Genomic DNA, 72,089 nt, shown 5'->3' on the forward strand with positions numbered 1-72,089 from the left:
AGCAAACCCTTCACTTTTTTAAACTTTTAAAATTATGGCTAAAGCCATGGGTAAAGCTAGTGATCAAAACGATGGCTATTAGTTTTATTAGTCAGAAAATGCTCATTAGAAGATCCAGAAATATGAGCAGCTGAGATTAGAACAATTTTTACTAGTCCTGTTGTGATCACACTTTTACCATTGACCACAAATGGTAAATCTGCTACTTGAAAAATGAATGCTACTATTAGTTATACAGTGCAGGTAGCTAGAGGTATATACAAATTATGTTTTAAAGGGCACACTGGAGGGGAGGGTCTCTGGTATTGAGCATATGTCCCATAGGAAGGCCAGAAGGCAGCTCTTCAGGAATGGAGTAACTAGCCAACAGGGTAGAAATACAAAGATACAGAGTAGAATTTGACAATGCCAACAGAGCCAAAGAGGCAAGGAGATATGCATAGAACACAACATAACATACAACAGAGAATAACAAGATTGCAATAACAGGTCTTCCATGAAGCAGCTTATCTAAAGGGTAATTAGGCTGCAGTACAGCCTATAGACCAGGGGTGTCAAACTCTATTTCGTCAGCCACATAAGCATTATAACACATGGTTTGTGTAGTGTGCTGCTCAGGATCAATCACTGTGGGGAGCAGTGTGGGTGATGCTGCATCAACTGCATGAGTGCCAGCCAGGGATGGAGCTCATCCCAGCTCCTATAGTCACTGGAAGGAAGAGAGGAAAGATCCCTGGTGTTGCACATCCATGGAGTCCTATGGTGGTGTGAGAGAGACATATGCATTATAGTTTCCCTTAAGGGGTCTGTTGTATCTGTAAGACAAATTTAATTAATCCAGGGCTTTTTTTTTCTCAGAGAATAGGTAAAAGAGTGCATTATGTGCGGAGTTCAGGGATGCACTGTGTACAGAGTACAGAGTTCAGGGGTGTGCTGTGTACAGAGTGCAGGACTGAGGAGTGTGCTACATACTGAGGGCAGGGTTTAGAGGTGTGCTATGCACAGTGTGCAGGATTCTGATCTCTTTCACAGGTTGTTCATATCTCACTTCCACCTCTCCTCGGCTATGACCTTTACTCCACTCTCCCCCATCTTCCATCTCTGCACACATCTCTCTTTAAATCCTTCATCTTGCATCCTCTCCTAAAAAAAATTTCCCCTTGCATCTCACCTACCTGGCCTGGCTCTGGTACCTCCCAGCAGAGTAGGCAGCTTATTATCTCTCTCTCGCTCTCTTTCTCACTCTCATTTGCAGGAAGATCATTGGTTTAGCATCCGTGCAGATAGGATCACAGTGCAGCTTATCTCCCTTGTGCCCGCCAAGAGTGCAGGACAGGCAGGGATCTGTGAGAGCCTTTGAGAGGAGAGATATCCTTGTAAACACAAAAGGCTTCTGTGTTATAAGTGACAGTAGTGAGCGGGGAGTGGAGGGCGAGAAAGAAGTTCTGCCATGTTCTGGCTGAAAAAAAGGAACAGATGAGCAATTTATACCTCCTGGGGCAAGGAGCCCACACCTGCATCTGCACATAAGGGCACTCTGCTACAGAAGTAACATTCAAAAGGAAGTGGTTAAAGCTTCTGCAAGGATGTTCCCTTCTAGATGCCTACACTTTATGCCTGCTTCTAGATTTTTTTTTTTTTTTTAGAGTCACAATAATGTAATAGTTAGCTTCATTGGCCAATAGGGGAAAAGGGAGGTGGGAACAGCTTAACATTTATTTCAAGATATACATATAAATTTAGCTACCTTTACCTTTGGATCTTTGACCACTTTGTTATATGGCTTTCACTAATGGTAGCCGCTATATATATGCAGTCTACTGGTAGAGATGTATAGAACTGTTCGCCGGCGAACAGTTCCCGGCGAACTTAGCATGTTCGCGTTCGCCGCTGCCGGCGAACATATGCGATGTTCGGTCCGCCCCCCATAAGACATCATTGAGGCAAACTTTGACCCTGAACTTTACAGTCAGCAGACACATTTCCAGCCAATCAGCGTACCTCCCTCCCACACCCTCCCACCTCCTATAAATAAGCAAGGGCAGCATCCATCTTAGATCATTCTGAAGCAGTGTGTGTAGTGAGAGTAGGGAGAGCTGCTGCTGCTGCTGCTGCTGCTGCTGTTAAGCTAGGGACAGTTAGTCAGTGTTCCTGGTCTTGCAGTGTTCTTGGTCCACTACTGCTGTAATATCAGCACCCCAAAAAGCCCTTCTAAGGGCTGGTATTTGTTTTTTTTTTTATATATATATATATATATATATATATATATATATACCTAGCGTCCCCAAAAGCCCTTTTAAGGGCTGGTAATTGAGTTGTTTCTTCATATATATATATATCTATATCTATCTAGTGTCCCCAAAAGCCCTTTTAAGGGCTGGTAATTGAGGATTTTTTTATTTATATATATACATATATATATATATATATATATAGTGTCCCCAAAAGCCCTTTTAAGGGCTGGTAAGGTAATAGATTTTTTTCTTTATATATATATATATATATATATATATATATATATATATATATATATATATATATATATATATATATATATATATATATATATCTATTGTACACTGCAGTTGCCTGCCCGCTGTGTGTGAGAGGCCACAGACCTACCACAGACTGTACTGTGTGCACACCACACTCATTTCGGGTGGCACAGGCACAGTACCTGGCATTTTAAAAAATATTTTTTTTTCCTCTGTCATAATTGCAGTGAGTGCTGTGTCAGGTCCACAGAGTGCACTGTACCCACTGCAGTGCACTGCCCACCACTGATATATATACGTTGGCACAGCATCTTGTTGCAATAAATTGAAACAAAAAATATTTTTTATTATTGCAGTTGCCTGGGCTGCCAGTGACTGTCAGGTCCACAGAGTGTACTGTGCCCACTGCAGTGCCACTGTGTGCCCACCCACCACTGATATATAAGGTGGCACAGCAGCTTGCAAAGTAAAAAAAATATATATATTTTTTTAAATTGCAGTTGCCTGGGTGCCAGTGACTGCTGTCAGGTCCACAGAGAGTGTACTGTGCCACTGCCCACCCACCACTGATATATAAGGTGGCACAGCAGCTTGCAAAGTAAAATAAAATATATTTTTTTAAAATTGCAGTTGCCTGGGTGCCAGTGACTGCTGTCAGGTCCACAGAGAGTGTACTGTGCCACTGCCCACCCACCACGGATATATAAAGTGGCACAGCAGCTTGCAAAGTAAAAAAAATATATATATATTTTTTAAATTGCAGTTGCCTGGGTGCCAGTGACTGCTGTCAGGTCCACAGAGAGTGTACTGTGCCACTGCCCACCCACCACTGATATATAAAGTGGCACAGCAGCTTGCAAAGTAAAAAAATATATATATATTTTTTAAATTGCAGTTGCCTGGGTGCCAGTGACTGCTGTCAGGTCCACAGAGAGTTTACTGTGCCACTGCCCACCCACCACTGATATATAAAGTGGCACAGCAGCTTGCAAAGTAAAAAAAATATATATATATTTTTTAAATTGCAGTTGCCTGGGTGCCAGTGACTGCTGCCAGGTCCACAGAGAGTGTACTGTGCCACTGCCCACCCACCACTGATATATATGCCTGCAAGAGAAAAAGACAGCCGCAGAGAAGCCGTATTCCTGAAAATATAAGAAAAATGCTGTTTTTTAGGGGTTCTGGACATGCTACAGAGCTGAAACTTGACAGGTACACTTTTTAGACCCCCCAGACACTAAATACAAAAAATGACATGCCTGCCTAAAAAAATGCCCGCTAAATGCCTGCAAGAGAAAAAGCCAGCCGCAGAGAAGCCGTATTCCTGAAAATATAAGAAAAATGCTGTTTTTTAGGGGTTCTGGACATGCTACAGAGCTGAAACTTGACAGGTACACTTTTTAGACCCCCCAGACACTAAATACAAAAAATGACATGCCTGCCTAAAAAAATGCCCGCTAAATGCCTGCAAGAGAAAAAGCCAGCCGCAGAGAAGCCATATTCCTGAAAATATAAGAAAAATGCTGTTTTTTAGGGGTTCTGGACATGCTACAGAGCTGAAACTTGACAGGTACACTTTTGTGACCCCCCAGACACTAAATACAAAAAATGACATGCCTGCCTAAAAAAATGCCCGCTAAATGCCTGCAAGAGTAAAAGCCAGCCGCAGAGAAGCCATATTCCTGAAAATATAAGAAAAATGCTGTTTTTAGGGGTTCTGGACATGCTACAGAGCTGAAACTTCACAGGTACACTTTTTAGACCCCCCAGATGCTAAATCCAAAGAAATTTTTTATTTTTATTTTTTTTTAATTTTTCCAATAATTGGCTCTCTATCAAAAAATTATAATTTTTAAGAACTTTTTTTTGCGTGATCCCTCTCCGGCATGCCACAGTCCAGGTGTTAGTCCCCTTGAAACAACTTTTCCATCACTATTGTGGCCAGAAAGAGTCCCTGTGTGTTTTAAAATTCGCCTGCCTATTGAAGTCTATGGCGGTTCGCCCGGTTCGCCGGTTCGCGAACATTTGCCGATGTTCGCGTTCGCCGTTCGCGAACCGCGAATTTTAGGTTCGCGACATCACTATCTACTGGAAGGAGTTTTAAAGATAGCCAACTTGACAATGCCTTATATGTCCAATTTGACAATGCCTTATATGTCTTTGGTGATATCTGTGCTTGACTTCCAGAGTCTTCACATCTACTGTGGCCATAATGAGGGGTTCATATTCTCCCTTTTGGAAGTTTTGCTTATTTTTTATCATAAAGAGTGCAGCAAAGTGGGGCCAGCCATACCGCAGAATCAGGAATTAAGATAAGATAGAAAGATCCTACTGACCTTGGATCTGCACATATGCTGTAGACCTTTTACACATCTGCTGTGGTTGGTTGGTTTATTTTTAAATGTTTTTAATTTATAGAATGCAAAAGGTGAGTGGGTAAAACCAACACTACTAGGTAGACAGGAAGAAAAAGAGTTATGACAGGGAGTTTTCAATGTTGGGGTATACAAGAAATGTAGGAAGAGTGTGGCCTGCAACTCCATGTAAGTGGTCGTGCGGAGGAGGGCTCCTGCTTTGCAATCCTATACTAATCCTACTGAGGCTCGGTTGTGTCTCCCCCGGTGGCTCCTCCTCCTCATCTACCGCAGAATCAGGAATTAAGATAGAAAAATCTTACTGATCTTGGATCTGCACATATGCTGTAGACCTTTTGCACATCTGCTGTGGTTGGTTGGTTTATTTTTAATTTTTTTTAATTTATAGAATGCAAAAGGAGAGTGGGTAAAACCAACACTACTAGGTAGACAGGAAGAAAAAGAGTTAAGAATTATGGCAGGGAGTTTTCAATGTTTGGGTATTCAAGAAATGTAGGAAGGGTGTGGCCTGCAACTCCATGTAAGTGGATGTGCGGAGGAGGGCTCCTGCTTTGCAACCCTGTACTAATTCTACTGAAGCTCGGTTGTGTCTCCCCTGCTGGCTCCTCCTCCTCATCTCAGGCAGCGGGAGCCTCCAGGCTACACTTTTAGCCGCTTTTTCAAAGTACAAGACTCTATGTCAAACAACAAAGATGGCAAAATAAATATAGGAAGCCAACTAGGCTTCATCTATAACCAAAGCACCAATTTTTGGGTTTCCTGAGTCTTTAAGAGATTGGCACTATGGCTAGTTAATCTCACTGATGCATTTGAAGACCTGCTAACACCAAAAGCCACCTTTGTCCAGAAAACTGCACTTACATGGAGGCATTTTCAAATTGGTAACAGACTTCTTGAGCAGTTCAATGTTTGTTGAATAAGGACGTATATTTCACATTGCTTACATCCCTTTATCCGCTCTTACTGTAATGGATCATTGAGATATATTACACCATGCCATGGTATCTTCTAGGTCAAATCCATCACAGGCTACTGGTGTAGTCACTATCCATGGAACACTATGGCGTGATATCATCTCGCGTATTTGATAAATGAGCAGAATACTATCTGATGGTCAGCTATACAATTCATGCGTAACTCCCTTCACTGATATTTTTTACAAAGTGTTTTTATATTGCTTTCTACATCATAACATGTATGTTTTTTTTTTTTTGCTTTTTTTTCAGCAAGACATAATGTATGTTTTACAATATTTTTCATTTGGATTAAAACAGCAAAACATTTAGACAGCATACACACTTCGTGTAGCGGGAATGTGAGTTCCCACTCACTTTGTTTGCATGTTTTTTGTGCATTTTCGTGTGCCACACATAAGGCAGCCTATTAACTTGAACAGTTCAATGCGCGACAAATGCACTAAAGAAGTAGCGGTGCACCGAAATAAAAAATCTGGACCAAAACTAAAACTTCAGGATGTAATTGGCTGAAAACCAAAAATGAAATAGACAGTTTTATATATATACTGTATATACACAGTATCTCACAAAAGTGAGTACACCCCTCACATTTCTGTAAATATTTTGTTATATCTTTTCATGTGACAACACTGAAGAAATGACACTTTGCTACAATGTAAAATAGTAAGTTTACATCTTGTATAACAGTGTAAATGTGCTGTCCCCTCAAAATAACTCAACACACAGCCATTAATGTCTAAACTGCTGGAAACAAAAGTGAGTACACCCCTAAGGGTAAAAGTCCAAATTGAACCCAACTAGCCATTTTCCCTCCCTAGTGTCATGTGACTCGTTAGTTTAACAAGGTCTCAGGTGTGAATGGGGAGCAGGTGTGTTAAATTTGGTGTTATCACTCTCACTCTCATGCTAGTCACTGGAAGTTCAACATGGAACCTCATGGGAAAGAACTCTCTGAGGATCTGAAAAAAAGAATGTTTGCTCTACATAAAGATGGCCTAGGCTATAAGAAGATTGCCAAGACCCTGAAACTGAGCTGCAGCACGGTGGCCAACACCATATAGTGGTTTAACAGGGCAGGTTCCACTCAGAACAGGCCTTGCCATGGTCGACCAAAGAAGTTGAGTGCACGTGCTCAGCGTCATATCCAGATGTTGTCTTTGGGAAATAGACATATGAGTGCTGCCGGCATTGCTGCAGAGCTTAAAGGGGTGGGGGGTCAGCCTGTCAGTGCTCAGACCATACGCTGCACACTGCAAAAGGAAGCCTCTTCTAAAGATAATGCACAAGAAAGCCCACAAACAGTTTGATTCCAGTAATCCATGCATGGAAGCATGAATTACTGGAACCATGTCCTGTGGTGTGATGAAACCAAGATAAACTTATTTGGTCCAGATGGTGTCAAGCGTGTGTTGCGGCAACCAGGTGAGGAGTACAAAGACAAGTGCGTCTTGCCTAAAGTCAAGCATGGTGGTGGGAGTGTCATGGTCTGGGGCTGCATGAGTGCTGCCAGAACTGGAGAGCTACAGTGAGGGAGCCATGAATGCCAACATGTACTGTGACATATTGAAGCAGAGCATGATTCCCTCTCTTCAGAGACTGGGCTGCAGGGCAGTATTCCAACATGATAACGACCCCAAATACACCTTCAAAACTACCAATGCCTTGCTAAAGAAGCTGAGGGTAAAGGTGATGGACTGGCCAAGCATGTCTCCAGACCTAAACCCTATTGAGCATCTGTGGGGCATCCTCAAATGGAAGATAGAGGATCACAAGGTCTCTAACATCCACCAGCTCCGTAATGTCGTCATGGAGGAGTGGAAGAGGACTCCAGTGGCAACCTGTGAAGCTCTGGTGAACTCCATGCCCAAGAGGGTTAAGACAATGCTAGAAAATAATGGTGGCCACACAAAGTATTGACACTTTGGGCCCTATTTGGACATTGTCACTTAGGGGTGTATTCTCTTTTGTTGCCAGCGGTTTAGACATTAACCTCCCTGGCGGTATGATTCTTTTGGATTTTAGATCCTGAAAGCGGTACCATTATTTTGCTTGTAATTCTTGTGAATGAGCAGCCCAAACCAACTGTATACATTTATTATATATATATATATTATGTATATATATATATATATATATATATATATATATATATATATATAATATGTATACAGTTGGTTTGGGCTGCTCATTCACAAGAATTATGTGTATATATATATATATATATATATATATATATCCGTATATATATATATATGTGTGTGTATATATATATATATATATATATATATATATATATACATATATTTACACAAAAAGTACAGTAAAACTGCAGGAAAGGGCACTGGGGGGCAATGTAATGTGATTTTTTTTTTTTATTTTGAACGGTATCAGTGTGTTTGGTGTGTTTTACATTCGAATTTGCCGCCGGTTCCACCCCTCGGCGGACGTCACGTCGAAGGATACGGAAGCCAGGGCTCGCAAATGATCGGGAGAGAGCTCCGCCGCCGCATACCGCTCGCAGTCTTCGCTGGATCCCGGAGAAAAGGTAAGTAAAACCTCTTCCAGCATCCAGCGATCTTCCTAGCGCTACCCCGAGTGTGACTCGGGGTTACTGCTTTTTACTCTAAAATCTTACCCCGAGTCACACTCGGGAATACTGCTAGGAAGGTTAATGGCTGTGTGTTGAGTTATTTTGAGGGGGCAGCAAGTTTACACTGTTATACAAGCTGTACACTCACTACTTTACATTGTAGCAAAGTGTAATTTCTTCAGTGTTGTGGAAAGAAATAACAAAATATTTACAAATATGTGAGAGGTGTACTCACTTTTGTGAGATACTGTATATATATATATATATATATATATATATATATATATATATATATATATATATATACTGTGTATGAATGTAAATAAATATGGCCATTATCTGCATTTTTGGCCAAGAGGCTGCTTTCACACTGAGCAGTATTTGAAGCGCTTTTGCGTTAAAAAAAGGTGTAAGAAAAGCACAAGTAAATTACAACTATTTAAATTCTATGTATGTCTTCACACTGGTTCGTTGCACTTCTTTTGTGGTGTTAAAAATCCTGCTTGCCTCATTTTTGGTGCATATTTGGTCAGTTAAAAGAAATCCCTATCCCTCCCTATTGAAATGCATTAAAAACATGGCAGAAACGCCTCAAAAATGCACCCTTGTTGAGTTTTTGATATGGTTTTTGAATCACATGACCTATGAAAAGAGTGCCGTAGATGTGGTAAAATCACGGCAAAATCGTGAAAAACTTGCAGTAAAATTGCGGTAAAATTGCAGCAATTTTTGGTGGCCCTTATCGGCACTTTTTTCTATCAGGCAAAATGTTGATAACCCTAGCGTCCAATCACAGCATAGGTCAGCAGGGGGCGTGTGCATGTGCGCCTCTAAACCAGGAAATACTGCTGGCAGTAAAAATGGCCGGAAGGTTACTTAAAAAAAAGTGCACATTTTCAGTAAAAATACATTAAAATACATATGGCAGTAAAAAGGTTAAAGCAAAGTAGATCATTACATTTATTTTTTGAATACAATGTAAGTACCTGCATCTGGTATAAGCCTCTAGTAGTCCCCCATTCAGCAGAATACAGAGCGAGAGAGGCAGGTCAAGTGTTCTGCATACAAATGTGATGACACATGCTGATTTTTGGAGAGGGCAGAGTCAGCAGAGAGATGAGCTCATCATTCTGCTGCTCTTTCATTGTCCAGCCAGCAGGCTGGGGTGTCTTGTAACAGAGAAAGTGGTGCCATCCTCCTGGCTGTACTGTATAGCAGGGCTGTGTAAATATCTCAAATGGATGGGTAGAAATAAAACTCCTTTGGCAAGTAATGTCAATACATTAATGCTGCTTGTCTGGAGTTTAACTTTAAAGAAGAGCTCAGATCTTGGAGGAGAAAAAAAAAATTCTGATAGTTCCAAGCAACAAAGCTGTTTGGATCTCTAAATATAACATATTAACAGATTTGTCTATGTTTCTGAAGCTGATAAAATGGCTGAAAATATGCAAATGAAACCAAAAAGCCAGAACAGTTTTGTTGTCAATGCTTATCCTGCTTGTTCTAAAGTTATCCTAAAATGTTTTCTTAGAAATGCATGTAAAAGAGATTAGTCTGACATAAATAATGTTCTCAATAGGTGTAATGTTTTATTAACTTTGCTTCTATACATAGATTGTAATTCTAAATGTACAAGGGAGCAACGTTACAAAGGGGATGAGGCTCAGGTTAGCAGCCAGCAAGAGTTTGAAGAGTGTTATGTCTATACCGTAACATTAGATTTCATTAGCTACTGTATGTGTAGAACCCTACAGGTAGTAGGTGCTAGGTAAATGCATAGTGGGCCTTGTCTGCCTAACAGCAGGGCCATGATTTCTTTTAGTTAGGGTGTCATGGGTTCCAGATGTGTTTGCTGAAGGGGAAGTCTCCCCATTGGCTCCTGTGAGAGGCTTCTCATAGGGTAGTAGAGGAAGCCCAATCAGGGGACACATTCAAGCTCGTAACTACCCCAGAAGGCAGATTATACCGCAAAGGATTCTGGGAGTGGATATAAGTTTGGGGAAAGTGCATGACGCGGTGTCTTTGGTGGGAGCAGAGTCCCAGGAGGGAGAGAACGGCTGCCTCTCCTCCTGTCTGAGGAAGTGGATTTCTCAGGGTGTTGCCTGGGAATCCAGAGAGTGCTGAGTTGAGCTGAGGGGATCCGGTGTGCCGAGAACCTGCAGAGAGTCATAGGGGTCCAGTCCCAGGAAAGCCTACACAGGTCGTGAGTACTGAGGATTGCCCCTGGGGGGTCTGCCAAAAGTCAGAGGGGACCGCTCCAGAAGAGGTTCTAGGATCCAGTGCCAGCTAGCTAAGGAAAGGGGGTACCTAGGTTGAGGACCCTGAATTTACCAAGGGGGTACATAGTCAGTGAACCCTGAAGAGTTCAAAGTTAAAGAGGGCACCTGCAGTTTGAGCCCTGGATTGTACAGAGTGTCAGTTGAGAGTTGCAGCCACACAGGAACCTACATCAAACTACCTCAAGTCATTGCAAGGCTGGGGGAAGTAGCCAGTGACTTTGCAGGACTGCAGTGTCAGTAGTTCTATAATCCACAGTCCTGGATCTTCTGGACGGTGGACAAGGATTCAGCACTTCTATTAAGTTACAGTGTGTTCTGAGAGTCAGTGAGCGTTGGCTAGCGTCGGCTGGCGTCAAGGCAGCACTAACAGACATTTTCCTGGATAAAGTCCCAAGTGTATTTAGTTGAGCCTAAGAAGTATCCCACTCATTCCCTTCTCCCATCCCCTTTATCTACAATAAAACCACAAAACAAATATGCCGGAGTTGTCAATGTCTCAGTTCTCACACCCAGGGTCACAGCTCACACGGGCTGGAGAGGTAACCGGTAACAATAGCAGACCCACATCAGGCTCAATGCCTGGAAAACCTGCTACATATGTATTAAAATTATTGTAAAGAAAAATAGATAAATAACAAACATGACATACTTACCTGGTCTGTGCAATGGGTTTTCCATAGAACAGCCCTGATCCTCTGCTTTTTGGGTCCCCCTGCCGGCGCTCCTAGTTCCCTAGTTCCCTCCTCCACTGAGTGTCCCCATAGCAAGCCGCTTGCTTTTGGAGAATTAATGCAGGCCCACTCCCAAGCCACGCTCTATGTGTCCATTGACACACACAATGCGGCATGGCCCATATCTATCTATCTATCTATCTATCTATCTATCTATCTATCTATCTATCTATCTATCTATCTATCTATCTATCTATCTATCTATCTATCTATCTATCTATCTATCTATCTATCTATCTATCTATCTATCTATCTATCTATCTATCTATCTATCTATCTATCTGTCTATCTGTCTATCTGTCTGTCTGTCTGTCTGTCTGTCTGTCTGTCTGTCTGTCTGTCTGTCTGTCTGTCTGTCTGTCTGTCTGTCTGTCTGTCTGTCTATCTGTCTATCTATCTATCTATCTATCTATCTATCTATCTATCTATCTATCTATCTATCTATCTATCTATCTATCTATCTATCTATCTATCTATCTATCTATCAAAAAATATATGCATACATAAAGTGGTAGTAAAGGCTACATCTAAATATTCTTAATCATGTTCTGCCCCCCTACTCCTACCTATCTTGCATACCTGTATAAAAAATATTTGTATACATCCCTTTTTTAAGTGGGGTCCAACTTCCCTGTGTAAGGCAGTGCTTGCCAACAGCTGTAAATTCCTGGAGCCATGATGCCAACCATAGGTTCTCATTGCCCAGCTATTATCGGCACTCCTTTCTCTCCCTTGTTGCATCTACTAACTTTCAGTTAAGGCACCCTTTAAACTTTAAAATTATGGACAGTTTCGAGGCACCCCATTCCAAAATGTAAAAAAACCTATTCAAATAGCTTTACACAATGCAGCAACATCCACACATAGGTAACCCAACGCTAGAGGGGATTTATTCTTACAAGGCAAATACACTTTTGCACATTGATTCTGACTAGTACACCAATGTTTCTCTTCTTCCCTCAATTTCTCTCCATTAGTCAGCTAATGTCACTCCAGTGCTGGGGGAGAGGGGTACAGGAGGGTCAAACAAGAATGTTGTAGATGCAATGGACATCCTCCTTTTTAACTGAGGACTTCATTGGTTCTTAGGATGCCAGTGTCTAGAAAGTCGTAATGGTGCATGAAATGAAAACCCGTGGCTTTTTGTAACTCAAAGGCAGGATTGATCCAACTGTTGGCTTGTATCCAATTTGATAAATTTTTAGGCATTTTGCCAAGGCACCCCTGAGGAAGCCTCAAGGCATCCCAGTGTGCCTGGGCACCCTGGTTGAAAAAGGCTGCTCTATCTGACACAGGGAACCTGAAGGATCACACAGATTAAAAATAAGTAAGTATACAAAACTTTTTTTACAGGGTATGCAGGATAGGTAAGAGGGGGGAATGAACATTTTTATTAGCCTTATCTTCCACTTTAAAGATTATCCAAAAGCCTCTTGTGTTTCTTTGCATGCAGGCAAAGGCTTTTAAGTACAAATTAGATAATATTAAATTAAACACAGTTTATTTTTTGCTTACCTATTCAAATAAAAAATCGATTGCACTGTACAGCTGAATAAGGTTTCATGTGGTCTTAACCTGGCATGTTGATAAGTAAAAATTTAATTTTCCAGTGCAAATAAGTGTGAAATTAACTACATAGAAAGACAGTCTTACAACAGTAGTCTCTTTATTGACTGCTTTCAGAGAGCGTTTACAATGCAATCAGTTTAAAAACCAGGTTAGTCAGATAGTAACAACACAGGGAGATACAGTATGTATACAAGGCAGCTGCAGTAGAAGTAGGAGTTTGAGAAGTAATAGTGTTCTTATAGTCTTAAGGCTCGTACACACTTGATGAAAATCGAACAAAATATCCTCAGATTTTTCTCTCTCATGCTCTGCGGTCATAACCGTTTTTAGTTGACAGTGCATAATGTTCACAAAATTTCTCGTCTGATTATTTTTTTTGGGACATTTGTTCCTAGACTTCCGGGTTGTCAGCAACTTCAGATCATGCGCGGTCTTTCGTATCCGATTTTTCGCGGACGTACTACATACAAATTAAATGAAAATTGGCTGTCTGGGGACGGACGATAAAAATTTTGGTGTTTGTCCCTTCGTTTTTTTTTTTGTTGAAAATGTCGTCATCGGCTGCTGAAAGTTGTACACACACTAGCAGAAAATCGGACGATTTTACCTCGAACGGGAATTTTCGGCAGATTTTCTACTAGTGTGTACCCCACTTTAGCAGCAGATACAGCAATTTCTCTGGTTTGATTTGCTAAAGATTGTGTAGCACTGCCCCTGTAAGGACTGCCAGATTTCATACCTGTGGGTCCCCCTGAGTTACCAACAGCAACCTCGACATGAACAGTTTCTCATTTTTCCTCCTTGGCTCACTCCAATAACCAGTCCAGGGGTATTTGGTTGTTTTGTGTTTTATTAAGTAGAGATAGGGGAAGGGAATAGTGGGATACTCCGAAAAAACTATGCACAATGTTGGAGGACTTCTATCTTCATGTACAACTAGGCTGTTGATTCACCCTGCCACTAAAGGTGAATTTAAATTAGGTCTCTTTCCTAAGATGACTTGGTGAACTATTGATTATCTTCAGGACACTCTCCACAGCATCCTCTGTCTCTCTCTTTAGTGCTGACACCCATCCCCTGACTATCCTGCGCATGGGGTGTCCCCCCTCAGGTCACGCCCCTTAACACATGTCCCTGTACTCACGATACTGTTTTTCCAGGGTCTCCAGTGTCTCCCCTTCAGTCAGCTCTCTTGGACCTCTAGGTTCAGCTCTTCTCATTTATTCTTCCGGCCCTCAGGACGAACTCCTGTGACCACGTGCCACTGCTATAGAGGAGAAAGCAGCCGCCCCATCCCTCCGCAACTCCGATCTCCAGCCAAAATACCCCGCAGCACATGTGGTCCTGGCTTTTATACAGTATCCCAGAATTCACTGAGGAGACCTGCCACTGCCAATCGCCAGGACTGTATCAAAGCCTATGCACCCATTCGTCAGGTATTCTCCCACTGTCCAACATGCCTCCCTATTGGACCAGTGTGAAACACTCTCTAGACACAATGAATCATATACTGAGTGCAATGAGCACTGCAGCTCTCACTAACAGATCCTGCTCTCTGGTAAGCAAAGAGCAATATAGATTTGCCTGCAGCCCCTCTGGTAAGAAGACAGAGCCAAAAACTATACTCTCTCACTAGCACCTACCTAGGAGGTTGCTACAATTGTAAGCTGGCTTGCCAAATCCTAGATCTTAGCAGAGAAACATAGAGTTTTTACTCCAATTTACTCAAGCTGAATACATGCATGCACACATATATATAATTGAGCAGGATTGTTCAATGTTGTGGTTTCAAAGTGGTACTTTTGGGATGGAGTCCATGCTGGCCACACATGGACATTTTCAGGCAATTGCTAGCACTTTCAGGTTTAATGTCCCTCACGGACAATAAAACGAGATGACTGAGAACATCATGTGATTGCAGGACATCATGGAACCACCCATTGGGGGAAAGACAATTCCTTCCTGATCACCCATGAGACAATTGGATATTCCCTGGATCAACAACCCCCCCGACAATATTACCTAAAAAAATAATATCCAGTTATATTTTGTACATTGAGGAATGCACACAGCTCTTTTTTTAATCAATCTCCTGAACTGATCAGAACTAGTTCTTGAGGGAGTCTATTCCCCATTTTCACAGCTCTTAGGGCTCTTTCACACGGGCGATACGATCAGATCCGCCTGTCAGTTTTTTAGGCGGATCTGATCGGATCCTCCATGCAGCTCTATGGGGTAGCGGGTGTCAGCGGAGACACCTCCGCTGACACCCGCTGCCGTCCGTATCCGATCCTGTCCGTGAAATCTGGACAGATGGAAACCCTATTTTTCCATCCGTTCAGTAATCGGATCGGATCTGATGAGAGCGGACAGGCGGTCCGCTCTCATCCGATCCCCCATAGAGGGCAGCGGGGGCTGAGACACCCGCCGGCTCAGCGGGGGTCGCGGATCGATCCCTGCTGAGCAACACAGATCCGCCTACGGAGGCGGACCGTGTGAAAGAGCCCTTAGTGTGAAAAAGTCTTTCCATATGTGAATGTTAAAGTGTTACTAAACCCAGGAGCCTGCATTCACTATATCTGGTCTCCCGCAGTACACAGAACATGGAAATGCAATTATTTAGGTAAATATAAACTGCTAAATACCTTTTCTCATTAGCAGTATATATTGATTTGGAGAGAAGCAATTTGGACACTTGGTGGAATGCCCAGTGGGAGCGCTGGATTGAACACACCAATGTTGGCAATATTTTACACAAACTTTATTGATCTTTATGCACTGTGTAATTTGTTGTCTTCAAGGCATACACACTGTGTTTTTTATTTTCAATCATTTTAAAATTCTGATTTGTGTACTGTGACAGGAGGAGACTCCATCACAGTAAAAATAGCAATTTAAAGGACACAGAGTGTGCACATTGGCTCCATGCAGGACTACAGAGAGTAGCTGTGGAGTTGAGAAAACTGCTTTTGCAGATTTCTCCAGCTTTTGGTAGAACTGGATGGGGCTCTGTAGTTGTGAGATTCCATAGTGTCTTGGGTGGGACGGAATCTCCAACCTTGTGACTGGGTTTTGTGGAGGACCAGAAGGGTGTGTGTTCAGGTGCACACAGCCCTTATAACAGTGGAGGCCCATCCATTGGGGGCGCAGGAACGCCGCCCCCCTATCCATGCATCCGGCCCCCTAATCAACATGCAGGGTGCCGGACGCATGGATTCCAATGGGGTATTTTTTTTTTTTTAAGTACGTGATTAGAGCCAGAGGCTCTAATAAGCCTCAAAAAAAGGGTGGGCTCGGGGCACAGAGCACTGCACCCTGAGCCCACCCAGTTGTGTGACAATAGCCAATGAATATTCGGTATTGTCACACGGATCCTCCTGCTTGCCAATCAGGAAGCGGGTCCGGAGATCCATTTCCTGATTGGCCGAAAGGAGAAGCCATGCCATTGGCCAAGGAACCACACGGAAGAGACCGAGGGGGAAGCCACCGCTGACTGCCTTCCACATGTCAGTCCAGGGTGAGTGAGCTGGCGAACGGGGGGGGGGGATATGGTGTGTGGGCTGGAGCTGGTGTGGTCCCCTGTATGGTGTGCGGGTGTGGTCCGTCTGCCCCCTTTACTAAGTTCTGGAGCAACTGCACTTGCAGAGGGCAACTACACTTTGCAAAGTGCACAGTCTATTTGTCTTTAGTAAATCAACCCCTATGTGTGTTTGAACTGGAAGAGGAGCACTCGGTGGTAATTCAATGAAGTTGGAATAAGAGCCAACTGGCAATGTTAGGATCACCACCTAATGGATCTGTTTTTGGTCTCATTTTTTATGTGATCAACACTTTTTCTCCTTTTGTGCAATATAATTTTGAGATTACACTACATGATTACATTTGTTTTGTGGCGTTTGAATTATTTTGTAGTTATTGGTTCATACAGCATTTATACACGTTTGAATTGTGTATTATACACATATGACAGCGCAACACTGTTAAATTTCTATTTGCTATTATTGATGTGTAAAATATTATGATTGCAGCTGCTTCACCTCACTAAATATTAATCAATATTTATAATAATTGTTTAGTAACTTTTCACAAAGCGCAGGTAATTATTTATTTATTTTTTTTCAATTTTGTTAAAATCCTTGCAATGTACATAGATCACCCTGGGGGGAATGTTTTTTTCTCAACTAAAGTGTAGTTACGGTTTAATTCTTTCTACTTGCTTTTGAGCAGAAAATTTCAAATCTGCAAAGTCATATTAAATGAATTTAATAAAAAATGAAGCTCTCTTATCTCTCCATTTTTCCTTCTTCCTAATTAGTCTGTTTAGTGTGCAGGAGAAAGCACCCGGTGATCAGACTTTTTCTGTATATTCGTTATCACAGATCAGCAATAATTCGTACTTTTCTCCTCTCTGATTTTATGGAAAGCAAAGCTTCAACCTGTCTAAACTTACTCTGGCCTAAAGTGTTTTTTTTGTTACTAGCGTTTAAATTATTACATATAGCAACAACAACCTGGGACTGTAATGTTGTTCTTCAATAATCCTTTAAAGGACAAAAATTTCTTAAGAAGTAGCAGAAGGCAAGAGGGAAGGAAACAAAATGAATTACATTCAGGCTGCCTGATAACGATTGCAAGTTATATTTTTTACTGCCTATGGCCAAGCTCCAACGAGTGTCTGCGACTCCAATGCTAAGGCCGCAGGAGACAATAGCCAAAGCCTCCTCGCCGTCGGTTATATATCAAAGACACCATAACAAAAAAAAAGGGATCATTGTGATTTGTGCCTAGCAAGTTTGGAGGTACAAACATGTCACTGCTTAAAATAGCACAAACCTAAATTGATATGATTTCTTGTTTTATATTCTGTATCTGTAATTGTATATAAAATATGTATTATAATTATAGTATCAATTGTGTGTACAATCTTAACCTCTTCCGGAACGCCCGCCACCTTTTTACTGCGGCAGTGCAGCCCTCCTGTGCAAACCGACGTAGACCTACATCAGTCACGTGCCTGCAGCTAGGGGGCGAGCGTATGCTGCCGGCGGGAGCATACCACTATACACAAGTTCAGATGTTTTTCCTGCCTCAAAAGAACCCAAAAAATGCCCAAAAAAACGCTTGCTACTAAACCGGCAAGGTGTGAAAAGCGAGAAGCCACTAACCTGTTCTATAAGTGACCTAATACAAACAATCTTTTTTTTCTGGTTCTGGACATGCTACAGAGCTGAAACTTCACAGGTACACTTTTTAGACCCCCCCCAGATACTAAATCCAAAGAATTTTTAATTTTTTTTTAATTTTTTCAATAATTGGCTCTCTATCAAAAATGACAATTTTTAAGAACTTTTTTTTGTGTGATTTTGTGCCTGGGGTTCTAAAAGGTGTACCTGTGAAGTTTCAGCTCTGTAGCATGTCCAGAACCAGAAAAAAAAGATCATATAGGTGTAAAAGGAGGGTCCCACCATCCCTGCTCTACTGAAAAATTATCTTTTTTTATGGTTCTGGACATGCTACAGAGCTGAAACTTCACAGGTACACTTTTTGGACCCCCGAGATACTAAATCCAAAGGATTTTTTTTTAATTTTTTTCAATAATTGGCTCTCTATCAAAAATGACAATTTTTAAGAACTTTTTTTTGTGTGATTAATAGTCCCTGGGGTATGACCCAGAACCCTAGGCACTTTTTAGGGGCATTTATTGGGTTTTAGGGCTTCAAAATGGTGTTTTTTGATTACCGAAGTTCGGGTCCCATTGATTTCGATGGGGTTCTGAAATCCGGGCCGAACTTTCGGGAAGTTCGGATGTTCTGGCCGAACCGAACTTTTGAAAAGTTCGATCATCCCTATTGATCACCCACAATGTTAACCCCTTCCATGCCAGTGTCATTATTACAGCAACAGTGCATATTTTTAGCACTGATTACTGTAGTAATGTCACTGGTCCCCAAAAGTGTTAAAAATGTCAGTTAGGGGTCCGACCTGTCCGCTGCAATGTCGCAGTCCCGCCACCATTACTAGTAAAATAAAAACAATAAAAATGACATAAATCTTTCCCGTAGATAGTAGACGCAATAAATTTTGCGCAAACCAAACAAAATACAGTTATTGCGATTTTTTTTACCAAAAATATGTAGCAGAAAAAAATTGGCCTAAAATGTTAAAAAATTTTGATTTAAATTTTTTTTTTGAGAATGTTATATAGCAGAAAGTGAAAAATATTGTTTTTTTTTTTCAGAATTGTTGCTTTTTTTTTGTTTATAGCGCATAAAATAAAAGTCGCACAGGTGATCAAATACCACCAAAAGAAAGCTCTATTTGTGGGAAAAAAAGGACATCAATATTATTTGGGCACAGCGTCGCATGGCTGCGCAATTGCCCATTAAAATATCGCATTGCTGAATTGCAAAATATGGCCTGGTCATTAAGGGGGAAAATCTTCCGGTCCAGAAGTGGTTAAAAAGCTTAACGTTATTAAAAACCCATGATTATTTTTTTTTTTTTTTTAAATAGCAGACATGTTATACTTACCTGCTATGTGCAATGGTTTTGCACAGAACAGCTTTGATCCTCCTCTTCTGGGGTCCACTGCCAGCGCTCCTGGCTCATCCCCCCCTCCGCCGAGTGCCACCATAGCAAGGCACTTGTGTGTGCTCACTACCGAGCTGCTTGTCCCCACCCACTGCTCCCTCCTCACTGGCTGTAATTGATAAGATCAGGAGGCAGTGGATCCCACTGCTGTCTCTGAGAAAATGAGGAGGAAGAAATCTAAGAGAGCCGCAGCTTTTGTGCACATCGCTGGATCGAGATTAGGCTGAGGTAAGTATAAGAAGCGGCTGAGAGGGGAGCTGCACTCAGAAGTTTTTTGCTCATCCATGTCTTTATGGGCCTTGTTTTGTGCACTGGTCCAAATCATTTGGTGGAGGTGGGATTATGGTGTGGAGTTGTACTTGACCCCTTAGTTCCAGTGAAGGGAACTCTTAAGGTGTCAGCATACCAAGACATGTTGGACAATTTCTTGCTCCCAACTTTGTGGGAACAGTTTGGGGATGGCCCCCTTCTGTTCTAACATGACTGTGCAACAGTTCAACAGTTCACAAAGCAAGGCCTATAAAGACATGGATGAGGGAGTTTGGGGTGGAGGAACTTTACTGGCCTGCACAGAGTCCTGACCTCAATCAGATAGAACACCTTTGGGATAAATTAGTGTGGAGGCTGTGAGCCAGGCCTTCTCGTCCAACACCAGTGGTTAACCTCACAAATGCGCTTCAAACATTCCCATAGACACACTCCTAATCTTTGTGGTCAGCCTTCCAAGAAGAGTGGAAGTGGAACTTCAAAGGCTGGGCCAATTCAATATTGAACCCTGCGGACTAAGACTCGGATGCCATTAAAGTTCATGTGCGTGTAAAGGTAGACGTCCCAATATTTTTGACAATATAGTGTATTTGTAAATACGTGCAACTAAACCTCTGTTATTAGCGCAAACTGTTAAGCCCCATACACACGTAGCGATGGTGCTGTCGTGTCGGTTGAAAAGTGCTAAAGACTGCACACGAATTTTGTCGGCCAACAACAGCCGACTGCAAAAGTGATGCCATGTGATGGTTAACTTTCCGTGTGTTTTTTCTTCTCTGAGCATGCCCAGTCTTGCTCATCTGCTGTTTGTCGGCCGAATTCTGTACTGACTGAGGAACAATCGGCTGTTCTGGTGTTGGCCAACAAAAATTTTAAAGCCTGCACACCAGATTCTGTTCGGCCGAAAAGTCGCAGTCGGTTGTCGGAAGAATCATACTAACAAGCCAACAATCGGACGTTGGCCGAATATTTACCGCCGACAATCGCTACGTGTGTACGGGCCTTTAGTGCCGGTTCACATATGTGCGGCTGCGGCGATCGCATGTAATGTCGGAGCGCACTGCTCCTTCATTACATGCAATCGGCTGTGCGGTGCGAGTTCAGCCATACACTTTGTATGGCTGAAATTCGCACTGCACCCGCACAAAAGATGCACAGGACCCTTTTTTCCAGCCGCACCAGGATCGGATTGCACAGCGGTTCACACTTGTGCGATCCGATCCTGTGCGAACTGTAAAGATCGCACTGCGATATGCGATCAAACTGGGGGTGTCGTTAACATTTCATTGACACCCCCAGCGTATCGCATATGGCAGTGTGAACTGCCAGGGGTGCGTTTGCGATGCGGAAACAGGCTGCGATTTCGCAGCCTTCCCGCATCGCATAAGTGTGAACCGGCACTTAGACAGGATATTTAGGTTGGTTGCAGGCTGGTGGGTAAGTTGAGCTGGGAATTTTTTTTGGTTTTGTTTAAAATGACTAATGGATTGTACACTGATTAGCCATAACATTGAGATTACTGACAGGTAAAGTGAAAAACATTGTTTATCTTGTTACAATGGAATCCAAAAGTCAGTGGGATATATTAGGGAGCAAGTAAGCATTATGTCCCTGAAGTTGATGTGTTCAAATTAGAAAAAAAGGGCATCACAGTTTGTTGTGTATGGGGCTGCGTAGCCACAGACTGGTCAGGGCACCCATGCTGATCAATGTCCACAGCCAAAAGAACCTACAATGGGCACATGAGCATCAGAACTGGACCATGGAGCAATGGAAGAAGGTGGCCTGTTCTGATGAATCATGTATTTTTTTACATCATGTGGATGGCCAGGTGTGTGTCCCTTACCTGGGGAAGAGATGGCGCAGTATGGAAAGAAAGAAAACCAGTGAAGGCAGTGTGATGCCTTGGGTAATGTTCTGCTGGAGAAACCTTTGGTCTTGCTATTAATGAGAATGTTTAAATGACATGTACCTCTTATCTAAGCATCGTTACATGACCAAGAACACCCTTTCATGGAAACAGTATTCACTTGATGGCAGTGGCCTCTTTAACGTAGATAATGTGCCCGTCCCCACTCCAAAAATTGTCCTCCAAATTCTACAGATCTCAATCCAATCAAGCATCTGTGGGATGTGCTAAAAAAACAAGTCCGATCCATAAAGACCCCACCTTGCTTGGTGCCAGATAGGACAGAATACCTTCAGAGGTCAAGTGGAGTCTATGCCTCAACGGATCAGGGCTGTTTTAGCTGCAGCAGGGGAAACTGATTAATATTAGGTGGGTCACTGTAATGTTATGACTGGTCGTTGAAGACTGTGACTGATCAGGCTCTCCACCATTCATATATTGTGTTGCAGTCAGTGCAATCTATGAAATCATTTTTCTTAGTGGAGGAGGAGGAAGAGCCTTTTCCCCATTGGACTATCTCTACAGTTGTCCTGCCTAAAGACTGAAGCTGTTAGCCATCTCAACCCTGGAAGTTCAGAGCCATGAAGAGGACAGGCATCCCTGCAGTGACCATTTGTCCAGGATCCAGCTGCCTGCACAATGTGGGACATCCTTCATTACAGGTAAGTGATATTCAGGGCCGGCCCTACCATGGGCCACACTGGGTCCATTGGACCCAGGCAGAGCTTGGAGAGGGGTGGCAAATTGACTCCCAAGATTTTTTTATACTAGCAGTTTTGTGCGTCAACAGTTTGTGGCGCGTTACCGGCGGCATTTCCCCATCTCATACTGCCGCCGTAGTGCAAACTGATGAGTGTAAGAAGGCGGAGTATCTCCTCCGAGGAATGTCTCTTGCGTGACCATGGTGTGCGCAATGACGTCAGACATCAGTGCACTCCATCTCACACAGGGCAGGCTGGATCTTCTAGGGCAGTGGGCACGGCAGATACAGGAATGACAGGATGGCTGAGGACAGACAGTGGGTGTTTGGTGGACCGGTCTGGTGTTGAGCTATGGAAGAAGATAACAGTAAATATGATGTAGCACCCTCCTAGATGGGTGCTAGGTAGGGAGAATAGTTTGCTCTGCCTGCTTATCAGGAGAGTGGCACGTAAAACCTAGTTGCTCTATCTGCTTAACAGGGGAGCAGGATTTCTAGTCAGGCCTGTTGCATGTGTCTATGTGTGATTCATCTGGTCTGAGGGAGTGTCCCCACTGTGTCCAATAGTGGAGCCTGTTGGACAGTGGGAGAAACCCAACCAGTGACACACAGGCTTTGTAACTGTCCATGTGGGTTGGCACAGACAGCGGTGCATTCTGGGATATGTGATAAAAGCCAAGGACACATGTGACAGGGTGTCTTTGGGCGGGAAGCCAGGTCCCAGGAGGAGGGTGACAGCTGTCTTTTCTCCTGTTTGTTGAGGAAGGTGGTCACAGGCAGTCGGCCTAGTGAACCAGTGGTGTGGCTGAACCCAGAGGTCCAGTGAACCTGACTGTGGAGGTGAAGGCAGAGAAACTCTGGAAAAACAGTGTCTGTGAGTAGAGGGGAGCTTGCCAAAGGGTCTGCCCAGCAAGGGGACCACTCCAGTGGCTAGAGTCAGTGGACGGGTGTCAGCGCACAGGCAGTGAGAGTAAAGGGGGTGCCAAGTTTTTAACCTTGAAGAGAATATTCAAACAGGAACAGTCAATTTCTCCTTAACTTCTGTGGCAAGGTGAAGCAGCGGCCTTGCAACACGCTACAGATAGTTGTCCTCAAGTTTGTGCATAGTTCATAGTTGCAGTATCCCACTCATCCCTTCTCCCATCCCAGTTCAAAATAAAACCCAAAAACCAAATCCCCTGGACTGTTCATTGTCTGAGCCAAGCGTTAAAGTGATAGTATAGTTCGAGTATCCCACTATAGACTCGAGTATCCCAGTATAGTTCGAGTATCCCACTCATCCCTTCTCCCATCCCAGTTCAAAATAAACCCCAAAAACCAAATCCCCTGTACTGTTCATTGTCTGAGCCAAGCGTTAAAGTGATACGTTTTACAGACTGTTGCTATAGGTAACCCAGGGGAATCCAATCTCAGCAGCTCCCTAGGGGGCAGTGCTACAATAATATACAGTATAATATTTTCTATACAATAATGAATGTGGGGGGCCGTGATTTTTTTTTTTTTTTTGGGAGGGGGGCAGCATTTCATTCTTGGACCCAGGCAGCACAATGTCTTGGGCCAGCCATGGTGATATGACTAAAGCTTTAGAGGGGTTTTTATTTTAATAAGCTAAACTTCCACTTTAACGTGTACTATAAATGTACATTATTTCATCTTAAAATTTTTGAACTGACCATGCATAGCCATACCTAGCATAAAACAATAAACTTCCTAGAAGTAACAGTTGGAATAATATACAAATGTTACTGTCACAAATGTCCTTTAATATACACATTTTGAAAGGTTGACAAAGTTCTAGAGCCTTGCATTTCTGCAGCTAATATGCTTTATCTTATTATGCTTTGTCACTGACTTAGCATTTCAAACAAGAATAGTGACAGATTTGAAAGCCTTGTTTATTTTTAAGGTGACTTTGAAATCAGTAGAGCATCCGAGTAATTGTGTTTTTAAATCTGAAATGTGTTTTGAATGCTAAAACAATTGCTTAAAATATTGCTGTATTAACGCAAGGCTCATTGTGACTTTAGAGTTTCTTTCTCTATAAAATCCTCAAATCTTCTATGTAATTGTTGTTACAATTAAGGTGGTGTATAGCAAGTTTTGATCACATATACATGAAGCCGAGAGAAATTTTACCATTGTCAGACTATTGTGTACATTTTAAATATATGAATACAACTGTCAACGAAAAAGCAAACCTATCATTCGAATTCACATTTCATAAAAAAAGTCAGTAAGACACATTTCAGCATTACGGAATCATAATAATATTTTCAGTAAAAAGTATCTTTCTCGCCAATATAATAATTAATAATAAAAAAAAGTCCATTGTATGGTTTAACCATGCTGAAATTCTAATACTACACTTGGGTGGCGCTCCCCTCCCCCTTTCTTTCTTTAACTTGTCTTACAGAATTTCTGGACACACACTGAGGATGGCTGCCTACTTTTGTTTTTACCTATTTGCCAACTTGGACTTTTTGACTTTGTACATTCTACGTGAGTACCAGCCTGTAAAACCCCTTCATTACCAGGCCTTTTTTCAGTTTTCAGAGCTGTGATAATTTGACTGACAGTTACTTTGTTATGCAACATTGTACCCTAATAAATGTCATTTTTTTAAATAGATGGAGCTTTCTTTTGGTATCTAGTATCTAATACTTGCTGTTTTTTGTTTTTTTTTTATTATTATAAAAAGAAAAAGAGATCAAACATTTTGGCAAAAAAAAAAACAGTTCCCCTTACTTGCTGTTAAAGTGTTGTTAAACCCACGGTAAAATCAGTCTGTATATGCAGTAAAGCACATTTGTCATACTCACTGTGGAACCTAAGTGGTTAATCCCCTGCATTGTGTAAAAAGGCTGCTTGATCCTGTCTTCCCTGATCCCCTCCTTCTTTTGCTGTCCCCAATCCATCTGCTGATAGAACAGAACCCTAAGAGGAACTCTGCACATGTTCAGTTTGCTGTGTATTTAGTATGTCTTTTTTTTTTTTTTTGGGGGGGGGGGGGAGGGTGCATGTGACCAGCACAGGACCAATAATCACTGTCCAGACAGAGGGGTAAGATGAAAACTCCTCCTACAAGCTTTAACCAGTGCTCAGATGGACTCTGATAGAAGTCACAAAATTGCTATATACTCGGGATCGACCGATTATCGGCAAAGCCGATATATCGAGGGCCGATATGCACTTTCCCCGATATATCGGAATCGGCCCCTGAGGTTACCGATATATCGCCGATATTTCAGGAAAGTGCTGTACCGGAGTGATCCCTGCAGCTAGAGGCATCACCCCGGTACTGGCCTCCATAGGCGACGGTCTGCTGTCTTGTAATGACAACTGATGCAGCTGAGAAGCCGCTCGGCTGTCATTACAAGGAGTGGGAGGGAACATTCCCCCTCTCCCGCCGCCTTCTGCGGCATCCTACCTGCACGGCCGCCGAAGACCTGATCAAAGCCACATTCGGCTATGATCGGGTCTCCATGTAAAAACCCGGAAGTGATGTAATGACATCACTTCTGGGTACTCGGCGCAGATTAAAAAAATGACAGCATTCAAAACAGCCAAACTTGGCATTTTGAATGCTTTTAAGTGCAGAGGAGGGGTTTGGGGTCTTTTAGACCCCCAGATCCCTCCACAAGAGTACCTGTAGAAAAAAATTAAATGTCCGAAAATATCGGCAGATATCTGCCGATACTGGTATGTCATGACCAAATATCGATATCGGTATCGGCAATTAAGAAAAACGATATCGGTTGATCACTACTATATACTGCTAATGAGAAAAGCTATTTAGCAGTTTATATTTACTAAAATAGTTGCATTTCCATGTTCTGTGTACTGTGTCAGACCAGATATAGTGAATGCAGGCTCCGGGATTTAGTAACACTTTAAAATAAAAATGCTAGAACAGTACTAAACCCCCCCAAATTACCCTTTTTTTGTAAAGTATTCACCCCAATGTTTTTTGCCACAATTTTGGGGTGAAATAAAGATAGATGCTGGTATGAGGGGGGGGGGGGTAAATACAGAGTTTTAAAATGGTGTAATAGATGTACTAGTAAAGTGTCACTAAAGGCAAAATGCATTTTTTTATTTTGGATGTTAAAGAAAGAAAGGGGGGAAAGTGCCACCTTAATGTAGTATTAGAATGTTAGCATTTATTGCACAAGGTATAAAAACACTTACAAACACTTACAAGAGACAGAAGATAATCACGCTCATCAATCAATACATCATCAGTCAGTAAATGCTGACATTCCAATACTACACTTAGGTGACGCCCCCCCCTTCTTTCTTCAACATGTCCTACAGAATTTCTGGACACACTCTGAGGATGGCAGCCTACTTTTGTTTTTACCTATTTACCAACTTGGACTTATGGACTTTGTACATACTCTTTCAGCATCTGCCAAGAGATATTTGTTGTTTCAAGGGACATATACCATTTGGTGCGCCAGAACTGTTTCTTATGGTTTGAAATTTTGGATAGAGTAAGGAAGGGTTATAACCCCGTTGGGTTTCTTTTTTTTGCCATCTCTGTCCTATTGAGGAGATTTCTCTTTACTTACCGTCCCATAGCCAAAACAGGAAGCGAGAGGAAATCCCTCCAAAGTGAGAGAATCCCGGTATGTCACCAGGGTCGCTAGAGCCAGAGTCCCCAATGCAAGATTTCCCCCCTATTCTTTTTATGATGTAAACCCAAAATTTGATATTTTCTTTTACTGTCAATGATAACGGTAAACAGGACAAATAGAGAGGGGACATTTCCCAAGTGTATGGGTCATACACAGGGGAAGGAAGAAGTGAATGGGTTAACCACTTAAGCCCCGGAAGATTTTACCTCCTTCCTGACCAGGGCCTATTTTGCGATTTGGCACTGCGTGAATTTAACGGACAATTGCGCGGCCGTGCGACTCTGTACCTAAATGAATTTGACGTCCTTTTTTTCCCACAAACAGAGCTTTCTTTTGGTGGTATTTGATCACCTGTGCGATTTTTTGATCATGCGCTATAAACAAAAAAAAGCGTCAATTTTGCAAAAATAACAATATTTTTCACATTTTTTTTATCAAATTCCCCCCCAAAAAAATGTAAAAATCTAAATTTTTTAACATTTTCGGCCAATTTGTTTTCTGCTACATATGTTTGGTAAAAAAAATTGCAAAAAGCGTATTTTGATTGGTTTGCGCAAAAGTTATCGCGTTTACTAACAAAGGGAAAGATTTTTGTAATTTTTGTTGTTTTTTTTAACGCGTAATCACAGCGATCTGCAATTTTTTTTGCGGTACTGCGACATTGCGGCGGACAGATCGGACCCTTGACTGACATTTTTGACACTTTTGGAGTTACCAGTGACATTACTACAGTAATCAGTGCTATAAATATGCACTGTTACTGTAAAATGACACTGGCAGTGAAGGGGTTAACTTTTTTTTGAGAGGGAGGGGTTATGTGTGTCCCTAGGGGCGTGATTCTAACTGTGATTGGCTGTGGCTTGAGGTGTAGGAACAGTGATCAACGGTCCTACATAGTAGAACCGTATGATCACTATTCCTACACAGGGGAGAATGACAGGCGGCTTGTTTGCATTAGCCGCCTGCCTTTCTCCCTCTCCACCGACGATCGCGAGTGACCGGCAGACGATCAGGTCCGCCGGTCACACGCGCGGGGGGGTCCATGACCGTGCAGGAGCGGGAGCGCGTCTCCGGCGGTGCACGCTCGCTCCCGAGACCCTCACAGGCTAGCGACGTAGACCTACGTCACTTTGCCTGTGAGGGGCTGACTGCCGCAGTAAATATACTGTGGGCAGTCGGCAAGCGGTTAAAGTATTGGTCACATACAGTGGGGAATAATATGAGTATTACAGCGCTTGAACAGTTATAAAATATATCCGTCAGTCCCAGAAGACCAAACAATATGACACAGAACACTGGATCAAAGTGGCTCCCTGGATAAAATCCGTCTGATGTTACATGTGATAGTAATCCTCAGAAGAGAAGTCCAATCAAGCGTATGCTTTGAATGCTGTTCCCCCTTTAAGAAGGGATGAGTGGGATACTCCTCTGTCTCAACTATATACAATGCGAGTGGGACAACTAGAAAATGCATGCCGACGCTGACTTGATGCTGGCTGAATGCCGGTCAACGCCAGTTGGCGCTGGTTAACGCTGACCTGCTGTCTGTTAACACCGAACTGACTTCTGGCACTCTCTTGTTAAAAGCTTGTTAAAGCTTCCTTATCACTTTCCTTTGTTATAGCTACTTGCACATCTACTGCAACGCTTAACTCTTCAGGGCCCACACTGGCACCCTCTTTACACACACTTCTCTTCAAGGCTTAGACTCTGGCACCCCCTTTCTAAGCCTCCTACTGGTTAGCTGGCTCCTCGATCCCTCTGACCTTCTGGAGTGGTCCCCTATCCTAGGCAGACCCCTGGGCAGTTTACAGTACTCACAATACTGCTTTCCTGGAAACTTCTACCCCAGCAGCTCCACTCAGTCCTCAGCACTCTGGATCCCTCTTACTGCAGCTCAGCTCAACCTTCTGTCCTCCAAGCCAACCACCAAGGACCTTTTCATACGCTGACAGGAGGAGAGACAGCCGTCACCCTTCTCCTGGGACTCTGCTTCCCGCCAAAGACACCCTGTCATGTGCTCCCCTCAGACTTATACCCCATCCCAGGATGCATTGCGGCAGATTCTGCCCTCTGGGATAGATACAAGCCCTGGTGTGCTATTGATCAGGTTTCCTCCACTTCCCAATAAGAGCCCTCGTTGGACACACTGGGGAGACTCCCCAAGCTCAACAGGCACACCTGGGAACACATGACAGCCTAGCTGAACAACCAGAATCTCCAGATAAGCAGGTAGCCCCCCCCCCCCTATGGGTTTTCCTAGCACCTACCTAGGAGGGTGCTACATCTATATAAGTAATGTCCAAGCTCAAATGTTTGGCCTGAACTCATGCTTCAGATGAACCATTTTCACATCCCTACTCACAAATTTGCTTCTGGAAGAATAGTCAAACATTCCTATAGACACACTCCTAAACCTTGTGGACAGTCTTCCCAGAAGAGTTGAAACTGTTATATCTCCAAAAGGTGGGCCAAAAGCAGTCGTCCCAATACTTTTGATAATATAGTGTATAACAGTCTGATCGTGCATCCTCCAGAGGTCAAAGCAATGATCACAAACCAGGCACTCCTGGGGTGCCTGTAGGGTGGAGGGATAGAAGTAAGCCTGTGAGGCTCCCCAGCGGTTGTTCTGTTAGCCAACTAATGGCTCAGTAAAGAGATTCGCACCCAGGGCAGCCATAGGAACAAATCCAGTCCAGAAGTCAAAGCAATAGTCACAAATCAGGTGCTCCGGGGGTGCCTTTAGGGTGGAGGGTTAGAAATAAGCCTGCGAGGCTCCCCAGTGGTTTTTCTGCTGCTAGCCAATGAGCATAGGAAGGGTGCTGATACGGACAAAAGTATATGAGGAAGGGGGTGCATGAACCACACCGGGATGCATTGGATAAAGAAGTCAGGTGAACATTCAGTATAGAAAGGGTTAACAGTTTATTGGTATTGGTATTGATAACCAAAAAACAAAGTACATAAAATGCTTACACCCCCCCTGGGCTGGAGTGAACAAGGGCACCTGGCAGCAAGCAACATGAGTGTGAGGAGGTCAGTCTCCCAGGACCGCTGAGTGGTATGTGCACAAAGCCGGAAACCAGCCAGCGCGAGGATGAATGGACTCCGCTGTAGATATGGAGCGGTGACATCAGCCGGAGAGGTGCCACTTGCGGTGAAACACCAGGAACCAGGGTGGAACACAAGCTATATGATTACCATGACTACATGTTTTGCGCTATGCACTTTATCAAGTCAACAATATGATCGTGCATCCTCTTTTATAGCCTGTGTTGACAGTTTTTTCTCTTGTATTGATGATGTTGATGATGACAGGCGCATCAACCTTCTATTGACCTGCATTAGACCTGCTTCGAATGGGTTTTGTATTTTTGTAGACTTGTATGGCAATGCAAAACCCTTCTGAGGCAAATAAAAGCCCATCAATAAAGTCCCTTAGATTTACCATCAATTATGTTGTGCAAAGTTATACCTGATTGAATTTGAATTGAGTGAATCACTCAGGTATGCCTTTCATAGTTCATTAGTCGATTTAAAGAAGATCAATTTAAAGGAGAGGGGAGAGGTTCCATCCAAGGCAACACTACACTCGCCCAGGCAGGGACTACAATGTCAGGCTAAACCTGACATCAGAGATGTGTTTGTAGTGTATTAACAGCCAGCATTATTATAGCAGATACAGTGGTTAAACGCTGTTTAGGGGAATAAAAACACAGGAAGGATATGTAGTGTTAATCATTGAGGATCACCTCTATACGTTGGAACTTTGATAGGTATTGCTAGCGAATTTCTAATAACTCCTTTTTGTCATTTGTGAGATGAAATAAAGGGAGAACATGAAAACGGAACTTGCAGCCCATATATTTAGCATTGCTGCCATTCCAAATCATGCTTCCTAATATATATGTAGCACTTACCCCGAAAGAAGCTGAGGTCCTCTAATTCTACATGACAGCAAACTTTTCTGCTATGCCACACTCTGACGCACCAAGGCTGAAGAAGGAGGATTTATTCTGGCTTTACACCCAATGAAGCAACAGCAACAAAAAGACAATGATAACAGCTATAAGTAGTCAAAAATGAAAACACATTTGTACCATATAAGACAATGAGAGGACCAAGTATTTCTAGACCCAATTGTCAGGAGTTTGGGCAGAGATGGCCAGATCTGTGTAGCTACATAAGGATCAGACTATATATATATATATATATATATATATATATATATATATATATATATATATATATATATATATATATATATATATATATATATAAAAGCTGATCTCCAGCTTTTGATACACTTTACATTTACCGCTTGGTGCAAACTAACTATGTCTCTCACTAACATGTGAGGCCACTGGATGTGCTGTATAAACTGTATGTAGCTTAGGCTACATACAGTGCCTTGCGAAAGTATTCGGCCCCCTTGAACTTTGCGACCTTTTGCCACATTTCAGGCTTCAAACATAAAGATATAAAACTGTAATTTTTTGTGAAGAATCAACAACAAGTGGGACACAATCATGAAGTGGAACAAAATTTATTGGATATTTCAAACTTTGTTAACAAATAAAAAACTGAAAAATTGGGTGTACAAAATTATTCAGCCCCCTTAAGTTAATACTTTGTAGCTCCACCTTTTGCTGCGGTTACAGCTGTAAGTCGCTTGGGGTATGTCTCTATCAGTTTTGCACATCGAGAGACTGACATTTTTGCCCATTCCTCCTTGCAAAACAGCTCCAGCTCAGTGAGGTTGGATGGAGAGCGTTTGTGAACAGCAGTTTTCAGTTCTTTCCACAGATTCTCGATTGGATTCAGGTCTGGACTTTGACTTGGCCATTCTAACACCTGGATATGTTTATTTGTGAACCATTCTATTGTAGATTTTGCTTTATGTTTTGGATCATTGTCTTGTTGGAAGACAAATCTCCGTCCCAGTCTCAGGTCTTTTGCAGACTCCATCAGGTTTTCTTCCAGAATGGTCCCGTATTTGGCTCCATCCATCTTCCCATCAATTTTATCCATCTTCCCTGTCCCTGCTGAAGAAAAGCAGGCCCAAACCATGATGCTGCCACCACCATGTTTGACAGTGGGGATGGTGTGTTCAGGGTGATGAGCTGTGTTGCTTTTACTCCAAACATAACGTTTTGCATTGTTGCCAAAAGTTTGATTTTGGTTTCATCTGACCAGAGCACTTTCTTCCACATGTTTGGTGTGTATCCCAGGTGGCTTGTGGCAAACTTTAAACGACACTTTTTATGGATATCTTTAAGAAATGGCTTTCTTTTTGCCACTCTTCCATAAAGGCCAGATTTGTGCAGTATACGACTGATTGTTGTCCTATGGACAGAGTCTCCCACCTCAGCTGTAGATCTCTGCAGTTCATCCAGAGTGATCATGGGCCTCTTGGCTGCATCTCTGATCAGTTTTCTCTTTGTATGAGCTGAAAGTTTAGAGGGACGGCCAGGTCTTCGTAGATTTGCAGTGGTCTGATACTCCTTCCATTTCAATATTATCGCTTGCACAGTGCTCCTTGGGATGTTTAAAGCTTGGAAAATCTTTTTGTATCCAAATCCAGCTTTAAACTTCTCCACAACAGTATCTCGGACCTGCCTGGTGTGTTCTTTGTTCTTCATGATGCTCTCTGCGCTTTAAACGGACCTCTGAGACTATCACAGTGCAGGTGCATTTATACGGAGACTTGATTACACACAGGTGGATTCTATTTATCATCATTAGTCATTTAAGTCAACATTGGATCATTCAGAGATCCTCACTGAACTTCTGGAGAGAGTTTGCTGCACTGAAAGTAAAGGGGCTGAATAATTTTGAACGCCCAATTTTTCAGTTTTTTATTTGTTAACAAATATTGAAATATCCAATACATTTCGTTCCACTTCATGAGTGTGTCCCACTTGTTGTTGATTCTTCACAAAACATTACAGTTTTATATCTTTATGTTTGAAGCCTGAAATGTGGCAAAAGGTCGCAAAGTTCAAGGGGGCCGAATACTTTCGCAAAGGCACTGTACAGCATACAGAACTGTGTTCCAGGTTCGAGCCAAGACTTCCTGTCTCATACACAAAAGACAATATATTCTTGAAAACAATGTATTCTAGCAATAAAGACAAAGCTCGCTCTGATTGGCTGAGTCAGAGATGTGGGCTGATAATGTGACAACCTCTGACTCATTGCTAGAATACATTGCCTTCTCTGAATGGCTGAGTGCCAATCAGGGCCGGTGCTTTCACTAGGCAAACTAGGCAGCCGCCTAGGGCGCATTGCAACCTAGGGGCGCAGCCATGAGTTGGCACTCTCTGTCCATCATGAATGATCCTTGTGAGCTGAGGGGAGGGGTCGGCAGTGGGGGAGGAAGAATGGACAAAGGAAGATGCCAGGTGTCTGGGGCAGTGGCTGAACTACCAGGTCCTGGCTTTCCACCACTGTTGGGGGGGGGGGGGGCAAGAGGCAGGAAGGGAGCCCACAGGAGTGCTGCCTGCATGATGATCCTCTTTGGCTGGAGGTGAATGGTGTAAACCCTGGGCAGGAAGTGACTCTCTGCACTGAGCTGGTGGGCAGCCGTTTATTTCCCTGGGTCGGTATTAAGCAGGGAGCGGAGGAGAGCTGAACCTGACCCCAAGCTTGGCACTTGAGGGTGGCACTTTACTGGAGCAGAAACGACGAGGCACTGGAATGGTCTGAGGAGGTTTGGGATTAGGGACGTGCGGAGTTCTCGGACTGCTGCTTCTCCCTTCACCAGGAGTCGGTTGGAGCTGTGGTGAGCACTGTGGTCCAGAAGAGGAGCATCATAGAAGAAGGAATCAGCAGGATCACGGTGAAGGAGGGCAGAGTGTGGGCCACTCTCTTCATACCGTCCAGTGAGTGTCCCCAGAACAGGGGATCAGGGTCCCTGGGTGTGACATGGAGGTTCCCTGGTGTGAAAGGGAATCAGGGTCACCACGTGTGCCATGGGGGATAGGGGTCACCGGGTGTAACAGGGTTTTGGGGTCACCAGGTGTGCAATGAGGAATTGGGGTCCCTGGGTGTGCCATGGGGGACTGAGGTCCCCAGGTGCGACGAAGGAACATCAGGGTCCCCAGGTGAGACATGGAAAAACATCAGGGTCTCTGGGTATGACATGGAGGAACATCAGGTGCCCCTGGTGTGACATGGAGGATCATCGGGGTCCCTTGGTGTGGCATAGAGGGACAGTAGGGTCCCCAGGTGTGACATGGAGTAATATGGGGGTCACTGGGTATGACAGCATAACATAGAGGAGCCATCAGATCAGGGTCACTGGGTATGACAGAGGAGTTTTTAACCCCTTCCCTTTTTATTTTTTTGGGGGAGGGGGGGGCGCAAGTAGCTGGTCTTGCCTAGGGCGTAAAATAGTCTAGCACCGGCCCTGGCGCCAATCAGACTCTATTGTGTTCTGGGTTGGAGATAGGAAGTATCAGCTCGCACCCGGAACACAATGCTGTATGCTGTATGTAGCCTTAGCTTCATGTAGTTTATACAGCACATCCAGCAGCCTCACATGTTAGTGAGGGACATAGTTGGTTTGGGCCAGCCTGGCCCAAATTAACTATATAAAATATATCAAAAGTTGGAGTTCAGCTTTAAAGTGAGATTTATTTATAGTAAACAAAAGACAACCAAAAGCTAGCAAACAGGAAACATAAAAATACATGACATTTAAAAACGAAATGACAAGATGCCTAATTAGTAACCTATCAGAAACAACAAAGTAACTATATACAATATACACAAAAGGGGGAACACAGATCAATCAGGTAAACAGATGACGAAGGGTGGAACCAGGACTGAGATCAGGAACACTGTCTCAATGAATCACCTCACCTTTTTTAATGCCAGTTATATATTTATATAATGAGGTCACTCAAAACACCCTGCCCCTTTACTTATAGTGGTGGAGCCCCTGGAGATGTCATTCTGCACCAGTTCTCAACAGAATTAAACATATCCATCAGTCAGAGGGAATTTGTTTTCTTTTGTCAGGCATCCTTCATTGTGATTGATGTGGATCTGCATCGCTGGCTGACATAATTTATGATGGACTTACATCGACAGGAATTTTTTTTTTTTGTTTTTTACAAAGGACTGATCACCTCCCTGATTTCCTGGTCAGCCAGACTACATGCTCAGATAAGTGTTTGGTGTAGATTTTTTGGGGTGCCCATGGTTTTTTCTCCTTTTTCATGGGGTTCTCCCATAATTTGGGGGACTACGTGTAATTTTTTTGCTTGGCCCCCCCCTTTACATGTACCAAACCCGCATCAAGGATAAGGGTCTGGTAGGTATTTTAGGGGAAACCTCACACTGTTTTTTTGTGTGGTGTCCCCCATAAACATGTATACCAAACTATCATCTAGGATAAGGATCTGGTATAGATGACTGGAATCCAAGTTGCTTTATTTTCAAACAGAAGTAAAGCATTTAAAATTGTCATTTGCTCGCAATTTAAAGGAGATGTACAGCCAAAGCTTGTTTGGCTGTACATCTGCTATGTCTTACAGGAGTGCAGTTCCTTCTGCACTCCTATGACCCGTTTTCAGCAGAGAGGTCTGAAGTCCACTCTCTGCTGATGTCACAGAAGTCAGGCCAGGCACCACGTCATCACCACCATGGAGTCGGGATCCGTCAGGTGCCTGGACTGACACCCGTCTCAGCTCTCAGCGAGCCCCTGAGCGCCAGAGCCGGCCACTACCTGCCGAACCCCCCCCCCCCCCCCCCCCCCCCCAGTCAACAGCTCTCTGCTTTGGGAGCTATCAGAACCGAGCAATCAGCGGAGTTTGATCACTAAGTTCTCAGTGTAGATGCGCTGGGGGACAAATGCAGCATAGGACCGATGCTGCATCCACCTAGGTAGGTATAACTGGGGAACAAATTAGAAACCCCTACTTCTCTTTTAAACAGCATTTTGTTTTTAAGAATGTCAATTTTTCTGTAGTAGGCTGTCTGCAATGAACAGATGCGCCTCTTCAATGGCAGATAATGGGTATCCCCAGGCGTGTTACGTTAAATAATTTTTCATTTTTGATGCTGTCCTTTTATGCAATAATTAAATCATTAGTCCCCAACAAACTGAATTTTTTTTTTAACTATTTTTTCTTTAGCATATGTTCATCAGTGCCTGGCCCTTCATGTCTATTGCTTGATAATCCATTGTCTATTAGCCTCAAAAATAGCTATTTCTATTTTTTAACATTCAGCTCCAATTAACTTCAATGGAGTTCCGAATTTCCACCCAAACTTTACTATTCTTCAACAAACTTCTACGGACTTTCCTCAGACAAACCCAACATTTGTTTTCAAAGCCACCAATCAAAGCATTGCTAAAAAATAGAGATCTCTGGCCTTAAATTTCTATGAGGTCAAAAACAAGGTAAAGGTGACCTCGTTCTATGAAAAATATTGCATCAAAGCTAATGAAAGTTCTACTTGTTCTATTTATAAAAAAAAGCTAATGGACAGAATGGGTGTGGACCCGATGGGTCAAGCATTTTCTCCCACCTATTTTTGACAAATACCTATTGCAACTTCAAGCTGAGAAGTATATCTTATTTGGACACCCTGAGCAGGAGGCAGGTGTCCCTGTTTGCGCTTTTTCCTTTGTTCCTTTCCCTTACTCCCTCCTTCTGTTATTTCTACTTCTAACATTTCCCTCTTTCTCTCCTTTCCTCATTTTAATCAATTTCTTTCCTTTCTTCTTGTTCCTACCTTCGTCCTTTTTTATTTTTATTTTACTTTTTTTTCTTGTTACAACAAATTTATTCCAACTCCTTATGCTGTTCCTTGGTAGTGGATGCGGCTGTGTACAGTATATCTAGGTTCATTTTCTAACACATTTGTCAATCTTCTCAAATTCTGAATTTTTTTCACACCCCCATCTGTATTTTACAGTGTGAGCTTACAAACCAATCTGTAGACCTGTAGAAGGAGCTGTAGCTCCGAGCGCGTAGCCTGCTCTTGTTTGCCTGCCTCCCCGCTCTTCGTCTTCTGGTGGCGTCACACCCGCCTGTGGTCAATGCAGGTTTGCTTCCTGGTGGCCACAGGACAACTGAAGGAGCTGGATTCGGCATCATGCAAACCCGTGGACGACGTGATTGGAGTGAGCGATGGATCGGAACGGCTTCTCCTGCTTATCTCATCCTATGAGCCCATTTCTACACTTACATTCTGTGAGGTTTTATTATTGTGTAACAATAAAATGCTTGTGTACTACTACACTTAGGTGGCACCTCCTTTCGCCCCCCCCCCCTTTCTTTTATTCTCAGATACAGAGCTGGCTAGACTCTGAGGACAGCTCCTGCCTTTTACATTCTGAACTCATATTTCATATTGATGGACTACTATTTATTTATATTGCATTTTTGCTGACACAGCGAATATCTTTTGCGCCAGAAATATTGTGTTTTTTCATTACATACCTTTACATGTACAATTGGAGACTGATATTTTTTATTGTACTTAACTTTGTACCATGCTATTTGTGGACTGCAAAAACCTAATAAAAATCTATTGAAAAGGAAATGTAGAATGAGGAAGAAAACAAGGCTTTGGCAGAATTCCAGCAAGAAAGAGCCTGAACCACCTTCAGGAAGGGACCTCTCTGCTCAGGAACACTGTGGGGTTGATTTTAAAAACTAGGGGTAATATATGTGGTCTGGTGCCCCCAGTGGTGCACCTCTATCCCTAATATATATCCATAAAAACATGTTTTATTAAAACTAGAGAGTGCAAAATCTGGTGCAGCTGTACATGGTACCTAATCGGCTTCTAACTTTAGCTTGCTCAGATAAACTTTGACAAAAATAAAAAATTGAAGCTGAATGGTTTCTATGTAGAACTTCCCCAGATTTTGTACTCTCCAGTTTTAGTAAATCAACTCCTTCTGCTGCTGTCTGTTTAAATATTAACCAGCCTTGAGAAAAGGGGATGAAGATCCCCAAATGTGTTGGGTTACCTGTACTGGTTTTAGACTAAAATATTCTACCATGAATACAGAAGTGGAGCACTCATAATTTCACATTTGCTTTTAACTATCCCTGAGACCCTAGACCACATCATGGTCTACTAAACATTCAACTATCTGGACCTTACCATAACCTCTCCAAGCTTCTGTATTAGTGATTCTTCTTGGCACGCCATTACAGAGTGCACAAAGTTTCTTAAAAAATATGTATGGTCATTAAAGGAAGTGCAAAATCTTCATATTTATAACTTTTTTTTTCGTATCTTATGCAAACAGCGAGGCATCTTCCGATGATATGGGAGAAAGAATAGGTGTAAACTGCTGAGAACTCGAAGGGCAGCAATAATGCACAACACATTAATGTTCTTTTTTAGTATATTTAACTAAAAAAAAGTGCTTTTCCAGCAAGTCATTTGTTCACAAAATGGCTATAGAATGTAATTTGAAAGACAGTAAATTTCCAATGAAGAAAGCATAACACTCAAGGCCTCTCAAAAAGATATATTAAAACACAAATGTCAATATCCATCCAGCTGTAAATTTTTTTTTTCCTGCGTGTACTATGAGCGTTTATTTAATTTACAAACCTGCATTCTTCCCAGACTGTGCTGATATATTAAAAAAAGTGAAATTATTCTTTTTTTGCTTCGTTCTTAGTATATAAGACCAAAGTGGATTGCGATATTTGACAGATATATGACACTTTGAGGAGAAATATTTCAGACATGGCAGAATAATGGGCATTTTAATCTTGAAACCACATGAGCTCCACATAACGTAAATAGTCTCTACAATGTTCACTATTTCAGGGTAGTATTTTTCCACCACATCAAAGTCCATAATACATACGGAGTATTTCATTTTCATCCAAGGTTAGGCTTTACCTCCTTTATTCAGCAGCATCTCTTAGTTTCTTAAAACAGAATTCCAGGCAATTGTAATAAACTATATATATATATATATATATATATATATATATATATATATATATATATATATATTATACAAGATATATACAAAATATAGCAATGTAGCCAAATTTTTACCTTGCTACCTGGCCGTTACACCTATATGAGACTATTGGGCATCCCATTCTAAAAACCTTGGTAATATTATTACCTTTACCTCCCCCCCCCCATCTCCCATATTTATGTGAAAGCTCACCACAATATTTTGGGTTGTGTCTATAGAAATGTGTGCCCATTTAGGCACTCAGGAGCACTTCTGAGGTCAACTACTGGTATTGTGTTAGAGAACCTGGTGGGTATTTGGCATTCCAATTCACTCAAAATGTGTTCAGTAGGGTTAGGGTCAGGGTTCTGTGCAGACCACGTGAGTTCTTCCTCACTGAATTCATCAAACCATATCTTTATGGAGCTGGATTTATGTAATGGGGCACAGCCATGATGAATCAGAAAAGGGATTAACCAAGGCTGTTATTACAAATCTCATCACTGGAAACAATGGAACCCAGTTATTTGTGTCCACTCGCTTTGACCAGCTTTGTGATGGCCAGTTGAGTATATAATTTCTGCTTGGCTAGTACAGTAATCAAGAAACAGATGTAGCTCCCAGGTGACGCTCATTATTCAGTAGTTAGTTAAATAAGGTGACCCAGTCTTTACAAGGTACCAGAAAATCGAGACAAATGGCTGCACGCATGCAGAACTGTCCAGTCTCAAGCAGGAGATACAATGTAATCCACAAAATGAAATGTCATCCATATAACTCCTTCAAATGGTAAATACTCTCCATAGGTGGCATTGTACATCTTATATAACTGAACTGTAATGGACAGAATAATTATCTTGTCTTTCTTACCCAACCACGCATGTACAGTGCCCGTGATCTGCAGTCAGTCTCCTCACTCATTATCTGGGGCATCGCACCCCGACTATACAAGTCCATGGTTTGATTTCTGTTACTCACTAAGCCAGCATGCCAGATTAAACAAATGACTGTGTTTTGCCATCTACAGATACCAACTTGTGTGCTTCCTAATGCTTGCACAGATCAGCACCCCTGATAATGCTCCCAACAACTGGGATGGGCCAATCTGCCCGGATTTGGTTCATGGATGGTTCTCCAAACTCACACCTTCTTCAACTCTACTGCCCTAAGAAGGAGGTGAGGGTAAAATTGAGGGGATGCTGTGGAAGCACTCTTTATGTTAAAGCGGAGTTCTGGCCTCAAATACCTTTTTTAACTAAAAATACCCCTATAATACTAATCCATCACCCCTTACAGAACTACTATTCTCATACTTACAAGGTGTACAGTACTGGATTTTAGTCAAAATCTTACTTTTAAAACGCAGTCTGGGCACGGCCATCTTAGACGTGGGCATCTGAAGACGCAGTGTAATCTGCTGTGTCCTTCTTCCTGATTCCAGGGAGTGTTCTGGGAGTTCTTCCTGATTCCAGCCTCCTGGGAGTGATGACAAACAGCTCCCAGGATGCAATGCAAAGGCGGAAGTGATGTCGGTGGCCGTGGCCACAGAGGGGGGAGAAGGAGGAAGTACAATTAAAAATGCCCTGAAAATAAGGTAAGGGACCCCCAAAAAAAATAGAATATGTCCAAATGTTGATCAGCATAGCGAGCACTCCACGAATCACTAAAGTTGCAAAATAGGCCGGAACTCCACTTTAAGCAGGCCCCCCAGATATCCCTTTCCTCCTAGCAGCATGAGTACAGGGGTTTACTAGTATCATTTATCCTTTAACACAATCAGGTAAATGTAAATAAACACAAACATCTTATAAAACTTTTTTTTTTATTAACATTACGACAAAAAAGATGTGATTAAAACATGTTATGAATGTCCCTCAATGTAATCCACGTCAATAAAAATATCCAATTATTTAAATCCATCATGAGTTACAGTGTCCAAGTGATGTAAATCCATTGTCAATTACAATGATCCAATGCATGCTGATGTGCACACATCACACTACTTTGACAAGATGACAGATTGCTAGTGGTACAGTAATGTAAAAACACCAAATTGATGTCCTCAACCAGATAAGGTCAATGGGCAAATTTGGACAATTATATTACCCAGGATCCTAGCTTGTCCGTTTTCATTACAGCAGCTGGTATTTTGGGTGGACGAAACAGAAACACACTGAGTATGCTTCAAACCCATGCCCACCCTAAACCCAAATCTAATTCTTATGCCCCGTACACACGCGCAGATTATCTGCAGACTTTTGTCTGCAGACTTACCTTTTCTATGTAGTGCAAGGGCCTGCCGGATTGCATACAAATTGAAAGTGTTTAGGTTTGACCTCATATTACATGATTTTGGTAAGTCTGCAGACAAAAGTCTGCAGATAATCTGCACGTGTGTATGGGGCATTAGTCTCCACTACCTAGGACATACTGTCATTCCCTGTTAATGGGATCTGTCATAACGTTACATAAATTTGTAAATGCAGAGAAAAAGAGCACCAGTCACAATCCCAGAATTTGAACCTGGAGTAAAACCAAACTAACCAATACATACATACACTTTTGATACATAAGCAAACACTAACAAGGAATATTTCTCAGATTGTGTGCCTTTAAACAGAGGTCTACATGTATTTATTGCATATATAGCACTAAAGCTCTGTTAGATAGAATGAATCTAAAAGAATGAAAGGACACCAAATGAAAATGGTTTCAAAGCTGTAGTAGACTCCTTGCTTTAGGGTAGTGGTTTAATTAAACCACTATTGGCAAAAGGTGATGAATGTTTAAGGTATGTGGTTGGCTATTAATTTGTTTTTCTGTGGAACACTTCTGACAAGGGAATAATACCACTGCCAAACTTTTTAAGCTTCTGTCTACACAGAGGCTAAGTTGTAAAATTACAAGACAGGGCTGCTGTCCCCATTACTAGAGGGTAACAATTGTGCAGAGTCCCTATTATGCTGATATGGGTGTGTAAAGCAGTAGTTTTAGATGTGTTCCTGTAAAACAGATATTTATTTTATTGTGGGAAAATAATGGCCTTCTGGTTGTGTAACACATATGGGTTCTTGTGTTATGGGATCTATCACATGCAAAGGAAATTGGGGATAGAAGACTTCCTCAACCTACCATGTGATAAATTTCTAAATAGGGGAGAAAAATGGAAATAAAGCATCACATTACTGTTAAGAGATCCAAATACAACTTTATTCCAATAAAAGTCGGAGGACGATTCAATGGGTATCCAGCATACTTCCAGGGTCCAAAAACACCCCCTCCATTAGGGGATAGAAAAAACATGGGACATAAAATATTATGTTTTTTTCCTTCATTTTGTTTTTTCTAGCCCTGATGAAGGGGGTGTTTTTGGACCCCCCAAACACATTGGATACATTTTGGATTGTCCCCCTGACTTTAATGGAAAAAAGTTAAATCTGGACCACTTAGCAGTGGTGTGGTGCTTCAGTTTCCATTTTTTGTTATATTATACTACAAGCCAAGGAGACCTTGAAGATCCTCTAGGGCAGTGATGGCGAACTGTGGCACCCCAGAAGTTTTGGAACTACATTCCCCATGATGCTCAACTATACTGCAGAGTGCATGAGCATCATGGGAAATGTAGTTTCAAGACATCTGGGGTGCCAAGGTTTGCCATCACTGCTCTAGGGTGTAGAAGCCACCTGCCTTGGAACCAGATTATTTACATCAACATACAGTAAGTACTTTAGTGGTTGTAAACCTCAGACGTGAAAAAATAAACAAAGCATATCCCTCCATAGTGTGTACTTGTCTCAATCCAGAGCACTAGGTGTCATTTCTGTCTGCTGCTTCATTCCTCTGCTATCAGCACAAATCCCTTATAAAAGCAAAATGGGTCACCCGCGCCAAGGACTACCTCTAAAGGTGAGAAACTTTAGTAAATTACTGAGGTAATGAAATGGGATATATATAAGGGAAGATGCTTCTATACAAGTATAGTTGAGCCTTAATTGCAAAAAATATTGCACAAAACACCAATGATAAATTATAGTTATGTGTGCTAACTAGGTTTAGTGCAAACTAAATAATGCGTGCACATAATTTTGAAAATTGTATGAATAACCAAAAAAAAAACACAGTTGCTAGTATACCAGACAGGATAGAGTATGTGCAAAGGTGAAACCATTAAAAGAAAATTGAAAAAAGTCCACATATGTGTAGCAATTTAAGGCAAGATGGTAATCAAAGAATGTAGGTGACTCCCAGGAGAAAAGGCTGCGCTGTTATGGATGAAGATCGAGGACACCACAAAGTGCTCGAGAAGTGTAAGGAAAACTCACCAGATGTCGTGGATCCCCTCTTGTCTTACAAGAAAGGGATCAGCCAAGCTTAAGGTGGCCCCCCCCTCGTACTTCCCGTGGTCCTCTTGTGGCTCCTCTCCTTCCTCCTTTCTCTTTGTTCCCCAGAGAACTCAGGCGTATACAGGTATATAAGAAAAAGGGTACAGAATCCTCATAGTGTACATGGCTACACGCAGTAGCGGCAACTTGCCGAGATTTCTGACCGGAAGTGAGGCAAGTTGGAGATTTCGGCAAGTAGGAAATTTTGGCAGGACACCGGTTCCATAGCTGCCTGTTATCTTGTCCCAGTGCAGTTTAGTGTTCTTTTTGTAGCTGGGCTTCCCACTCTCATCATCCCCTAGGCCCCTTTCACACTTGTGCCAATCGTGCAACTTTTAGGTCGCACAAGTGTGAAAGGGGCCCCAGACTACTGCCTAAACTATGAAACTTTTCTTCTTTTCCCCTTCACTGTCAGCTCCCTCTGCATCCATGTATCAACTATTTCCATTTACCCATTTACTAACTGATCTGGCAGTAGAAAACTCAATTTTTTATCTTTTATCTACAGGTAGGCCTATAAAAGGGCTTACCTGTAGTTTCAGTGAATATCTTATAAAGGTAGCAGCCAGTGATAGCACCAGCACATGTGCACTGCGCTCTCAATGGATGACATACCGTCCATTGGGAGAGCTGTGCTGTGACCATGACACCCGCGCGCATGCATGTGGTTTACATCATCACAGTTTGGCCAAACGACTGGAGCCCAAGAAACCAGAGAGAAGACCAGATGAAGATGCAATCCCTCTTCGTAGTGACAGCACACTGCTGGGGAGATCTGTTTTTTTAGGTTAGAAAAATAGAATTAAGGGCTCATTCCCACAGGTACTCTGGCTGTATGAAGGAAGGGGTTGGGCTGGAGCCACCTGTCATTCTATGGGGATGCAGCGCCTGTATGAACACAGCCGCAGGCCCTAATTGGACAGGTGTGTAGGTGAGCCGTCCCCCAAATGCACACTGACTGTGTCCGGGCCGTACACCTGCATCCCCATGCCTGTCAAATTAGGACCTGCAGCTGTGTTTGTACAGATCCAGGTGGCTCAAGCCACATAAATGAACCACTGATTCACACTGTATAGATCACAGCACCCATGTGCATGACCCCCCAACACCTCCCCCGCACACAGAGATTTTTTTTTTTTTTTTTTTGCAAATACATTTTATATTTGAGTTTAAAACATTACAAAGAAAAAAAATAACGAGCATTTCTCAACAGCGTGATAACATTATCCAAGTATTAAGTAAAAAAGAACATATAGAAACGTGAGGAATTAATGGACGTGCAAGGCACAACACAGTACACAACCTGTGCAATCTAAATTTGACAATCTACACTAAAGCCCAAAAATCCCAGTAATCATTGAAGGATTGTAGTAGCTGCATTTGGTTGATTGCAAGAGCCTTCTCACATTGATAGTTTGACTTGAGTAACAGGACTACATCTGGGAGGTTCGGAGCATCCAAGCTCTTCCATTTGCGCAGAACAACCATTCTGGCTGCAAGGAGTACATGGGTAACCCAGGGCCTATATTGAGCTATCGCTATCGCTATCGCTATCGCTATCGCTCTTCTTGTGCTTCACAGACCTAAGCTGCCAATGTATGGGCCTTGCACTTTACATGTTTCTGCTGGTGATGTAAGGGGTTTGAATATAGGGTAGGGATGGGACAGTGATGTGTTGAGGTGTGAGGCAAAGTGGAGTGTTGGGCTATGAGGGGCTGTGTTGGTAAGACATGTAGAGGGTTCAATACCAGACACATATTTGCTTGGTGTTCATCAAATTCTCCATCTCTTGTAATGTCTCAACGATTGCAGCTCCCCAAAAGTTTACCACACTCCTAAGTTTAAAGTTGGGGTTGTGCCATCTGTGCTCTGCATATTTATCTAGGGCCTGCCCCCACCACCCCACCGAAAAAGTCTGATATGGCAAATTCATCCAAGTGTTTTGTAATTGTTGGGATTTGAAACCATGACCTTGGTGATTCTCGGTAAGTTGCAAAGCAGTAAGCTACTATGCAGTATCTGGTTCTGGTGGTAACAGAAAGGAGTGGCATGAGGCAAAAATGCACATATAGCAATAGTACTCAACATTATCGGGAAATATGAATAAGAACATTCAAAATGTGGGTTGTTTAAGTATTGAGCTCTGTGGTGTAGTGGTTAGGAGTGCGTGCTATGCACCCTGCAACTATGAGTTCAAATCCAGACTTAAATTAAATAGCTGGGCATGATGTCACTTTGCAAACACTTCACAGGGTATGTGCAATCATCTTATCTGCATGTACTTGTCATAAATGTTACCCCCTGAAAAATGCTCCAATGTGTCAAAGGGGAAAAAAATACAACCCCCTCCCCAACACAACTTAGGTGGTGATGGTCAGACTAGAACCTATGGTTGAGTGAGATCAAGCAGTCAGATGATATGTGCAAGATACCACTACACCACAGTGCTGAGTGCAGGTACTTCCTGTCAATTTCTCATAAGAATTAAAATTTGAGAAGCCACTAATGCCGCTCAAAACGGAATTCACTGTTGGTTTAGCGCTCTCAAATTCGCCACAGCGGAAATTTAATTGATTTAACGCGGCAAGAAAATTAAAAGGCAGAGCAGAGTTATGCTTTCAGCTTAGTGAATTAGGGCCCCCCATGTTAGATTTGTCTGCCACAATGTCGCAGTCCTGCTAAAAATCGCAGATTACCGCCATTACTAATAAAAACAATTTAAAAAAAATAAAAAGTCCATAAATCTTCACCCTAATTTGTAGACACGATAACTTTTGTGCAAACCAAACAAAATACGCTTATTACAATACAAATTGGCCTAAAAGGGTGAAAAAATAGATTTTTTACTTTTTTTTTTAAATTGTAAATGTTGTAAACAGAATTTGAAAAATATAGTTTTTTTTTTTTCAGAATTGTCGCCTTTTTTTTGTTTATAACCAAAAAATAGAAATCGCACAGGTGATCAAATACCACCAAAAGAAAGCTCTATTTGTGGGGAAAAAAAGGAAATCAATTTTATTAGGGTACAGCATCACACGACCGCGCAAGTGTTTGTTAAAATAATGCAGTGCTGAATCGCAAGAAATGGCCTGGTCATTAAGGGGGGTAAATCCTTCCGGTCCAGAAGTGGTTAACCCCTGTGTTTACAACAGCTGACTGTTCTTCTCTCTCGGCGGGGAACGATCGGGGTGGCAGGCAGCAATTGAAGCCGCCTGCCCTGTGCATCAGAGTCTCTGCTGCCGAGTGGGGGCGAGCGCATACTCGCTCCCTAGCTGCAGGCCGCAAACCGACGTAGCCCTACGTGGGTTCGCGCAGGAGGGCCAGAAAAAAACTGTACACTTCCTTTAACCGGTTGCCGACCACCGCACGACTATATACTGCGGCGGTCAGCCCCGGCCAGGCAGAGTGACGTATGGGTACGTCACTCGCAAGTCTGTGACAGGCGAGTGACGTACCCATACGTCACTCTGCCTGGCCGGACCCGATGTCCGCCGGTCACACTACGATCGCTCCGGTGAAGGGAGAAAGGCGGAGCGGCTTATGTAAACAAGCCGCCCGTCATTCTCCCTGGTGTAAAAATGAAGATCAGACGGTTCTACTATGTAGGACCATTGATCTTTGTTTTTACACCAATAGCCATGTCCCACTACAGTTAGAAACACGCCCCTAGGACACACTTAACCCCTCCCTCTCCAATACATTTAACCCCTTCCCTGCCAGTGTCATTTTTACAGTAACAGTGCATATGTATAGCACTGATTACTGCAGTAATGTCACTGGTAACCCCAAAAGTGTCAAAAATGTCAGTCAAGGGTCCGATCTGTCCGCCGCAATGTCGCAGTACCGAAAAAAAAAACGCAGATTGCCGCCATTACGCGTTAAAAAAAAAACACCAAAAATGACAAAAATCTTTCCCTTTGTTAGTAAACGAGATAACTTTTGCGCAAACCAATCAAAATACGCTTTTTGTGATTTTTTTTTTACCAAACATATGTAGCATAAAACAAATTGGCCGAAATGTTAAAAAATTTTGATTTTTACATTTTTTTCGGGGGAATTTCATATAAAAAAATGTGAAAAATATTGTTATTTTTGCAAAATTGTCGCTCTTTTTTTGTTTATAGCGCATGATCAAAAAATCACACAGGTGATCAAATACCACCAAAAGAAAGCTCTGTTTGTGGGAAAAAAAAGGACGTCAAATTTGTTTAGGTACAGCGTCACACGACCGCGCAATTGTCCATTAAAGTCACGCAGTAAAAAATCGCAAAAAACCCCCTGGTCTTTTAGCAGCCAAATCCTCCGGGGCTTAAGTGGTTAAGAGTATTTATGCATTATTGAACTAGGTTGATGGGCCTCTGGGACAGCATTGTATGTGTTAAGGCCAGATACACTATCTGAGCAGCAAAGCGTGTATTAAAATGATTTAAAAACTTTGGCAATTATGTAAGTTGGGTCATATTTTTCACCCTCACTGTCCACCTGTCCTCACATAAAACGCAGCATAAACATACAGGTGCTTTTTTATTATAAAATTATTATTTTACAGCCCTGCCCAGCTTTTCAGAATAATAATCTGCTCCGTTTTTAGCTTAGTGATGTGAAGAACAAATTAATTACCTCTTAATTAGAGAAATCCCTAAACAGAGCAATGCGAGGGGCCCTGGAGGATTAAGCCTCACATTTTAGCTTTGTAGCATTAAAGCAACCTTGTTGTGGCATGCTTTCAAGAGCGCGAGGAGAGCCATCTTTTATTTCTGGGCTTGGCAAATTGCTGTACACTTTCATTTTATCGAGCTTGGGCAGTAATCTATCTGTACCATTGTTCTCTTGAAAACCACAAGCCCTGTTCTCTGAGCCCATCACACGATGTATAGCATCAGCTACTATTGCAGAACATATTGAATACTCCTCCGTTATCAGGCTCAGAGTAAATACATGCTAACCGTTGCAAGACTCTGTTCTTTTGTCCTTGGGGGCCGCAGAAGTGTGTTTTCTATTAGATAATTACCCTCCTAGGGAGCCCCCTACTAATAACTCACATCATCTCTCTCTCGAGGGCGATTATCTAAAGTAACACAACTGGAGAAATACTTTGATGTTGTACCGGGAGGAGGAAATTAGCTGCAAACCGTTGATGTTTACACACTATCAACTTGTGGTTTCAGCCTTTCCCGGTGCTGGAGCACTCACCTTGACATAAGAAAACAAAAACATATAACCCTTCAGTCAAATATTAATTTCTAATGAGTTGAAATCACAGGGATAAGTAGCTTCTTGATATTGGCTGATTAGATAAGTAGTTCATTTGAGAAATTTAATTTGACTGACACATGGGTCCTAATCTTTTTCATTTTTACATAACCTTCCTTAAAATGAAGTAATAAGCAGTTGCACCTGACGTTCCATGTAGCAAATGCTTTAAAGTGATATTAACCACTTAAGCCCCGGAGGATTTGGCTGCTCAAAGACCAGGGCCTATTTTGCGATTTGGCACTGCAAGACTTTAACCGACAGTTGTGCGGTCGTGCGATGCTGTACCCAAATGAAATTGACGTCCTTTTTTTCCCCCACAAACAGAGCTTTCTTTTGGTGGTATTTGATCACCTGTGCGATTTTTACTTCTTGCGCTATAAACAAAAAAGAGCGACAATTTTGAAAAAAGAACAACCAATTTGTTTTCTGATACATATTTTTGGTGAAAAAAATCGCAATAAGAGTATTTTGATTGGTTTGCGCAAAAGTTATTGCGTTTACTAACTACGGGAAAGATTTATGTCATTTTTATTGTTGTTTTTTTTTTTTTTGCGACTTTGCGGCGGACAGATCGGACCCTTGACTGACACTTTTGGGGGTACCAGTGACATTACTACAGTAATCAGTGCTATACATATGCACTGTTACTGTAAAAATGACACTGGCAGGGAAGGGGTTCACTTTATTAGAGATGCAGGGGTTAAATGTGTCCCTAGGGGTGTGCTTATAACTGTAAAGGGGCGTGGCTTTTGATGTAACCACAGAGACATACGATCTTACATAGCAGGATGGTATGATCTCTGCTGTTACATCAGGGAGAATGACAGGTGGCTTTGTTTACATCAGCCGCCTGCCTTTCTCCCTCTCCAGCGGGAGATCACAAGTGACCAGCGGACATCAGAGCCACCGGTCACTCGCGCAGGGATGGCAGTGAACATGCGGAGGCGGGAGCGCACTTCCGGTGGCGAACGCTCGCCCCCTATTGGCTCACGGGCGAGTGATGTAACGATATGTCACTTTGCCCAGGGGGGCTGACCGCCGCAGTATATGTACTTGCGGGGGTTGGCAAGTGGTTAAAGGAGTTGTAAAGGCAGAAGATTTTTTGTTAGATAAAAAGCCTTTCATGTGCAGCACCCCCCCTAATGCTTACCTGAGACTCATCTTTGACCAGCGATGTCCACGAGTCCCTCTGCCTCTTGATTGGCTGAGACACAGCAGTGGCACCATTGGCTCCCGTGGCTGTCAATCGAAATTCAGTCAGCCAATCGAGAGAGAGAGTGGGCAGGGCCAAACAGCAGCTCTGTGTATGAATGGGAAAACAGAGCTGAAGTTCGGCTCGGGTTCCCCCATAGCAAGCTGCTTGCAGTGGGGGCATTTGAGAGGAGGGAGGAGCCAGGAGAGCCGAAGAGGTACTCGAGAAGAGGAGGAACCAACTGCACAGAGGAGGTAAGTATAATATGTTTGTTATTTTTTTTTTTTGAAAACGAGACTTTACAATCACTTTAAGGCCCCGTTCACACTGGGGGCGATCCGATTTGGGGGGGGGGGCGACCTCGGAGCGGTCGGCACGGACTTCATAACATTGAAGTCTATGACGGTCGCTCCGGGTCGCCCCAAAGAAGCTCCGGACCCTTTTTCTAAGTTGGAGCGACTTGTGTCACTCCTATTAGAACGGGTCCACAGCTTCCCTATGGAAGGCGACCTACGGCGACCTGTGAGGCGACCAGGTCGCCTCACAGGTCGCCCCAGTGTGAACGGGGACTGAAGGTTCAGCTTTTTTGTTTAATGTCAAACATGTCATACTTACCTGCTCTGTGCAATGGTTTTACACAGAGCTGCCCTGATCCTCTTCCTCTCGGGTCTCCTGCCAGTACTTCTGACTCCTCCCCCTTGGCCAGAACCCCCAATAGCAAGTCGATTGCTATAGGGGCACTGGTGTCCATAAGACACATTGAGCCACAGCTTGGCCCCACCCCACTCTCTCCTCATTGGTTTACTAGCTGTTATTGACAGCAGAGGGAGCCAGGGCCCCCACTGCTATCTCAGCCAATGAAGAGATGGAGTCCTGGGACAGCTGAGACTCTCATGAATATCGCTGGATTAAGAGGGGGCACAAGTGAGTGTTAGGAGGGGCTGTGGGGGGAGCAGCACACAGAAGGTTTTTTACCTTCATGCATAGAATTACAACCACTTTAAATTGTTTTTTTAACACAAGGATATAATGTACATGTAGCACCCTCCTAGATAGGTGCTAGGTAGGCAGAGTAGTTTTGTCTCTGTCTGCTTAACAGCAGAGCAGCAGGCTAAATGTATGTGCTCACTGCTTCTCAGGGAGCATGATTTGTTAGTTAGGCCTGTTCCACGTGTCCAGTGTGTAATTTATCTGGGCTGAGGGAGTGTCCCCACTGCTTCCAATGGGGAAGCACGTTGGACAGTGCAGGAAACCCAGGCAGTGACACACAGGCTGTTACTGCCCCAGGGATTGGCACAGACTGCTGTCTCGGTGCATTATGGGGCAGGGTATATAAAGCCAGGGAGACATATGCTCAGGGTCTTTGGGTGGGGAGCCAGATCCCAAAAGGAGGGATTCTGTAGCAGTGGATGGTGGTTACAGGTGGTCGGCCTGGTGAACCAGAGAGTGTGGCTGAATCTGGAGGTCCAAGGAAAGCTGACTGGTGGAGTTGGGGGCATTGGTGACTCTGGAAAAACATTGTCCATGAATACAAAGGAGCTTGCCCCGGGTCTGCCCAGGAAGGAGACCACTCCAGAGGGTAGGACTCAATGGATGGGTGTCAGCTACACAGCAAGAGAGAAAACGAGTGCCAAGTTAGAACCCTGAAGATAATTACAAGTAGGAACATTTATTTTACCGTCATTCCAGTGGCAGAGTGAAGCAGCGGCCTTGCCGCATTCTCAGGTTAGATGTCCTCAATACTGTGAATAGTTACTAGTTGGAGTATCCCACTCATCCCTTCTCCTATCCAAGTTCTAAATAAACTACAAAACCACATCCCCTGGACTGATCATTGACTGAGCTAAGTACTTAAGGCCCGTACACACGAGTGGAAATTCGGCCGTGATTTTTCGTCCGACGACCAATCTGCCGATTTTCGGCTTGTTAGTATGATGCTTCCGACAACCGACTCCGACTTTTCGGCCGAAAAAATCCTGGTGTGCAGGCTATAAAATTTTTGTTGACCATCAAAACACGTCCGATTTTCATCTCATTAGTACAGATTTTGATGGGGAAAAATCTTATGAGCAAGACTAGGCATGCTCAGAGATGAAAGAACACATACAAAGCAATCGAACACATGACATCACTTCTGAAGTAGAATTCTGTCGTGCGGGAAAATTCATGTGCAGTCTAGAGCACATTCCAACCAACAGACACGACTCTGGACAAAAGACGGACGACCGGTCGGCGGAAATTCGTTGCGTGTGTACGAGGCTTTAAAGAGATACATTTCTGCAAGCAGTTGCTACGGGTAACCCAGGGGAATCCAGAAAGTGTTATATCCAGCAGTCCTCTAGGGGGCAGAGCTACAGTATATAATTGTGAAACTTTCACATTTTGTCATTTTAAATACAGCCTTTTTAAAGCCCACTCTAACCCACTTGTACCCGCCCTCCACCTCTCTCTCACCAATCTGTTGCTTCATGTGAGCAGTGGCACAATACCTTACCTGGCGCTCTATCTAATAAGAAGATACGTAGGAGGTGCCAACAAAATTTAGTATTTAAAAAAAAAAAAAACATTTGTAAAAAAAAAAAAAAACATCTGTTTATAGAAAAAGAGAATTGGCAACTCACTTCATAAGGGTATACACGCACTTGTCAAATAAAGCAACCACTGTGCACCTCAGTGATCAGATCTCCCACTGTGTGGGTACTGCAGCTGCCAGCTCTGTGTACAGAACACTGACAGATGAAACCCGAAGTGTGTGGAGCCACCCTGGAGAGCATGAAGAGTGCAGTTGCGGAAGTGACCTCACACTGGGAAGGTCCTGAAGGTAAAGGGTGTGTCTAAGCATTTTGGTGCGTCAGCTCTCCTTTTTCAGGCCATAAAATCTATGTTGTATTCTTACTGACATCAAATTAACCCTTAACTGACCTTGAAGCCTATTCTGCCCACACCTAACAACTGTACCTTTCTTTTCTCCATCAGCTCATCCCCCACAGCTATTACCTTTTGTATTACTTGACCCCCCATCTTAGATTGTAAGCTCTAACGAGCAGGGCTCTCTGTCTCCTCCTGTATTGAAATGTATTGTAACTGTACTGTCTGCCTCATGTTGTAAAGCGCTGCGCAAACTGTTGGTGCTATACGCTATATAAACCCTGTATAATAATAATATTATTAGTGGTCCCCCTAATTTGTGAAGTGATACCCATGACTAAGCTCTGGGGAGTCAAGCAAAATGTGTTGGGGGCGTTGCCTGGTCGGAGTCCAGACTGAGGATGCCACTCTGCTCATCTCCGCAAGAGACCATAGATGTGCTGCTTCCAGGGGCTACCCTCCTTCCCCTAATTTGTGAAGTGTTGTATGTCCAATTGCCCTATTCTTCTGACAGATTCTATAAACACATGATATGCAGTCAATATCTCTGGATCAGCAGTGTGAATATAAACGAGGACTTCCCAAGCAATACCAAATAGGAGTGGTGAAGTATTTTCAAATAATCCTGTCTTCATCAGCTGGGTGCATGCTTAAGAGACATTGACTGCATATAATTTTTAAAAAGAATCTGCACAAGAATATGTTCCATTGCCTGAGAAAGGAGCAAGAGGGAAGGGGGAGGGGGGGGGGGCATCCATTACAGTGAGATCTTATTAAAGGTAAGGGAAACACCCCCCTCCACACACTGCACAGGAACAAAGAAAGGACACAGAGCTGTGTTCTGAATAGACAATCTGTGTGCGGAGCTCCCTCCCCATCATAAATTTATCACAAATGTATCTTGTGTCAGGAAAGCTTCTCAGAAGTTACACATGCTGATAACAAAGGAAGGAAGCACCAGAGAGAAACAACACTAAGAGTTTTGGAGATAGACAAGTTAACACTACAAGTGATTTGTAGTGATTTGTTCAGATTTCATGATGCAGGTTTACAGCCACTTTAAACTCTTGACCCCTAAAAGATTTACCCCCCTTCATAACCAGCCACTTTTTTTGGGATACAGCACTACGTTACTATAACTGACAATTGCGCAGTCCTGCAACACTTTACCTAAATAAGAAAGTATGCATTTTTCCCCAAAAATAGAGCTTTCTTTTGGTGGTATTTGATCACCTCTGCGGTTTTTATTTTTCGTGTTATAAACAAAAAAGACAACAATTTTGAAAAAAAAAACAAAACGATATTTTTTAATTTCTGCTTTAAAACTTATCCAATAGAAAAATGTAAAAAAAAAACAATTTCTTCATCAATTTAGGCCAATAATCCCATAAAGCATATCTTGATTGGTTTTCACAAAAGTTATAGCATCTACAAACTATGGGATATTTTTATTTGTTTATTTATTTTTTCAGTAATGGCAGCGATCAACGACTTATAGCGGGGCTGCGATAGTGCAGCGGACAAATCAGACGCTAAGTCCCCATTCACACGTAGGTCGCGTAGGAGCGACACAAGTCTTAGAAAAAGGGTCCGGAGCTTCTTTGGGGTGACCCGGAGCGACCGTCATAGACTTCAATGTTATGAAGTCAGTGCCGGACGCACAGAGGTCGCGGCGCGCTCCTCGGAGGGCGCCCCTGGAAGTCGGATCGCCCCAGTGTGAACGGGGCCTAAAAGACAATGTTTGAACTTTTTGGGGACCAGTGACACTAATACAGTGATCAGTGATAAAAAAATATGCACTTTTACTGTACTGATGACACTGGCAGGGAAGGGTTTAAGATTAGGGGCAATCAAAGGGGTAACTGTGTGCCTAACCAGTGATCAGCTGGCGTGACATCAACACTCCCGATCAGCTGGCGTGATGGGAACTCTTCGCATGCGGTCGCCCAGAGGCATTATCCAACAATCTGCAAAGCGCGGAGGGAGAATCTAATTGTCAGATTCTGCATTACTCTCTCACTGCATGCGTGAGACTTGAGCAATGTCATAGGCGGAATACTATTGTTGTTGGGCGAATTTGGGTGTGTTGCAGGGCAGATCTTGCAGTGCAGATCTGCCCTGCAACACACCCAAATCTGCCCTTCAACACACCAAAACCCGCCCTGCAACACACCTAAATCTGCCTGTCATGTGATCGGTCATTGATCATGCATGAGCAGAGAGCCAGCCAGAATCTGACGATTACATTCTTCCTCCTGCACTTTTTTTAGTTTTAAAGGGTCTGCTATGTATTTTGGAGGTTTGTGTGATGTTTATTTTTTTTTTTTTTCTTTGTCAAATGTAATTTTCCAGGAATTTAAACTTCATAATTTTTTTCTTTGTAAATGTAATTTTTCTGTAGCACATCCTACAGCAAGAAGGAAGAAAAAATTGTGTGGATATGCGATTCCCTGAGAATTTTTTAGTTCGGTTTTAGCCGTCATCCCTATTAAATCTTTGAAAAAGAGGGTTTGATGCCTCAGGTCAAGGTGTGTGGGACTTTTAAAGGGCTAGTACACAAAGGTATCTTAGATACAAAGTAAAATAATAATATTTATTCCAAAATTTGATATACAGTAAATATCATACGTTTCAGGTTTACAGCCAATATGGTACATATGGTGTATGGGTTAAAGACCCATAGGTGAAAGTGAAGAAGAATATGAAAGATGTGACATTGTGGTAAAGTGACATTGGTCTCTCTCTTAGGGTCCAAACGTCTCAGATTGGCGTTGGATCTTGGTATGAGAGAGTTTTTTATTCCTACGCGTTTCGGCGGGGGAGCCTTTTTCAAGGAAAAATGTCAATCGTCTCTGTGGACAAATGATAGTAGAGATATTTCATTAATTTAATTTTTGGCCATGCGGAAACATTTGTTTCGCCTATGGTCATGTGGTACATACTTAGAAAGTGATATGCCTTGGCCTGCTTATGGTCCTCGGGTCCTCATAAGAATCAACTGGGTCTCGCTACTGGGATATGCAAGGTGAGAAAAAGGTAAAAAGTAATGGACGAGGGTATTGGTATACATCCGTATTTTTGTACATGTGCCAGTTGTATGTGTAATATACTTACTGGATACATGTATTCTCTGGGCCAGTTGGGAGAAGAAGACATACATTCAACCCGTGTCTGGTCAGTCTGTACATAGAGGAAAGTATTTTGGAGTTTTCAGAACAGTTTGATTTTTTAATTTTTATTATATATATTCCATAATGTTTTGCACTTACTTTGCAACATATAATAATGTAATTTCCAGTTTTATCCACTGGGTGGAGTATTATTCCAGCTGGTCCTGTAATGGTGCACAGTTCCAGTGGTCTCCACTAGGTGGTGCTGTTCCGGTTATTCCTATGCCTGAATGAAGTAGACAGGACAGGAAAAGCCTTACTTAGTGTGTTATCCCAAGGAAGAAGATACCATCAATGCATCTTTTGCATTGTGGTATACTTACAGTTTTTAGGGTCCATAGATTGGAGGAGAAAACGAAGAGATCCTGGTAGCGTGGTCCGAGCGTCCTCACTGTCCCTCGGCTCGAGGGAAGTGACGCCCTGTTGTGATTCCCGGCCTTTTTATACCGCTCGCGCATGCGCAGTAGGTGCGCGATTTATGTAACGGAGGATCCTTTCTGGATGACGCGCCGCGGGTGCGCGCGCATCCTGTCTTCGTTAGCGGTGTATTCGATAGCGGCCGCCGACACAGGAGGCGGAGCTGGGATCCCAATAGTGGGTCCGATTGGCAGAAGGTGGAGAAAAGTCTGCTTAACTCCTTGTTCCCCGGTTTGTACCACCGGGGCTACCTGTGCCGGATGAGGATTATTGGGGATGATAGCAGGCTTTTAATTATTTTTCCAGGCAGAAAAAAGGGGTATATATACACATACAAATGATGATTAAGTAATCCATTTTTAGATAACATTCCAATTGGAAGCCGATTTGGGGCTGTTTGTCCAAAGGAGGAGTCATTATACATAATATATGAACAGACTATATTATTTTTGTTGTATTTATATTTAGCAGCAATTTCATACAAATCTGTGCATGCGTGGTATGGGTGAGACATAAAGATCTTGATTTTGGCAGGGGGTGTTCGATCCCAGCAGGGGTTTGAATAGAGAACTAAAAATTCAAAGAGTGTTTTCTTTAGGGGACAGTTATCTGATATCGGGGTGTTTGGTAATGTTCCTTAACCACTTAAGCCCCGGAGGATTTGGCTGCTAAAGGACCAGGGGTTTTTTTGCGATTTTTTACTGCGTGACTTTAACGGACAATTGCGCAGTCGTGCGACGCTGTACCTAAACGAATTTGACGTCCTTTTTTTCCCACAAACAGAGCTTTCTTTTGGTGGTATTTGATCACCTGTGCGATTTTTTGATCACGCGCTATAAACAAAAAAAGAGCGTAAATTTTGCAAAAATAACAATATTTTTCACATTTTTTTATATGAAATTCCCCCAAAAAAAAAGTAAAAATCTAAATTTTTTAACATTTTTCGGCCAATTTGTTTTATGCTACCTATGTTTGGTAAAAAAAAATCGCAAAAAGCGTATTTTGATTGGTTTGCGCAAAAGTTATCGCGTTTACTAACAAAGGGAAAGATTTTTGTCATTTTTGGTGTTTTTTTTTTTAACGCGTAATGGCGGCGATCTGCGATTTTTTTTTCGGTACTGCGACATTGCGGCGGACAGATCGGACCCTTGACTGACATTTTTGACACTTTTGGGGTTACCAGTGACATTACTGCAGTAATTAGTGCTATTCATATGCACTGTTACTGCAAAAATGACACTGGCAGGGAAGGGGTTAACTTTATTGGACAGGGAGGGGTTAAGTGTGTCCTAGGGGCGTGCTTCTAACTGTGTAGGGACATTCCTATTGGTGTAAAAGCAAAGATCCACCGTTCTACATAGTAGAACGGTCAGATCTTCACTTTTACACAGGGAGAACTGACAGGCAGCTTGTTTACACAAGCCGCTCTGTCTTTCTCCCTTCACAGGAGCGATCGCAGTGTGACTGGCGGACATCGAGTCCGCAGGTCACACGCACTGACTTGCCTGTGAACGAGCCGCGGCGGGCGCGCGCCCGCCCGCGATAGGCTCGCAAGTCAGTGACAGGCGAGTGACGTACCGATACGTCACTCTGCCTGGCCGGGGCTGACCGCCGCAGTATATAGTCGTGCGGCGGTCGGCAACCGGTTAATCTGTTTTTCCCGATACAAAGCCCTCCAGAAAGGGGCGATAACTAGCATTTTCATTTAAGCCCGGTGGTTGGGTTGCATTTAATTTCTTTATCCATTTGGAGTAGCACTTTATTCCAATCCCCCCCTCTGGGGGGCACATGTATCCTGTCCAATATAGAGAATTGGACTTTTGGCATGCGGTTTTTGTGGTAATTGGCCACGTGTCGGCCCAGTGGTAGATAAAAGTTGCTTATAGACATACTTTGTAAATGTTGGTTAACTCTTAGGCCAAACTCTTGTCGCGTCTTTCCAACGTAGAAGCTTCCACATTGGCACTCCATCAGGTAGACCACCCCTTTGGTCTTACAATTGGCAAAATGTTTTGGGGTGAACTGGTCTCCATTGGGTAGTATCTTATGGGTGGATTTTTTAATGACCGAACACTGTGCACATGATCCACATGGGTATGTGCCTTTAACTTGGCAAGGATCTTTTTTAGATTTGAACTCACTGTTAACCAGTGTTTGTTGTAGTGATGTCGTTTTTCTATAAGTAACAAGTGGTTTTTCTGTTATTAGTCGCCCCCAAAATAGTTGTGTAGTCGCCCCCAAAATAAATACCAGACCCCAAAAAAAGTCCTTCATTGTAAGTCCATCCTCAGCCGGCGGTCACACCGTGTACAATTTAGAGTCCGACTTTAGCAATACTTCAGCACTACTTCTGTGAGATTTGTATCGATTTAAAAAGACTTCAGTGCTACTTCAGTGAGAGGGGCTGTCCATGTCACATTGAGAAACAGTGATGTTATGAACAAAAGTTTACTGGTAATGGGTTAATATTTACCTTCTTTCAGGGCTCAAGTGGTGCTGATATACACACAGGTATGATTTTCAGCACGATTTACATTATAGTCTATGGCAGTAAAATTGTGCTGAAGTCCTAAAATGTAATACATGAACTACTTCACAAATCGTACGACTCAAAATCGTATCTATTAAGACGCTGCCATAGAAACACATTAGATGCTACTTTAGGTATGATTCATAAATGTATGTCCTGCCTGAAGTTGTACTGGTGGGACCAAGGACTTAATCACGATGTTCTCCGCTTGCCTACTTGTCCAAAAAAAAAAACCAGAGGACCCGACACATGCAACTGTTCCTGACAGTAACGCTAGCTGAATGACAGCTCCCCGAGCCTTCATCAGCTGATTGACCAGATATGGCCATAATTGTGCAATGTCATTGTCAATATTCTTTTTTTTCCAAAAAACATTCCATATACATCTGCTGTTTCATTACATATTTTCTTGCTGTGTTTTTCTGATTCCTTATACCATCCTCTGTGGGCTTCTGAACTCCTCCTGCCTCCACTTACCCCCAACTCTTTTTTTTGTTTGGAACAAGCAGTGCACGTTAGGCTGGGTTCACACTTGCAAATTGGATGAGGGTTTCCCCACATCCAATTCGCATGATGTCAGGAACCTGGAGCCGGTTCACACAGCTCCAGGACGGCTGCGGAGCAAATTGTACAGGAGTCCTGTGCACTTTCTGGTCTGTTTCAGGTCCAAATTGAGCCAAAAATTCAGACTAAATTCGGACCTGAAACAGTGAACAAGGACACACCGGACCCCTGTGTGACAGTATTCACTGTCACTGGAAGTTAAAGACAGATAAGTAATGGTTTGGATTGCTTCATATTTGTCAGCAATAACACCATATAGAAATAAGAAGATTTATTCCCATTTGCCATGAAATCTGTGTATATTACATATCTTTCAATGTCAGACAGGTTTTCCTTTTGTTTGTGTATTGGGAGGGAATGTGGATTGCCTTGTCTCATTGTTAAGTGTTAATGACCTCACATTGTTCTGTCTGTCTGCCTTAAGAGAAACTTATTATGGGATGTATATAGGTATGTGGATTGCATGCTAAGAGGGAGGGGGGATTGTCCCACATTGTAGATTTTTGTGTACACTGTATGAGAGTGTAAAACTCTGTTCCTATTGGATTGTGAATATCACGTCCAGTCTTCAACAAGGTCCACCTAGGCGGTAGCCTTGTGGGTGAAAACTGTATATAAGTCTTGTTCAATAAAGTTGTTCTAGAGTTACTTCACACTCAATCTAGAGTCCTGTCTCTTATTGGGGGTATATGCTGCAAGGGATTGCTATGGTCTTCCATGCTCCCTTGTATAATCACTGAGCTCTTGTAAGAGCTTGTGTCAGAGCTCAGTCTGCTGCACTCTCTGGGGAAAGAGAGGTTCACCGACGGGAACCTGGAGCCTTGTTGTAGGTCCAGGGTGGGTAGGAGACGGCAAGACCCTAACCAAGCTGTGGCGGTTTGTGGGGTCTGAAGTGGTTACGCTGTCTGGTGGAGTGCTTGGAGCCCTCGGGAAGCACTGGGAGTTTCTGTCAACTGAGGTGCCTGGTCGGAATAAGTAACACAGAGTTCAGGAATCAGGAGTAAGTAGTGAACCGATCAATAGCATATAACACAGAGTTCAGGGGTCAGGAGAAAATAATGCAGATTACAGGGACCTGGAGTAAATAACACAGAGTACAGGGCTCAGTAGTTTGTACCACAGAGTTCAGAGTTTGGGAGTAAGTAATGAAGAGTTCAAGGATCATTAGAGAGGGATGTAGTGTGTGGAGGTCAGTAGTAAGCAACACAGACTTCAGGGGTCAGGAGTAAGTATTGCAGAGTTCAGAGGTCAGTTGTATGTAACACGGAGTTCAGGGGTCAGGAGCAGGTAATGCAGAGTCCAGAAATCAGTGGTAAGTAATACAGAAATCAGGGGTCAGTAGTAACACATAGTTCATGGGGTCAGTATTAGGCAACAGAGTCCATAGGTTAGGAATAAGTAACACAGAGTTCAGGAGTAATTAGTTAACAGATCAAAAGCATATAGCACAAAGTTCAGGGGTCAGGAGAAAGTAATGCAGATTACAGAGGTCAGGAGTAAATATCACAGAGTACAGGGCTCAGTAGTTAGTAACACAGAGTTCAGAGTTTGGGGGTAAGTAATGAAGAGTTCAGGGATCATTAGAAAGTGATGTAGTGTGTGGAGGTCAGTAGTAAGCAACACAGACTTCACAGGTCAGGAGTAGCGATCATTTTTCACCATGAGCTCAGGAGTTACTTTCACACCATATACCAGGTCAGCCCACAATGGTCAAGCCTTGTTCTTATGCCATATTATCAGAACACTAAGTTAAGGAGTAGAGCTTGGTGTGCAGCAAGTGCTATTGTAAAGTTACCGGCAATGTCCTCGGGGGGAGCTACAGAGGAAAAAATGCTAAGGAGGAGTAGCTTCTCATTATTTGAATGACCTAAATTTACTGCCACCAGAGACGTTTGTTTCCCAATGGCAGACCTCTCAGTAAACAAAGATGAATGGCAACCTTAGTTTAAATAAAAAAAAACATGCATTTAATAATTAATTTATTAACACCGAGCTGTATTATTGTGCGTCTTTTATTGCTGCCCAACACCACTTCACAAGATTGAATAAGAAACATGTAATCTTCAACATAAAAATGCATTTACAGTCAAAAGCCTTGTTCTTTCAAATGTCAATTATACAAATCCACACTTGTGCAAGAAAGGGGGCAAAAAAAAAAGTGACATTAAATAAGAACAATCAGAATTGTATTACAGTCTGTTTTGTTCAAATGCATAATTATATTGGCCTCAAGTGTTCTACATTATTCAGAAATGAAAATGTCATTGACACGTAAACATGACAATCACCTCTCGTGCCTAGTGGAACAATGGGGTTCTGCATAGGCAACTTATGTTTTGCTGAGTACATTTAGACTACGTAAACCTTGAATTATCTGCAAAAAGCAATTGGTTTTGACATGTAAATGTTATTTAGTATAAATACAGATAAGCTATAATGGTTTAAGTTCAATTTTAATTTATTATATATATATATATATATATATATATATATATATATATATATATATATATATATATATATATATATATTTTACATTTATACCTTTTTTTTTTTTTTTTTAAATTGTAATTTTTATTGAAAATATAAGCATAGATAAGTAACAAACAAGGGGTAGGGGACCCCTAAAAAGAAAAGACAATAAACAATAACATTGCAAAAACGAGATCAAATAGTCCCAATCGGAACATGAAGACACAGGTAAATATGCCACAAAGGAACATTTATACCTTTTTAACATAAGAATGGGTACATATGAATAAGTGTCACAGTCTTCAAAATAACTCTTAAGAATTTCAAGTTAAAAACAGCACCTTGTTGCCCACTCACCAACGAATATATAGCAGTAAAGAACAGAATTGAGATCTGGGCTAATAAAAGTGCAAAAAAATTTTTCAATAAAGAAGATTGGGTGATGTCGATCTAGAAGAACCACTGATTCTGCCCATTTCCAGACACTGGACCTGCATGACACATGCTCACTAGCGGGGAGTATCCTATGAATTCCTCAGAACATGTGGTGTTTTTCGTGCCTGGGTGAGATGATTCATTTTCATGAACTTTATCCAGACACTTCTATTTTACCATTTGTCAGATCCCACCAATTTATCACACTTAGCAGGACACTTTCTGCTTACAGCCTGGATAGTACCATAAGCCCCCTTGGCTGTGGTTGAACTAATATGTTATTGTACTTGGATTTATATAGTGCCATAATAGCATATGGTACTATAATATTAGCATGTTATACCAGTTCAAAGGACAACTCCCCACATCCATATCCTAATCCATCCCAATGCATCCACATCTCCCCACATATATATCCCAACAATGTGGGGGATCCAGGGGTGATGTAGTTGGATTAGGATTGGTTTTGACCGTGTTTGTATGTTGGTATGGGTGATTATGCATACAGGTGTGCGGGTGTCTGGGTTTTATGTTGTTTTGGATGTAGTTGGATGTGGGTTGTGGCCATATATGTATATGTTATCTTTACATGTGTATATGTTTTATTAGGTAGATCTAGGTAATTAGCGGCCCATTTACATAGATATATATACCCACTTGGTAAAGTATCTTTTTATTTCAGTCATTGGGCAATAATTTGGTCCACCAGATTCTCATATATATGGTCCAGTGTCCATCAGACCTTGCCCTGGAATATCGACCAGAGGCCAGTTGGCCATTTTATGACCTGGGTTCTACCATATGCGTCTGTAGGTTTTGACAGTTATAATGTGGCAAAAATGTGTGAGCACAGATATTCACTTATCTATGGAAAATAAGTGTTTATTCTTTTGAATGAATTTTGGATGTATAATATTGCTTTTTCTTTTCTCAAATTTCAAAGGAATGTAGATACACAATAAAGTTCCCTGAAGAAGCAGAGAAAGTGTTCTGTGAAACGCGTTGGTCCTTAATGCACAAAATAACTGGAAATGTGTAACAGTTGAAGCCGTTATGCTATGGTTTTGCACATATGTTTTATTGTCTAAATTGGAGACCTATTAATCCTATTTATACAATAAAATGTATTTTTTTATGATATATACGTGTATATGCTCATCTTGTGCTCATCTCAGCGACAACACCATTTCCTATAAAATCCTGTTACTTTTGTTAGGGTTACTTCTCTTTTCTACAATTTGGATTTATATGGTACTTGCAGGCTATGCAATCATTTGATTATTTACAAATTAATACATTATTTATTTAACTGCTCTGTACTATACTGGATATTCCAAATAAACCTAAGTGAACATACCATTCAAACCAATTCATGTGAAAGAAAAAATTTGTTTTTTTCAAATTCCTCTTGCGTATTTAAAGCTGTTTTCAAGTCAATTATCCAATCACGTGCAAACAGAAATCCTGTTTTTTTTTTTTTTTTTAATTCCTTTATATATAATTAACTATTTAAAGTGAGCACAACACCCCCTATTTACTAAGCTCAATGCATGAACATTCAGTTTGCTATTTATTTAGTAAATGAAACCTCGTGCCTCCAAATTTAAATTTGGTCACTGCTCTGATTTGTTTGAATATGATTATGAATTTCAGAGTAAGCTATTGAGCACAGTTTTTTTTTTTTTTTTTTTTTTTTACAATAGGAGATAAAGAGAAACTGTAAAATACAGTATGTGAAATATAAATTAAAGCCCCACAGGTTGTCTTCATACCTTTTATACTATTATTTTTTTTTTTTTCTAATGATGGTCTCACCAAATCAGCTTCACATTGATTTCCTTCCGATTCAATCAGAGTTTTCATTCCTGTTTTTAACACAAATGAGAGCGGCAATTATTGTAGACAGCTGTTACTGTCATACAATCTTTATCTAATCAACCTTTCCTTCATGTTATAAAAATGTTTTAAAATAAATCCAATATTGAATCCAATATACCACACTTTGCAGCCCAATCAAAGTGAGGGGGAATTTTCCACCATTTTCCATCATGTTCAAACTCTTAATTTTTCCTACAACCTTGAGAATGTCAATACATAAAAAAAGTTATGAGTATGTAGGGCTACCCCAGCAGGAGCCACTGGTGAATATGGGTATCTCACACCCTGCACAGCCAGGCACATGAATTTTCCACTCACCCTGGAGACAAGAATCAGTCCTTGTAGCTTTGCTTTGTTTCTTTTATTTAGGGGGGGTCATCTTGGATCGGGAAAGGGTTGTTATGGGATACCCACTTGATCTGCAACAGAATCTTCAGGGGCACAAACTATAAACATCCAGTATATACACACGTCTCCTCTTCTGCCTCCAGCACAGACTTGCTTGTAGAACTACATCTCCCAGGACCAGCTAGCACTGACCGTTTGATTCAACTCAGTCTCAGTCAGATCCAAGTGAATGCCCTTTGCAGGCAGGGTCCATGGGCCCCTTTAGTAGTATAGCAAAAAGAGAGCTCTTTGGTGCTAGCTGTTCTTTTCCTGTGGCTACTGCTCCCAATACCTCCTCTTCAGGCATTGCCAGCCAGCCTGGCTGCAGCTGCCCCTTTTACTAGCCCTCCTGGCTACTTCTCCACAGTCCTCCCAGACTGGCTTTGCATCCATCCCAATATAAACGATGTTGCAAAAAGTGGTCACCTCCCCCACCTATAACTGGTCTTAACAGTATCGTTTATATTGGTCCGGCAACGCACTGACACCTTTGCTGCCATAGTGCAATGTGCTGGGTGTTCAACGTGACCCTGCGCCTTTAACCGCCTTAGCGGTATCCCCGAGCGTGACTCGGGGTAGGAATTTTCTGCTATTAGCGGTATCCCCGAGTCACGCTCGGGGTCAATGGGCAGAGCGTGCAGACAGCGCAGCGGAGCTTCTCTTACCTTATCCTGGCGATCCAGCGATGAGCTCTCATTGCTGTGACCGCCAGTGAGATCTCCGCCGCTCGTCTGTCGGTAGGAGGACTTCCTAGTTCCGTTCCCTGCAGCAGCAATGCTGCATGGGAGCGGAACTAGGGAGGGAAATTAAAAAAAAAACAAAAAAAAAACGTTGCACAAAACACATAACACATTTTATATTATATATATGCATATATATATATATATATATATATATATATATATATATATATATATATATATATATGCATATATATATATATATGTATATATATATATATATATATATATATATATATATATATATATATATATATATATATGCATATATATATATATATATATATATATATATATATATATATATATATATATGCATATATATATATATATATATATATATATATATATATATATATATATATATATATATATATATGCATATATATATATATATATATATATATATATATATATGCATATATATATATGTATATATATATTTATATATATATATATACCTATATACACACACACACATATATATATATATATATATAAAATTATATTATTGATTCGATTATAATTCATGCGTTATATATATACACACACACACATATATATTTATATATCTATATACACACATATATATATATATATATATATATATATACACACATATATATATATAATATATAACGCATGAATTATAATCTAATCAATAATATAATTTTATTATATATATTATATATTAAATAATAAAATAATATTATTGATTCGATTATAATTCACTTGTTTGTGTTTCAAATTTATCACATCTGGGATGTCTACTAGAGACTTGTTTTGGTCAGGTTTAAGTCAGTAATTACTAAGAATTGTAGGCCTATAATACATAACGCCAAATTTCCATGAAAAGAATTGTACCGCTTTTGGAACAGAATTCCTGACAGAATCATACCGCCAGGGAGGTTAAGGAGGGGTGGGCTTCCTCCAGTCACCTGTCCTCCATCTATCTCATCAGAATGCAGGTGCTCCCATTGTGGAGACTCTTTAAAGGTAGAGTTAGGGTCTGCAGATATCAGGGTGCCTTGCCGTTGCCTGCAGCTTATGCATGTATTTGCAAATGCAACTAAACCCCTGTTTTTAAAGCAATACTGTTAGACAGGCTAATTCAGTTGGTCGCTGGCTGGAAATCCCCCTTGCCTTTTTGCTTCTGCATCCATCCCAGACTGCTTGCACCCAGTCCCTTCAGGTATGCCTCTCAGTCCTCTGACTGCAACACACACCAGTCCTCCTGGCTGTCTTCCTCCTTGGAGATGTGCCTGGCAGTGTTCTCCTGCTGTCCTCCTCTTGCTCCCATGCCTCCTGCTCAGGTTCCCTCCTTGTGTCATGAGGGGTATTTGAGGGGGGCCTGCTCCCTGCTAACCCATCCATTGGGGATTGGTCAGGGCCCTCAGAACACTCCAAACAGCTCCTCCTAGACTCCTCTCAACTGCTTATGAAATCTTCCCCAAGTTTCCAGAAAGCAGGGGAGTCACCAGAGATGCTGTTTCCGAGTCATCCACCCCTCCCTGAGTCGCTCAAACCCTGACCCAGAAAAACACAGACAGACACAAATTTACCTACACTTACCAAAAATTCTTACACTAGCACTCTAGCAACGCTAGGGTATGCTACAAAAGTATTTAGGACCAATTCATTTTTTTCACAAAACGAATGCTAATAGTCCTGGACCCAGATCACATACAAAGTTGATTTTCATGGCTTAGGGATATTTATTATAAGGTGTGATGACATCCAACCTCATAACTATATGTGACTATATATAACAGTATATGTGCCCCAAAAACTGTTACTAACGTCTCTGTCTTTAATCTCTCTATATCATTAAAACTCAAACAGCATTAAAAGGAGAGTCCAAAGGAGAAAGGAAGCAATTAGAGTAGAGAAGGTAAAGAAAAGAGGTGAGGACAGGTGAGATGGGGGAGGGAGTAGGAAACAGATTTACTCCCTTCTTGTCATACTATATGCCTAGCCCTGATAGCAGTTCAATCTGCATACTTAGGGATGCCCCAGGACTTTTCGTATATATATATATATTTTTTCATAGGCTCATAAAGCAATATTTGTTTTTTATGATACTAATATTCTTCCATATATTGCAAATACATTTTTGAATTAATTATTTCTTTTAAATAGTTCAGTTCAGAGAGAAGAAATATTGGACATTAATAAAATGATTCTACAGTAAACCCCCTCCATTGCGGGGGTTACGTTCCGGACCCAGCCGCGAAAAGTGAAATTCCGCGAAATAGAAAAACCCTATTAAAATGCATTGTAGGCATGTTTTTTTACTGTCACTGTACGTGTAAAAGCATTTTAAGGTCTTTAAACACACTTTTAAAACAATAGAAACTCATTTAAACACATAAAAGATACTGAGAGACAGAGCAAGAGCTATGGAAAACACAAAAATATTTCATTTTTAATGATTTATATAGTAAAATAATATTGCAAAAAAAACGCGAATTACCGGGACCGCAAAAACTGAACCGCGATGGAGCGGGGGATTACTGTATAGGCCATTTATTTTATCATTATTGACTGCAAATGTGTCATGTCTGGCCATCATTGTTATGGGTGTTCAGGTGTGAACCAGCTCCACATGTTATGATATATTTAGATCCATGAGTATACCGGAAAAAGTCAAATGAGGAATTAGTTTAGCCTATCTCTGGAGAAAGTTCACCTATCCCAATATTGAACCCCTGAATCCAATCCAATAAAGCAGAAGTAAAGTCCACTATAAAAAAAACGTTTTAGGCCCCCCCAGGTGGGTTATTCTATAGCGTGCTAGTATGCACAGCATATTGGTACATTATGGCAGACTTACCTGTCATATGGTGTCCTCCAGCGCTGCGGTGGGATTGATGCGCTAGGCCCCTGGCACTTCCATCTATCTTCCGGATCCCGTGCCTTCACCCATTTGACAGGCCAGGCCATGATGACATCACTGCTGCACATGCCCATGGGTGTCACATCGCCGTGGCTTGGATCAGGTCCGTAAATGTTTGCTGAGCTGCGCATGACATGACATGACACATGACAGCTGACAGGCAGAAGGATGCATTTATGGCAGAAGAGACCAATAGGGTCTCTTCTGTCAATAATACCCTGCCTGTCAGCCATTTGTTTAGAACCAGCTTTACTTCCACTTTAACCTTTTTTGACACTTCCAACATTTACCTAATTTGACTATCATGTGACCCTTTAGTTATCTCCTGAGAAAATGTCACCAGCACACCATGGATCTCCAAAATGGGTCCAAAATTTTATTCAGTCATTACATGCCTGATGAAGGGGTCTTGCGAGGCTCCAAAACATTGCTTTTGCTGTAACAATATGATAGCTGAATAAAGTTTTGGACCCATTCTGGAGATCCATGGTGTGCTTTTGATGTTTTCTCGGTCTGACTATATACCAGCTGGTGGTGGCTGCAGCACCCACTTACATGCGCAGTCATTTAGACTGGAATATGTAGGTTGGGAATAGAGCATTGGAACCTTTAGGGATCTCTTCTCTGGTGGGGACTAGCTATTGCTTACTGCCCTATGCTCTTCTCCTAACCAGTCTTGTTACTACTGGCTAGGGACAACACAACACAGGTCCTAAAGGAGTCTGTAAGTACCCAGGTGATGGACACTATCTTAAGCCAACTGTTAGAGTTTGCATCACAAGAAAAATTGGCATTGCAAGGACCTTCCCATGCTAAGGGAAGACTTGGATCTGCTTGTCACATGACCTCTGATCAAGGTAAACAATTGGATTATTTGTTTTTCCGTAACAAATTTATGAAAAACTTGGAGCAGTTGGAGTGGGAGGGGAAGATGGGTGGAGATAATCTTGCACCAGATAACAAGGTAAGTCAACCTCTGAGATATATATATATATATATATATATATATATATATATATATATATATATATATACATACACAGTAGTAGGGACTTGCATCAAAGGTAGAGCTTTAAGGACACCGCCACTCGCTGTTTCTTCTTTTTAAGGGATAGGTTTGCCCATTTTTATTAAGAGAAAGTTCAGTACACAAAACATGAGTATCCCTCACAGGGGTTTTCAGCATTCCTTTGCTCATTAACAAAAACATCATTCAGCCCTTTTGGCTCTCCATTGCAGCACTGCTCTCTTGCCTTAAGCTTCAGGCCCATGTCTGTCTCCTACAGAGAGTTAGCTCATTAACAGGGTGCACACAGATAGCAGCCTTGTGCTGCACTGACTCCCACGTGGAGCCCTCCTGACTCCTGGGCCCGATCTCTTGTCTGCCGGTATTGAGCCCAGAACCTTGGTCAGGTCATTATTAAAAGCCCAGCACACACCTGACCAATTAGTATGCTGGCTATACTGAACAGCTGGACCCAAGATTGGAGATTTCATCTCACCTGGATCACTTAGAATTCTCCAGGCTCCAGGTCCCAAAACAGACTTCAGAAAACAGTGAGGAAACTGAAAATCCAGTTTCCTCTTCATGACACAAGTTCCCTGGAGCCCCTCAACCTGCCTGGTTGAGAATTCTGGGTCAAAATCGCTTTCTAGACCCTGGCAAGGCAACACTCTGCTACAATATATATATAGAGTATCTCACAAAAGGGAGTACACCCCTCACATTTTTGTAAATATTTTATTATGTCTTTTCATGTGACAACACTGAATAAATCACACTTTGCTACAATGTAAATTAGTGAGTGTACAGCTTGTATAACAGTGTAAATTTGCTGTCCCCTCAAAATAACTCAACACACAGCCATTAATGTCTAAACCGCTGGCAAAAAAGTGAGTACACGCCTAAGTAAAATTTCCAAATTGGGCCCAAATAGCCATTTTCCCTCCCCGGTGTTATGTGACTCGCTAGTGTTACAGGGTCTCAGTTGTGAATAGCGAGCAGATGTGTTAAATTTGGTGTTATTGCTCTCATTCTCCCCTACTGGTCACTGGAAGTTCTACATGGCACCTCATAGCAAAAAATTATCTGAGGATCTGAAAAAAAAGAATTGTTGCTCTACATAAAGATGGCCAAGGCTATAAGAAGATTGCCAAGACCTTGAAATTGAGCTGCAGCATGGTGGCCAAGACCATACAGCAGTTTAACAGGACAGGTTCCACTCAGAACAGGCCTCGCCATGGTCGACCAAATGAGTTGAGTGCACATGCTCATCGTCATATCCAGAGATTGTCTTTGGAAAATAGAGGTATAAGTGCTGCCAGCATTGCTGCAGAGGTTGAAGGGGTGGGGGTGTCAGCCTTTCAGTGCTCAGACCATATGCCGCACAATGCATCAAATTGGTCTGAATGGCTGTTGTCCCAGAATTAAGCCTCTTCTAAAGATGATGCAAAAGAAAGCCCGCAAACAGTTTGCTGAAGACAAGAAGACTAAGGACATGAATTACTGGAACCATGTCCTGTGGTCTGATGAGACCAAGATAAACGTCTTTGGTTCAGATGGTTTCAAGCGTGTGTGGCAGCAACCGGGTACAAAAACAAGTGTGTCTTGCCTACAGTCAAGCATGGTGGTGGGAGTGTCATGGTGTGGGGCTTCATGAGTGCTGCCTACACTGGGGAGCTAAATTTCATTGAGGGAACCATGAATGCCAACATGTACTGTGACATACTGAAGCAGAGCATGCTCCCCTCCCTTTGGGTGACTGGGCCACCGGGCAGTATTCCAACAGACCACGGCAAACACACCTCCAAGATGACCACTACCTTGCTAAAGAATCTGAGGGTAAAGGTGATGGATTGGCCAAGCATGTCTCGAAGACCTAAACCCTATTTAGCATCTGTGGGACATCCTCAAATGGAAGGTGGAGAAGTGAAAGGTCTCTAACATCCACCAGCTCCATGATGTTCTCATAGAGGAGTGGAAGAGGACTCAAGTAGCAACCAGTGAAGCTCTTGTGATCTCCATGCCCAAGAGGGTTAAGGCAGTGCTGGAAAATAATGGTGGCTACACAAAATATTGACACTTTGGGCCCATTTTGGATATTTTAACTTAGGGGTGTACTCACTTTTGTTGCCAGCAGTTTAGACATAAATGGCTGTGTGTTTTGCTGCTGCTGGAAGACTGTTCCAGTAATAGTGAAGGAGGATCAGTTGCTAGGTTATAAATGGTTATATGGCCCTAGCTAATCCCTAGCAGGCTGACTCAGAAGGTGTGGCTTGAGAGAAGATAAATATTTTGGAGGTTTAATCAGAGTTATTTTCCCCTGGGGCTTGTCTCCTAGGAGAGGAAGTATGTGTGTGTTCCAGAGATGTCCCTATTGCTGGGTCTCAGCAAGTGTTATGGCTGAGGGCCTGAGGCTGGACTTAAGAAAGCTTGCTGAAAAAAACTTTCCTGTGGAAGCTTGGTGGGAGAATGGGGTAAATTTTACCTTATGCTCCAGATACAGAACTACTCACTGAAGAAGGGTAGCCAGCGGTTGCTGCTTAAGGATGGTGACTGTTTGCATATAGTCCCAGATTGACTAGCTGTCCCCTCTTTCTTCAGCATTTTTTGAGGCTACTACTGAAGGGCCAAATACTGCAGGGACAATATTTTTAAGGGAAGCTGTCCTCCAAAATTTTGTTCCTTGAGTATCCTGCAACTCTAAACCTTCATCCTGGCATCTGTTCAAGATCTGCAATAAATTCTAAAAAGACATCCCTAGACTGAGCCTGAGTTTGTTGGTGTGCTTCTAGGACTCAACACAGAGCAGACAGACTCTGAATAGAT

Source organism: Pelophylax lessonae (assembly GCF_965119305.1).
Source record: "Pelophylax lessonae genome assembly, chromosome: 10".
Lineage (NCBI taxonomy): Eukaryota > Metazoa > Chordata > Amphibia > Anura > Ranidae > Pelophylax > Pelophylax lessonae.